A 70,965-nucleotide genomic window follows, 5' to 3' on the forward strand; every position below is an offset into this window, starting at 1 on the left:
TAGTCACAGTTGGAGCCGGAAGCGAAAGTAAAAGTGAGTTTAAGTAATACTGAGATGTTAAAAATATAAAGGGTGAGGTGAAAGAGCTCAGTACTTTATTTTTATGTACTTTGTTGGCTTAATGTAGGCAAAGGAAATGATAAAAACATGTTTTAGCTGTCGTTTTAAATAATGTACTCATTAAATAACCTTTTACTGACATTTGTCATTCCATAAAATAAAATAGACCTTACAACACCCTGGGTTATCCAATGTGTTTATGCATACGCTACTACAATAAAGCGGAAATATGAAATATATAAAATACTGCGAATGATTGTACTACGAGTTCAAACATGTTGTTAAACATAGCGTCCCTGGTGGTCTAGTGGTTAGGATTCGGCGCTCTCACCGCCGCGGCCCGGGTTCGATTCCCGGTCAGGGAACACCGTTTTTAAAGGGCCATGGATTATGAGATGTTTTCCGAAAGGTATCTACGGGCTAAGTAATGTAACTAAATATCTATATAGATGTTTTATTTTGAGGTAGTGGTCTTCTTGGAGTACTGTACTCAATGCAAAATCTGAAATTTAATACGCTCCTAGCTGTCCTCCCACATTTTTGAAGACTGACATGTATATGACAAGTAAACTGTCTTTTGATGGCCCAATGATAATTGTATTGTACATATTTTATTTATGAGTTTGCATAATCGTTTAAATTTGCACAGTTATATGGGCCATTTTACAATCAGCCTAGCCCCCACGGTCAGAGAGCCTGAAATGAGAGCATTAACGAATTACCCCCAGTTCTGTATCATGCCCATTTAAAAAAAGTTGGCACAGGACATGTCCCACAATGTTCACTTCTTAATTTAACAATACTTTGTAAGCATTTGGGAAGAGAGGAGAACACCTGCAGTAATTTTGAAAGTGAAATGTATCCCCGTTCTTGCTTGATTTCAGCGGCTCAACAGTTCAGGGTCTCCTTTGTCATATTTTTCATTTAATAATGCACCAAATATTTTCAGTGGGGGACAGGTCCAGTTTAGCACCCATACTCCTTTACTAAGGAGCAATGTAAGTCGTGCAGAATGTGGTTTGGCATTGTCTTGCTGAAATAAGCAGGCCCTTCCCTGAAAAAAGACTGTCTGGATGGCAGCATATGTTGCTCCAAAATCTGTATATATTGTTCAACATTAATGGTGCCTTCACAGATGGGCAAGTCACTAGGTGCCATGTGCACTAATGCACCCCCATACCATCACGAATGCTGGCTTTTGAACTGTGCGCTAATGGTCGGTATCCTCATTAGTCTGGAGATCACGGCATCTATGATTTCCAAAAATTATTTCAAGTTACTGAGTAGGCACCAATCACAGGCAGCATTTTTAGGTTGTCATTATTTAGACTTCTCACAAAGTATTTTACAGTATTTTGATACAAAATATGAAGCCATTTTCATGAACCCTATGAAATACAAAATACAATTTTGTATTTGAAATATGTATTTGAAATACATGTATCATAAATACTGCCCATCCCTGGGTACAAAGGGCAATTCTAAATGTGTAATTGAGGCAAATTGAAGGAGTAAGGGAGCGTGTGCAACTGGGATGCAGAGATAGCAGCAATGAGGTCCCAGAGTTAGACATGTATATGTAACAACTGAAAAATGCAAGTACGATGGCAATTCTAAATGTGCAAAGAGGCAAAGTGAATGGGCAAGGTGCATGTGCAACTGAAATGCAGGGATAGCAGCAGTGAGGTTTTAGGTAAACACATACCTGTAACATCTGAAAACGACCATTATTAGTCTTTGCAATGCAGTGTCAAGAGTCCAGTAGTACAAAGGGAGTAGTGCCAACAAGCTCTCTGAGAGGCAGGGGTGTATGGTTAGTGATGGGTCACAGAGACCAGCAGGGTTACAGTAGATAGAAAGAAACTGTTCCTGAGCCAGCTGTTGCGAGAACAGAGAGACCTGTACCGCCTGTCTGATGGTAGGAGTGCAAACAGTTTGTGACATCAATGTGAAGGGTCCCTGATGGTGCAGCATGTCCTGTGCTGATACTGCTTGCACTGGAGATCTATGATGGCTGGGAGCTGGGCACCAGTGATGTGCTGGGCGGTTTTCATCACCTGTTGCAGGGACTTCTGGTCGGCTACGGAAAAACCGCTAAACCCCTCTATGACGCACAATGACGTTAGTCAGAAATGTCTTGATTGTGCAGCAATAAGAGTTCACAAGGATTTTTGTGGACAAACGGGCCTTCTTCACCCTCCTCAAAAAGTACAGGCACTGCTGCGCATTTTTGACCAGGGCTAAGGTGTTGTGCGTCTAGGAGAGATCCTCAGAGATGTTGACACCTAGGAATTTGGAGCTGGACACACTCTATCTCAATGCCATAGGTGAGAACTGGGGTGTGACTGCAGCCTTTAGACTTCCTGATATCCAAAATGAGCTCCTTGGTTTTCTTTGCATTGAGAGACAGATTGTTGTCAGCACACCATGCCGCCAGGCCAAGGGCGGTGCTAGGGGGTGGCCTGCGGTTGCTCAAGCAACCCCAAAAATTGGCAAAGCAACCCCATATCAACCCCAGAAAATTATAAGCATTCTTTTTGTTTTTCCTCATTTTTCCTCTTTGCCATATTTCGCAGATAAATAGCAGTACAATCTTGCGAAAGCAAGGGCTCAGAATAAGCGAATAACTAGGCTCACAGAGGTGGAGGTGAAGTTGTCTAACCTGACAGACTGGGGTGAATAAATCATATGAATCAATCTTTTAATGATATTATGTACTGTAGATGATGAGATCCCCAAACTGGTAGCAATTATATGTTGAGAAACATTATTCTTAAAATATTTACGCTATTTGCCCGTGCAGTGTTGAACCCCTCCCCATCCTCACTCCTGACAGACCCATCCTCTCTTTTAATACCCAATCTTGTTACTGACCTGTTTCCAATTGACCAAATTAGTTGTGTGATATTCCACCAGGTTTTGTTTTTTTAGCATTAACAACTTTTCTAGTCTCTTGTTGCCTCCATCCCAACATATATTTAAATGTGTTGCTGGCATCAAATTCAAAGTGGGCATATATTTTTCAAGAATCAATAAAATGCCTCAGTTTCAACATCTGATATGTTGTCTTTAAACTACTTTCTATTGAATATACGGTTTAAATGATTTGCACATCATTGCATTCTGTTTTTATTTTATGCAGTGTCCACATTTTTTGGGAAACAGGGTTGTACATAGATTTCAGTTGGTACTGACTGTTACATGAGTGCCATAAAACATGTAAACTGTTAAGCAAAAGGGGCTACATACATACTAAAGTATAAATCTTATTAATAGGGAAAGTAAGACTGTAAACACGCCTTATGTTAGAACAGTTAGAAGGCGACGCCTACTTCAAGGAGGGGAAGAAACTACAGTATGTTTTAATAGACATGTAAAACCAGGCGCTGAGTGACTAGTTTCCTGTCTGTCATTTTACCAGTAACTGAGTAACGTCACATTTCCCTCTAAGTTGTAGTGTACCAACAGTGTTGAAGTTGACCCCAGACACACATCCAGAACTCACAGAAGACGGCGCTCAACAAAACCCACGGTATGATACTTCTTTCATTATATAATGACACGACGTTTCTACCCTGTATTCCAGGCATAATTATTAGTCTTTATTTGTAATTAACAATGACAAATGGGTTTTGTGCGGTTAAAAGACAAACGTTTTGTTCTGTTTAGAAGTCTAAAACATTAAGGGTAAATGTATTATTTGTGTTTTTCAACTGTCTTATGTATGTAAGTTGTCTCATAACCCTGAATAAGGGTCAGTGTGGTCGGGTCTCCCACTGGACGGGGTAAGGGTTTGATGTAGACCAGCTGATCCAAGATCTATACTTCAGAGTAAACTGTAACATGAGCTATGAAGGCCAATGTTATAAACACCTCAAAAGCTACATGAGAATGTTTAAAATCTGATTGAAAGTATGTAGAAATAGAAAAGTCCAGATGTGATGTCTTTTGAGCTTTGGCGGCCGATGCCTTGTGTAGAACGACGGTTTTTCCACATGAGCATACCAGGAACTCTTGTCAGCGTAGAACTGCTTAACTCTTGATGCTTTTCTCCATCACAGGTTAGCCATGGTACCATGCCTGTTATTTACATTGCTCCAGGTCGGGGAGGTGGCGCTGCATGCGTTTGGACCCACAGAGATAGGTGTGTTTTAGGCGTCATCCTTCTGTGTTTACCCCATAATCTGTATTGTGGTCCTTGATAAAATCATGGTGCTTGCAATGCAATAGTTGTTGGTTAAATTACCATGGTGGGCCAGTGTGTGAAGCATCAAATGTAGGCACTCACTGCTGAATGACTACACTGTAATATCTGACAGTAATGCTGACTGAACCAAGTGTTTTCTGGGTATATTTACTGCAGGGCTGGATGAAACACATTATCAGGACTACCAGGACTGTGAGGGTGATGAGGTAAGATCATTCTTATAATCTGTGGTCAATGATCTTGCATCTAAAACCAGCTCAGATTTACAGCCCCTGTTGCCTTTCCTCTCTAACAGGATAACTTGACTGACAAGGAAAGGCTCTGCAGCTCAGAAAGTAAGACCCACACAGCCATGCAATCTATTATTATTGGCCGATACACACTTCACACAAACAGAGCAACCGAGCATCATGTACAGTTTGAACTAGATGCGATTTTGCACCAAACGAGATATAACATTGAACTACCAAAATGATTTGAAGTCAGAGTCTGATCACAGTTGGACACAAAATAATTTTATTTCAATATTTTCAGTTCTCCTCTTCCTCTCTATCAGTGGCAGCTTGATAAGCGATGGTTTCGTCATCCAAAAAGAAGACTTCTGTCTAATTTTGCTCTAAGATATTTGAGGAAAGAATGAGAGGAAGAGGAATACTCTCACTAAAAACTTGGTAGCTTTTTCAAGTGTAATATCAATCTTTATTCACTTCTCTCTTTGTAGGTTTTACAGACTCTCCTGAGTCCTTCTAATTTTACGCATTTTGACCATCTCACATTACTGACATTTCACCAAAAAAATTAGCAAAATGTCCTCTTCCGTCACTGAGATTAGATCTGTTCTTATCTATTTCATGAATGTAGTTAGTTTTAAAATATTTTTTCAGTCTTTCACATCGCTGTGGAGGAATCTTGGCCCAGTCTTCTTGGCAGAATTACAGTAATTCAGCAACATTGGAGGGATTTCAATAATGAACTGCTCGTTCAAGGTCCTGCTACACCATCTCGATGGAGTTCAAGTTAAGACTTTGACTAGGCTAATCCAAACCTTAATTTTGTTTCTTGTGAGACATTCTGAGGGGGACCTACTCTTTTGTTTAGGATCATTATTCTCCAGCATAACCCAGTTACACTGCAGCTTCAGAACACAGTCTGATGACCGGACATTCTCCTTTAGAATTTTCTGGTAGAGAGCAGAATTCATAGTTCCTTCAATGATGGCAAGCCTTCAAGGCCTTGAGGCAGCAAAGCATCCCCACAGCATCACACAAACACCACAACGTTTGACTGTTGGGATGATGTTCTTATTTTTAAATGCTGAGTTTGCTTTACACCAGACATAATGGGACCCATGTCTTGTAAAAAGTTCCACTGCTGACTTGTCTGTCCACAGAACATTATACCAAATAGCTTGGAGGTCATCAATGTGCTCTTTTGCAAATGTGAGACGAGAACTAATCTTTTTCTTAGTTAGCGGTGGTGTGCCCAGTCTCTTTCTTATTGTCGTATCATGAACGCTGATCTTGAGTTGTTGCTGTATCCTTGGGGTAATTTTGGTAGGCCGGCCATTTGGGCCTCCTAACTGTATGGACCTGGTGCTCCCTTGCAGTACAGCTGGATCTTTGCAGCCTGCGGGTCCCACAGGGTCTGGTCCATATGGGCCCAGATCTACCCATTAAGGGGGTTATTCCATCGTTAAAAGGCCATTTGTATGATTTTTACTGTACTACTGAACTGTGATACTATCTGTACATTCAACTATTTTTTTATGCAAAATTGTGCCTGAGATATTTCTTATTGAAACTTTCTTTCAAGTCAGTTTGCATTGACTTGTAGTTTCCACATATTATGTTTAGACATGTACTCTTATTTTCCATGTAGACTAGTTAATACTATTCCGGTCTCATTCGTTAAGGGAAGACATTGTTTAACATTCAGTCTTGTACACGTTGGAGGAAGGATTCTACACAGTGCACTCTGGATAAGCTACTTCTAAATGTAGAAAAATTTAAATGTAGGTAGTAATACATGAAAACGATGCTACGTCGCTGTGATTGCAAAGTATGTGTGAAGAGTTTGTGTAGTGGCCATAGAGTAGGATAGAGGACCCACCGCTGTATGTTTCATTGTGTGTGTGAGTGCACAGGTGTGTGAGTACACAGGCAGCACCGCTGAGGGCTACTGCCATTTAAATGAGTTAACTGAGTGCCTACACTCTTTCTAGCTTTACAATCTCAAGTTGAGGAGTGACATTTTTTTAACCAGTCAATAATAGCTTGAAAATAGTTCTAGAAATGCTTACCTGGGGTTCCTGTTATTAATACTTAATTACTGGGTGCCAGGTTTTACAACTTAATTTACAACATACCTGACTCCAACTAGGTCATCAGTCATGTGATCATAACTCTAACTAGGTCGTCAGTCATGTGATCATAACTCCAACTAGATCATCAGTCATGAAATCATAACTCCAACTAGATCATCAGTAATGTGATCATAACTCTAACTAGGTAATCAGGAGGAATCAGCAAATGAAGCAGTGAAAGTCACACCCAATTGATTACAATAAAACCTCAAGGGTGATGTCCATGTTAACACAGCATAACTACAGCCCAGCAACCTAGCAAACACATACACACACTTGCATGCACTCATTCACTGAATGTTGTCTGTAATTCTAGCTTTGAAGACCAGCTGTCTTATCTACCCAAACAATCAGATCGCATGCTCTTGGGAGTCGAATGATACTCCTAATGACACCAAAAGCAATGCTTCCATCTGGTAAGCATCTCTCACAACTTCCAATAAAAATTAACAGCTTACAAATAACATAATGACACTTGTATTACAATAGTAATACAATTGTGTCAATTCATAAATGATTACTGTAATAACATTTAAAAAAAACGCCTATAAAAAAATGCAACAGTACTCTCATTTTACTAGGTGGCCATCTTAATCAAGGTGTGTGTGTTTGAATCTCAGCGTGTCTGAGATGAGGGAGTGTGTCTTGACGGTCATGGAATGCCAACGAGGGGCTGATATGGTTGACGCTGGGGTTGGAAATGTGTCTGTGGATGGTTTCCAAGTGGATGATTTCCACAGTGTGATCCTGACTGTCAATGTGTCACACGATGACACCTGGTGCAACCACACCAGTTATCACGAAGCGCTAGACATTAAGCAACTGAGTCCACCCTCCAACGTCACTGCCTGGGTAACAGGGACAGACCTGTTTGTGCATTGGGATCACCCGCACAACATTATTTCCAAAGCCTTTCGTTGCCTTAACTACCAGCTTGACATCAATAACCAGGTAAGCATCATTATACAAGAGAGAGATATTTCTATATTGTGATTGGTGTTTGCTTGGTGTTATGGTAAGAGGCTGTGTGTATGTCTCTTATAAGGAGAAAGACTTAACAGGGGCTCAAAATATGACTCACAGTGAGAGCGTGGACCCCACACAATCACACAATGTGAAGGTGAGGGTAAAGTACAGCGATGATTGCAGAGGATCTACAAACTGGAGCAACTGGAGCAATACCATCAGTAAGTCTGCAGTTATTCATATTAATATATTTTCCTGCCACACTTAAAGAAAAAATCTAAATAATGACAGTAACATATTAAAATCATAGAAATTAGATATGAAGTAAAAAAGAACTCAACTTTTTCTGTCAGTTTGTTCTGACAACACCACTGTGTGTCCATTTATGTGTGTTTTCAGCAGTGGCACCACTCAATCAATCTCTGGAAGTCGCAGGTATCACTCTGAGAATCGCAGGAATCACTCTGGGGATACCCATGATCCTCCTGGCACTAATGCTGCTTATCCGACTACAGAGGTATTCTGCTGGAATCTTGTAGAGGAAGGGAGAGATCCAAAAGAAACAGAGTTATTTATTCATATGAGAGACGGAGGGGACAGAGAATGAAGACATTTACATTTACAAACGAACGCAGAAAAAGACAAAGAAAAAAGACAAGATAATGTATTAATAATATGTAATAACTGTTAAGTGCTGATGCAATTTGAGCTTCTCACCACAGACCAGACAACTGTTTACTGTGAAACAGAACTTCCTTCAAACGATAGAGAGGTGGAAAACACCCATTATTCTTAGAAAATGACAGAAAGGGGAAAAGCAAAATGCACAAGGGACTTCAGAGAAACTGGTGGCAACAGTATTGTTCACAGTGTGTGTGTTCTCCATGAATGTAATGATATCGAGCTGAGGCTGCGACTGTCTGGCCACTGACTGGCTGTGGTGTGCCTGTTTGTTTTCAGGGATCGTCTTTTCCCCCCCATCCCTGGTCCCCCACTGAAGATTAAACAACTATTGGAGAGAGACCACCGATTTCAGGTGGGAAAACACACGCACTCACAAGCATGCGCACATATTGCAGAAACGTGTTATGCTTGGTGATTGAAAAGAAACTTTTGAATCATATCCGATCTCTTGTGAAGTTAACAAAGCTTCTCTCTCCCTCTCTCTTCCTCTCTCTCCCTCCCCCTCCCCCTCCCTCCCTGTTTGCACAGTTTGCCCCTCAAGTGCAGTTGTCCAAATGTGTTGAGGAGATCACAGTGGTGGAAGAAGCTGAGGAAATACCTGACATATTAACAAAATTACCCATTTAAAGACCTAACTAAAGTCCAATCATCCTAAACCCCTTGTTTAAGGATCTATAAGAAGGATCTCCAGGGCGGAAGATGCAGCCATAATAGTTTGTTAGGACCTACGCAATTGTTTCAAATCTTAAGAAAAAGGTGGATTATCAGACTGTAGAAATCCATACACCTTTCATGACAGATTTATAAAGTCTGCTGTGCTTCATAAATTACCCATAACAATTATTTCCTTCACTTTTAGATCTCCATTAAGCTGTATGGGGGAAAACACAGAATTACTTAACTAGCCCAAGTTGGAGACATTATACATTTTTTCTTGCTTCCTTTTGAAACAGCATATGCCCATATCAGTGTGTGCTGTGGGCTGTTTCTAAGCTGTGTAGCTGTTAACAGTGATTCTAGTGATACTGGTGGAGATGGAACAGCTTTACCAGAAACCTTAATTGAATCCCAAACTGGGAGTGGGATGTCATGATCAGAATTAATCCAGTGGTCATTAGCTTGTTTCCAGGGATGGTATAGGTCCCAGAGTGCTGTGATCCAGTAACCTTACCAGGTTAAATACTGTACAATTTACAGTGTCGTTAAAAGTTCAAATATTGGCTAAGATGAGACCAGAGTTTTTCAAATCTATTAAAAACATGATTAATGAAGAAAACTAGAAAAAATACCTCTTACCTTAGGGAGGATACAAATTATTTATAATTGTGGCAGCCTTATGTTAATTATATATCACAGATGGGGGGTTTCAAATAGGCTACACATCCATTATTGGGACGTAAATCTCAAAAGCATTTATGCAGGTTTGCATTATCAAATAATTTCAGCATTATTTAATCAGGTATGTCAGTTGAGAACAAATCAATGAAAAAAGGAAACATCTTAAACCTGAAGAGAGAAAAAAAGATGTGTGGACTTACTTTTGTGGGAATTTCCTTGCTGTGTTTGTAGCGTAGACTGGGAACAACTAAAGAAGAGATGTTGAGTTTCATTGTTGGGGTAGTAGGGCAGAATGGAGCAAAAGTAAGAATTCTTTGTTTTCAAGGTTGCACCTTTTAGCTGGAAAGATATTTTAAATGGATTTGACAGAATTTGACAGAAGTGCATGCTTCACAGGTGAAGTGATATTCTTTGGATCATCTGAAGTTCTTAATTTCTCCTCCACATACAGCTCCGGAAAATATTAAGAGACCACTGCACCTTTTTCCTTCCTTTCCAAAACAGTTGACAAGGAAGGTTTTGAGTGAGGAACAGAATAGTTAAAATTAAGAGACCACTGCAAATTGAACGCTTCTGTTCCTCACTCAAAACCTTCCTTTTCAACTTTTTTGGAAAGAACAGAAAAAGGTGCCGTGGTCTCTAAGTTTTCTCCGGAGCTGTATTTGCCTTCCCATCAGTTTGATAAATACCTTAATCTTGTTTGTCCATAACTGTACTGCCTGATCTCTACACTATTTAGCAAATTCTAAACTGGCCTTTCTGTTTTTGCATCTGATCAGAGGTTTGTATCTTGCAGTATAGCTTTTGTTATGCTGCTGAAGTCTTCTGTGAACAGTTGATTGTGACACTTTCACCCCAGCGTTCTGGAGGTTTTTGGTTTCACTGACTCCTTAGGGTTGTTGTTCACAGCTCTGGTCATTATCTGTTATCAACTGCTGTTGCTTTTGTTGTTATTTGAAAGTGCTGTTATTCTTTCTTGGTAAAACATAAGTGTGGAAACAGACAGAAATAAAAGATGACTGTCTGTACTCTGCCTCATATTCATCTTTAAATCATTAAGAATCCTTCAGAGTATTTCAAATATAGAATATATTTGAAAAACATTAGGTGTATATGCACTACCGTTCAAATGTCTGGGGTCACTTAGACATTTCCTTGATTAAAATTAACATTAAAATAACATCAAATTTATCAGGGGTTGTATTCACAAAGCATCTTAAAGCTAAAAGTAGCTCCTAACTTGCTGATTTAGGAGTAACTCTTAAAAGGACTCAGAGTAGCCTATTTCACAAAATTATGTGCTGTTCTGTGAAGGGAGTACTACACATCGCTGTTCGAGATCTTCAGTGTCTTGGGAATTTCTTGCATGGAATAGCCTTCATTTCTCAGAACAAGAATAGACTGGAGAGTTTCAGAAGAACGTTTTTGGTTTCTAGCCATTTTGAGCCTGTAATCGAACTCAAAAGCTGATGCAGAAGATCCTTAACTAGTATAAGGAAAGACAGTTTTATTGCTTCTTTAAACAGCACAACCGTTTTCAGCTGTGCTAACATAATTGCAAAAGGGTTTTCTAATGATCCATTTGCCTATTAAAATTAATCCATAAACTTCAATCAATAAACTTGGATTAGCAAACACAATGTCAAAATGGAACACAGAAGTGATGGCTGCTGATTTTGGGCCTCTGTACGCCTTTGTAGACATTCCATTAATGTTTCCAGCTACAATAGTCATTTGCAAAATTAACAATGTCTACACTGTATTTCTGATGTTGGTTTGGAGTGTTTATGAAGGTTTTATAACATTATGTAGTGAACTCCAAAAGTATTGGGACAGGGCCACATTCTTTTCTTTCTATAGTACAGGACTTTAAGTGAAAAATTATAAAACTTCTCTAAGGTAAAGACTAGACTGTCTTTCAGGGTGTTTTGTATTTACAGCTCCGGAATAAATTAAGAGACCACTGCACCTCTTTCTTTCCTTTCCAAAAGAGTTTGCATTTAGAGTCTTTTGTTGGTGTCTGACAATTTGAATGCAAATACCCTCAAATTAAAACTGACCATCTGCATTTTAACCCCAACTTCATTGTATCATTTCAAATTGAAAGTGCAAAAAAACGTATGATGTGTCAGTATCTAAATGCTTTGGAATTTAAATGAATGAAAGTAAACAAAACAATTGATCTGATTATGGTGGCAATCTGACAAAATAAAATTACACTGTTCTGGTCTCAACTCATATTCCATCCTTTTTAAGGATTATTCTTCCCCTCTTGCTTAAAGCGTTCAATAACACAAAATGGGTGAAAAACCTCTTGGACTTGATGCCGCAAAAAGTTGATGGATGCTACTGCCTAATATAAGTTAAGCACATGAGCTACTAAGCCTAGTGGGCAGACCACATTGTTGAAAACCCCCCCCAAATATGTATATATTTAATGCATTGATTTTTTTTAGCTTTTCTAAGCTACTCTTCAATGCATTATGTTCTAATAGAGTAGACTTTCACAAGAGGTCCTGCTGCTCCCTGATAGATAGTGGGCATGAAAAGTAATTGAATTAAGCTTGACACAATGTATGAGAGTACTAATTATCTCTGTACGAAGGACACTAGGTAGGAAATGTGATGCCCCATTACTGATGGGTCCTATATAGGGCTTCACGATATATCGTTTCAGGATCGACATTGCGATGCATCCGCGATAGTCACATGGCAGACCGTGTGATTTAGTAAGGTAAACATATATCAGTCTACAATATATATATTTTTTCAAATGGAAAATCAGCATTATATCTGTCTGTTACAAGGTAACTCTGATTTATGGGTTATTGGATACACAGTTTATTATTATTATTTTAAACATGGTTCGTTGCTGCATGTGGTTGACATGCAGGCTCTGCTTGCGCGTGACGAAATGATGAGCAAGGAACAGGCAAAAAAGAAATGCATCATCAATTACATGGAAATATTTCGGCTACAGACAGGATGATGTTGACCAAAAACAGGAACTTTGTCGAGAGTGCCTTGCTATTGTTGCCACAACACGACCAATTTGTTTGATCATTTATGGCGGCACCACAAATCTTCGTATGACGAGTGCAAAGCATTTCAGTGCCATCCAAAGCTAAAATATATTTTGGATGTGTGAGGTCTTCCCGTCACTCCCGGTCCGATTCCTCCCTGCCACACTCCGCACCTGCCACCAGTCCACTTCCCAGCATGCATGAACGCACCCAACACTCCAGATCCCAATCACCTGAATATTGAACACCTGTGCCCTGTTTACCCCTCTATATTACCTGTGCTCTTCCTCCCCTCCAGCGTGAGGTATTGTTCCCTGTGGACCTGCCAAGCAATCGATCGCACGCTCTCATTACGTTGTTGATTCCCAGCCTGTTGTGTTCTCTACCCTCTTGTCCCGTCCTCTCTCCTCGTTTACAGTATCCTGCGTCTTGACCTGTTCGTCTGCCCCGTCGTGTCTCTCCCTGCCTACCCTCCCTGTGTAGTTACTTGTACGGACTGCCTTCCCGGATCACCGACCTCTGCCTGCCCCTGGATATCCTTACCGTCTCTCCCAGCTGTACTGTAGTCTCCGCTGAATGATCACCCGGCTTCCAGACCTGCTGGCCTGCCTTTTGGTTTCACGTCTCTGCTCATCCCTGCCTGTGCCTTCGCCCTTTAGGACTGACCTTCTGGTTCCCGACTCTCTGCCTGGCTTTAGCATTTGTGTGTTAGCCTACTCCCTTGTGCGACGAAAAATAAATCTACCATTGCACTCCTGCAATTGGACCCACACAACTCTGGTCCTGGTGTTTGTTACAGAATACCTCACCCCACCGATGGATCCAGCAGAGCTGCATGCGCAACTGTCGCAGCAAGAGGAGAGGATCGAGGAGATGATGCGGCTGCTTCGACATCCAGTACCCACGCCTCCTCCGTCCGGTATGGTTGCCGTCTCCGCCTCCGCTCCTAACATATCCCTGCCAAGCAAATACGACGGGTCTCCGGGAAAGTGCAAGGGGTTATCACCCGAGCCAGTTCAGCCGTGACCAGAACAAGGTGGACTTCGTCATCTCCTTGCTAACTGACAAAGCCCTAGACTGGGCCACAGCCTTGTGGTCCGCAAATAGCCCCGAACTAGGCTCGGAGGCACAGTTCCTTGCCCTATTCAGGGAAGTATTCGACCACCCCGTCACGGGACGCAACGTAGGGGATCAGCTGGTCGAGATCAGGCAGGGGACACGCACCGCGGCAGCATACGCCCTGGATTTCCGCACCTTGGCTGCTGGGAGTAAGTGGAGCGAGGCTGCCCTGCTCACGGTCTACCGGAGGGGACTGAATCGGGAGCTGCAGACAGAGCTGGCCTGCAGGGGTGACCTAGCCTCCCTCAGTGAGTACATCAATGTGTCCATTGCCATAGACAACTTACTGTTGGACCGAAGGAGGACTACCACCCTACGACCCAGACCGGCCCCTTCGACATCCACGGTGTCGACACCCCCAGCGACACCACCAGAGCACGAACCCATGCAGCTAGGTCGTTCCCGTCTGTCCGCCGCGGAGCACCATCGTCGCCGTTCCGAGGGTCTCTGCCTATACTGTGGCGAAAGAGGACACTTCGCCTCCCGGTGCTCTATCAGGCCGCCTCGTCCCGGAGAGAGAGAGACCTCCGCGCACCATCAGGTAGGAAGCTCCCACCTCCTCAACGTCACCCATAAGCAGTTGCATCTACCTGTGTGTCTCACTGTCAGGGGGCATCCGTTCTGCCTGGAGGGCTTGGTCGACTCAGGAGCCGCTGGGAGTTTCATAGACATGGAAACGGCAGAACAACTGGGGATCAAATTGTACCCAATAGAACCGCCGTTGCGCGTGAAATCCCTGGATGGGGGACCGCTTGGATCCGGCTATGTTCGCCATCAAACGGAACCACTAGACATGCAGGTGGGGGCATTGCACACAGAACGCATCCAGTTGTTAGTGGTTTCCTCCCCCCATGAGCCGGTGGTGCTGGGGCACCCCTGGCTCTGCCTACACGACCCAGACATATCCTGGAGCAAAGGAGAGTTGACGGCCTGGAATATGACCTGCCTTTCTCGCTGTTTGAGTGTTCCCTGCAGAGCCACCTCAGTGGAAAGCGCCATGACTTCAACCACTCCGGAACCCCCGCCCGTGTACTCCCAGTTCAGACAGGTCTTCAGCGAGGAAAAAGCCTCGGAGTTACCACCACACCGCCCGTGGGACTGCGCCATAGAGCTGGTCGAGGGAGCCCCGCTTCCACGGGGACGCGTGTATCCTCTGTCCGTCCCGGAAACAGAGGCCATGAACACCTACATCGACGAGTCTCTGCGTCAAGGAGCTATCCGCCCGTCGACGTCCCCTGCTGCTTCTAGCTTCTTCTTCATTGGAAAGAAGGACGGCGGCTTACGCCCCTGCATAGACTACAGAGGACTGAACGCTGTGACCGTCAAGAACCGCTATCCTTTGCCTCTCATCTCGGCGGCGTTGGAACAAATCGGACAGGCCTCAATCTTCACCAAGTTGGATTTGCGGAGCGCGTATCATCTCGTGCGCATACGAAAAGGTGATGAATGGAAAACCGCCTTCATCACCCAACGCGGCCACTACGAATACCGAGTCATGCCCTTCGGCCTTACCAATGCACCCGCCGTCTTCCAGGCATTCATGAATGACATATTCCGGGACATGATTGACCGGTTTGTCATAATATACCTTGATGACATCCTAATCTATTCCGGAAACCTAACCGAGCACATTGGGCACGTCCGACAAGTACTACAACGGTTGCGGCAACACCGACTGTATGTAAAACTAGAAAAGAGTGTGTTCCACGTTTCCCAAGTGGCCTTCCTTGGATCGGTGCTGTCGCCAGGCTGTGTCCAGATGGACGAGAGCAAGGTATCTGCCGTGCGTCAGTGGCCACCCCCCAAAACCGTCAAGGAGATGCAACGATTCCTGGGGTTTGCGAACTATTACCGACGGTTCATCAGGAACTTCAGCACAATCGCTGCCCCATTGACCGCTCTGACCAGTCAGAAAACCAGGACGTTGTGTTGGACTGACGCTGCCAAAGCAGCCTTTGATAAACTGAAGGACCTATTCACCAGTGCTCCCATACTCCACCAGCCTGATTCCAAACTCCCGTTCGTAGTGGAAGTGGACGCCTCGGAAACGGGAGTAGGGGCGATCCTGTCACAGCGCGTTGGCACGCCTCCCAAGTTGCGCCCTTGCGCCTTCTACTCTAAGAAACTCACCCCCGCTCAACGGAATTACGATGTCGGGAATCGAGAGCTCCTCGCGATTAAACTGGCACTGGAAGAATGGAGACACTGGTTGGAGGGAGCCCTTCACCCCTTCCTGGTACTCACGGACCACCGCAACCTGGAATATTTGCAGTCGGCTAAACGTTTAAATCCCCGGCAAGCTCGATGGTCTCTTTTCTTCAACCGCTTTCGTTTTTCAGTCTCCTATGTACCGGGGAAAAAGAACACCAAGGCTGACTCCCTCTCCCGCTTGTTCGAGCAACCGACCTGCCCTCCGTCGCCCGAAACAATTCTGCCCTCCACCTGCCGTGTCGGACCAATACGCTGGGACATCCAGGACACCATCGAGGAGGCCCTGTTTACGGATCCGGCCCCTCCTACCTGCCCACCAGGGAAGATTTATGTCCCTGCGGCGGTTCGTCCCCAATTATTGCAATGGTGCCACACTTCGTTGGGGACTGGGCATCCGGGCATCACCCGTACCACTAAAATCCTGGGTAAGCGGTATTGGTGGGCGTCTCAATCCGACGATGTGCGCGACTATGTCCTGTCCTGCCCTGTCTGCGCGCAATCGAAAAGTCCCCGTCACTTACCCGAGGGGCTGCTACAGCCTCTACCTACTCCTCACCGCCCCTGGTCACATATCGCTATGGATTTTATAACAGACCTACCGGACTCCAACGGGTATACCACGATTCTAACCGTAGTTGACCGGTTTTCTAAGATGTGCCGTCTGATACCCCTAGCTAACCTGCCCAATGCCACAGAATTGGCGGACCTTATTTTCCAACAGGTGTTCCGGCAGTTCGGGATTCCCGAGGACATCGTGTCAGACCGGGGACCCCAATTCATCTCCCGTGTATGGAGGGCGTTCTGCGACCGACTCGGGGTATCAGTAAGCCTATCCTCCGGGTACCATCCTGAGACCAACGGTCAGACGGAAAGACTAAACCAGGATATAGGAAAGTATCTGCGACAACAGTGTCAGAAACAGCCACACGACTGGAGCCGGTTCCTCCCATGGGTAGAATACGCACAAAACTCCCTCATTCACTCCTCCCTCAGACTCACTCCGTTTCAATGTGTCTTCGGTTATCAACCCCCTCTTTTCCCCTGGGATACAGAACCCGGTCCGGTCCCCGCAGTGGACGAGTGGTTCAGACGCAGCGCGAGAGTCTGGGAGACGGCGCACCGGCATCTCCAACAGGCGTCAAGTGCGCAGAAGACATACGCAGATCGCCGCCGGCGCCCGTCTCCCCTCTACCACCCCGGTCAGCGGGTTTGGCTGTCAACTCGGGACATCCGCCTGCGTCTCCCATGCCGTAAGCTGTCCCCCAAGTACATCGGTCCTTTCAAGATTATACGACGCATAAACCCTGTTACCTACCGTCTGCAATTGCCCCGCCAGTACAGGATCTCCCCTACGTTTCATGTATCTCTCCTCAAGCCGGTTCATTGCAGTCCCCTACATCCACCGGTCGCCCTGCATCCTGCTCCGCCTCCTTTGGACGTGGATGGGGGACCGGCGTATGCTGTGCGGGACATCCTGGATTCCCGCCGCCGTGGTGGCCTCCTACAGTACTTGGTTGATTGGGAAGGTTATGGCCCGGAGGAGAGGGCCTGGGTGCCCGCTCGCGACGTCCTGGCCGCGGACCTCACTGCGCGGTTCCACGCTGCGCGCCCGGATCGTCCTGCTCCCCGTCCGCGGGGTCGTCCGCCGCGGCGGTCTCGGCCGTCGGGGGCCGGCCGTAGGGAGGGGGGTTCTGTGAGGTCTTCCCATCACTCCCGGTCCGATTCCTCCCTGCCACACTCCGCACCTGCCACCAGTCCACTTCCCAGCATGCATGAACGCACCCAACACTCCAGATCCCAATCACCTGAATATTGAACACCTGTGCCCTGTTTACCCCTATATATTACCTGTGCTCTTCCTCCCCTCCAGCGTGAGGTATTGTTCCCTGTGGACCTGCCAAGCAATCGATCGCACGCTCTCATTACGTTGTTGATTCCCAGCCTGTTGTGTTCTCTACCCTCTTGTCCCGTCCTCTCTCCTCGTTTACAGTATCCTGCGTCCTGACCTGTTCGTCTGCCCCGTCGTGTCTCTCCCTGCCTACCCTCCCTGTGTAGTTACTTGTACGGACTGCCTTCCCGGATCACCGACCTCTGCCTGCCCCTGGATATCCTTACCGTCTCTCCCAGCTGTACTGTAGTCTCCGCTGAATGATCACCCGGCTTCCAGACCTGCTGGCCTGCCTTTTGGTTTCACGTCTCTGCTCATCCCTGCCTGTGCCTTCGCCCTTTAGGACTGACCTTCTGGTTCCCGACTCTCTGCCTGGCTTTAGCGTTTGTGTGTTAGCCTACTCCCTTGTGCGACGAAAAATAAATCTACCATTGCACTCCTGCAATTGGACCCACACAACTCTGGTCCTGGTGTTTGTTACAGGATGCATTTGCCAGTATTACACCCCCAAATTCCAAACGGCAGAGAGAAATCACAGATTCAAAATGTCACGTCACCAAAGACATGGTACCAATGAACACGGTTACCAAAGAGGGTTTTAAAAACATGATCCGGTCGCTAGACAAGCGGTATGTAATGCCATCAAGCAACTATTTTTCTCAAGTTGCCATCCCAGAGTTGTACAGGAAAGGTACAAGTTGAAAAAGAGCTGTAACAAGTGGAATATTATACAGGAACAACAGACTACTGAGCCCTACATAAGTCTGACCGTACACTTTATTAATGAGGACTTCCACCTGAAAAGTCACTGTTTGCAAACTACATTTATCCCAGAGGATCATACAAGTGAGAACATCGCAACAGGGATGAGAGAAGCTTTAGCTGATTGGGGCCTAGATGAGAGTTGTCTAGTCTGTATTACAACAGATAATGCCGCTAACATGGTGAAGGCTGCACCTGAACAAGTGGACCAGATTGCAGGTCTTGGTAAGTTATGCCCAATTGCGCATTCTATTTTACTACAGTTGCTATCACTATACTATTACTGTTACATATTATTACCTAGCAACCTGTTCTGAAATATAACAATTTTCATGAGTTTCATGAATTTCAATTGTAGAGGATGGGTCTGGGGAAGAATGAAGGATACATACTGTCAGGTTTATAGCCAAAGCTCTTTCTGAAGACATCCTGTATTTTTTCATATCGCAATATATAGACCCTTGGGTCATACAGTGGATATAAAAAGGGAGGATGGCTAGGCTCAGAAAGAGGTAAGGTCATATAGATGTGTCACAGATCAAGGAATTATAGTAAAAACGCAGACTAACAGATTCCGTGTGGTCAAATGAATATATTTGAATCAGACCGGCTTCATCCCTGGCTTGTGTTGGTGAGTGATGTCTTGACAAATATATCTGTAATTACAATCATTGGCCAAAAGGGGGCACTGCAACCTATGTGGGGAGACATCATGCATCTTGGTCATGTGACTGGAGTGCACTTCAAGCTTAATATTACCCATTGGAGACCAAATAGTTAAGGAGCTGTTAGCTTCTGTCCACTTTTGATCCATGAACAGAGTCTTTAAACAAATAAGTCAGGGGAGAATATTTAATGAGCATGAGTCCAAAATGTTGATCTTCCATAGTTCTTATATGTTCTCCAATGATTACAAAGTTAACACTCTTTTATGCCAGTACACATAGGAGGTGTTCAGTGGTCAGCCATTACACAGACTATAATAAGAAAGATGTATCCTACAAAATATATTTTTTTGGAAAAGTATAGTTTTGAGTGAGGAACAGAAGCGTTCAATTTACAGTGGCCTCTTAATTTTAACCCTTCTATTCCTCACTCAAAACACCTCTTTTCGACTTTTTTGGAAAGGAAAGAAATAGGTGCAGTGGTCTCTTTATTTTTTCCGGAGCTGTATTTCTACATTCAGAAAGTGAGGATCCTCTTGATTTAGGGAAAGGGTCACTACTCTCCTCCAAACAGTTCTATGTTTAAAAAGATTAGACTCTGCTTTAAACGTATTAAAGGATTATTAAAACTGACAGAATCTATATATGATGTCCTTGGGAAATTAAATTACCTCCCTGGAAGCAGTCTTGAGACTGTGGATTTTACTGTAGCTCTCAATGTCACACAGTTGTCTAGCCCATACCTTGTTAGATTTCTTACATAATTCTAAGTATATGTGACCATTAAATGAATATTTAAAAACTGTAGCTGCATGGATCTGATACAGACCATCAGATACCGTGTCCACCATTACAGGCCCATTGTTAAAGACTAGCAAAAATAAGAAATATATTTTATCAGCTTGGTCTACATTAAAAATTAGTGAAATCTAAATATTAAATGAGGCATTGTTTTTCAAAGAAATAATATTCTTTGTAGATGTAATTATTTTTCTCAAACTTAGCGTAACCCCTAGGGAATTGTCATGAACCACATCAAACATAAGTATCTTCCTATTGATATTTTTCAAGTTGATCTGAGTTATTAGGAGTACTTATGCAGTCATCCATGATTTCCTGTTTCATTAAGGTAGAAATATTAATTGAAATATGTCACATCCTGGCACTGCAGGTTGCCGTGCCAGTCATATCCAACTCATTTGGATCACGAACACCTCATTTGCATCACAGACACCTCTTTTGTGATTTATTTCCCTCACCTGTCTCCCTAATCGTTGTCCCTAAAAGGTCCTCTTTTCCTAGTGTTGTTTGGGACATGCTTGTTTATTGGTCTTTCTGTTTTGTACTGAGGTTCAGTGTTTCTTGTTGTTTCTTTTGTTAAAGTTCATGTTCTTTTATGAAATGTCCTCCGTGCTGCCTGCATGTGTCCCGCCTCCTCATCTTTATAATATGAACTCCCTCAGTTGTCAATAAACATGGTCAAAGTCACACAAACGAGACAATGCTTGTTGACCTTCAATGGCTATAAAAACAATTGCGACACACTTGAAAATACCCATTTCCAGTATGGTGTAACTCAACTGAAGCTGTGATAAACATGCCTGAATGTGACCCAAGTGACCCAAATAAAAATAAAAAAAGGTGTTTAAGCCTTTGTTTTGGATTTTTTCAAAAGTATAATGATTTCCTTATGTCCAGATACATTTTAAGAAAATCTGTTTTTTATTGCAACGACAGTCAATTAATTGAGCATATTTTCCACAAATAAACTGTGTTTAACATATGAACACATAGTATGTAATGTAGAGTAGATACACAGAGTGAAAGACAATTGCCAATGTCAGTGTTCATGTCCTTAAGTGCACTTATAATATAGATGCAGACATACATCCCAGCAAATGCTTGCACACACACACTCACGCACACACACACTCACGCACACACACACTCACGCACACACACACACAAAAATACACTTCAAAGCATCCCTCTAAGTGCAACCGCATTTTTTGCAGTAGAACCGCAGACAGAAAAAAATTGGTGCACTTCGTTAAACAATGTCAGTTAAATTCATACATACACACACACACACACACACACACTATGTCAGTCAAAAGTCATAGAGAATTGATCCCAGTGTAAGGATATGTTGGTCACATTTCCATATAGGCCATCTCTGTTGAAAAAACAAAGCCATTAAAACTAGATGTATGTTACAAGCCGTGCGTGTGGTTTGCGGGTGTGTTTGTGTGCGTGACCTACCAGTTGGCAGTGCGCCGTCTCTCAACTGTGTTTTGTCTAGGGGGTGTGTGAGCGGTGGTATGCTTCCAGCAACTCCACTTCTACACCTCTCTATCAACCTCTCCAGAGTCCCAAAACACGGCAGCATCTCTCCAGGGGCAATCTATACGCACGCATGCACAGTCGTGCGCACACACACACATATACACACACAAATAAACACATACATCAACTAGGTTTGCGTTGCTGCATTGCATTATGTGCTGTACCTTCCATAAATATGCAGAGTGTATGAGTGAGAGTGTGTGTGTGCGTGGATGGTTTGTGGATGGTTCTCATGATAACACAGAGAAAATCACCTGGAGTTTCCATCCTTCAGAGGACTGCTGGATTCTGTAAGTATGGACGAACGGTGTATTTCTGATCCAGAGACAAGAACGATTTATACTCAGTGGCATTACTTTCACAACCTCACATCACAAAGGGTTTAAACAGGCCCTGGTTGCAAAACACAATCCATTCAATCTGAAAATGCTCCTAGTTATAATTCCCTATTTCTGCAAATCTCAGAAGTATACAATAAATATTTTTTTATATAAATCCAATATTATTATAACTTTAGTTAAAACCATTTTAATTAAGAGTTTTTTCCATCCTAAAGAAAATTACCCTAAACAAAAAGTCTAGTTTCAATTAAATACTAGTAATCCTTTGTAACTCCTGTAACAGTCTGACTACTGAAGAAAAGATCGATGTTATGATAAAATGTGTGGTTTGCCTGTTCTAATAACTGCCAGTGGATGTTAACTCCAATGTCTAATTTGTTTTCATAAGACCTAAAAACCTGAATGCATATTTCCAAAGTGAAAGAATACTATAGAATTGTTTCTAAATGAATTACATACTTCTTATAAATATAAATATATATATATATAGGGGTTATGTATTCAGAGCCCAAAGTTAATACTTGGTGAAAGCAACTTTAGCAGCTATTAAGTACAGTGAATTATTCTCAATAATATTACATAAATGCTTTGTAAGAACTCTAAATGCAACATACTGTATGTGAATTGTATTTGTTGAAATTGCTCAAGCTTAATGCAGCAAAACAAAAGTCTGGACCACACAGGAACAATCAACACCTACTTCTCTGTTCTGACATAATCTGCCAAACCATATCAGACTCAAAGTTTAAATATTGCAACTCATTAACAAACAAATTTACTGAGCTTGTGAAAATTTAAATGTTTTTTTTAAATATAAAGTCTGTTGCCCTAAGAGCAAAGTAAGTCAAACATTATTCTAAATGATCTACAATTGTCTGTCAAACTTGATGTGACAAAAAAAAAAATCTGGGGTGTACCGAGATGGAACAAATAATTGGAACGTTAAATGGGTTGCATAGATCAGCTGGAAACAAATCACTTTAAAGCTTACATTCCAGCAGAATGAGTAGATTTGTTTCCAAGCGATCGTAAAAAACAACCTCAGAGCATAGGCCTAAGCTGAAATAACGACGACATACAGCTAGGAATATTACATTTAATTATTTCTTTAAAAAAGCACATTGGCTGAGACAGGTAAGGTCTGTAAAGGTGTATCAAAAACGCACTAAAAAGCAACTCACCTAACGCAGAGGCAGTAAACTCCCTGCAAACTCTCGCTGTCCCGGAGGAGAAAGCTCCCCTCAGTGCCATGCCGCTCAAGCAGCCTCTCCGTCTCCCGCTTACTGATTTTCCCATAGTAGATTGAACTGACTAGCCGGCTCTCACTCTCCGTCTGGTTCAGGCGAGGACCAACAGCACTGTTGCGTTCCATGGAATCTTGATAAGGGTAGAAAGGATGCACACAGTCTGAAGTAACTGCGTAGGAAAGGATACGAAACAGGATCACCTCGGTGGGTGGTTTATTTTATCTTGACAACTGCAAGAAATGTCACACCTTGTTTTTTTTCTCACCTTCAAGTCATAAACAAGGCCTTCTGTGGGATTCAGACAAAAAACAGCATTCAGACACTGACAGTGACAGACGGAAGTGTTTGCACGAACTGTCTAGTTCTCAATTTCGATGTTTTGTCCATTGTTTTAAAGGGAGATGATGCGAGAATGTAGTCTAAATTGAAAATTAAAAAGAACTTCAAAAGGTAATTTTGGTGTGACCTGCTGTAATGCAATCAAGCAAAACGATTTATCTTTATGAAATAAATACAGGTCCACTAGTCCACTAATGGTTTACATAAAATATATTTTAAGTTTAAGGCATCAGACTGGAACATTATTCGTCGGAGATGGAAATGCGTGTCTCTTTGAAAATATTTGCAATATCTGGGCTTCTTCAAATTCTTTTATATGTTATTTTTGTGTCATTTGTTCTCCTTAAAAACAACAGAAGCACTGTTTTATAACAGTAAAGGATATTCTTTTGGAAATATAATGTCCATTTTCGTATTAGACTTGATTCTCTCCGAACTTTAATGTATGAAAACATTATTACGCTACTTCAAGTATGTTTAACCTTGCCTCCCTCCCCATTTACCACCAGACAGCCTTTGTCTAGGCTATGTATATTCACTTAAACCCCTGTCCTAACCAACATAACACAAACACACTCATACCTAACCTCCTTCTCAACCCACCCCCACCCGCCTCCTTTGTCTGTGGTGTGACAGCACCGTAGCTGCCTGCATCTCATGGGAAACTTCAACCTAAACAGGATGTCAAACACACAGGTTAGAGTGCACTGCTTTCACAGTGCACCAGTTCACTGGCCTAACTATCGGGGTGCAGGAGGTGTGGTTCGGTTGCGCCAGGGCCCGCATTGGGTGGGGGCCCCTGCTTGGCATCTATCGTAAAATTATTGTGTATTTTTATTTTATGTCATTTGTTTCTAGGCTGTTATCACAATTAGATGGGAGATAGGTAAATTAATCTACAGCGGGATCGGGTTTACATGCATCATGTTATGGGTTGGCTACTCTCCCCTGCCCTGAGTGGGCTGTCTCTTCTTTTATGTCGTGTCTGTGTTGTCTGTTCGGAGCACTGGAGGCATTCCCAGAGGATAGTACATCAAGGGGCGTGGCCGCATCAGCCCTGCTCAGCCGTTTCTTCACAGCTGCAGCCACTCTCCATGATTCATCACTGCAGTACTTAAACCCGGGCTGATCACCTCTTCAGCGCCAGTTCGTTAACTACAAACCCATGTGATTCCATCCTGACCCGCTGCCTCCTCCGCTTACCTGGATGCTCCGGCTCTACCGTCAGCTCCCACCTCCTTGCTGGGAATCCTCCCGAGTACAGCCTTGTACTCACCACCGCCTGTCCCCCTCGGATCCCTCAGTCGCCTCGCCTTCATCTCGGACATGCCTCAACCTCCATTACACCTCTGAGTACTTCATCTCGGTTCATTAAACTCTCTTACTAACCGCTAACGTTGTCGGTGTGTCATCTCCGCGTTCTGGGTCAGAACAGCCCCATAACACGTCACTGTGTTATGCCAGCTCAGCAGCTCCTGCATGGCTTTAGTTGGTATGTTTAGGAACATGTCCATAGTCAATCACTATACAATCACAATGCAATAACTTCCTGAGTTTTCACGTCACACCCTGAGCTGCTTGTGTGTTCACAAGAACAAAACAAACCCTCCCTTGATAGACTTTTAAACTGAGCTCAACCTCACACAGTTAATCACAGTGGCTACCAGGCCTAATCTTAAGGTACCTTCAAACCGTACTATAAATTGACTGATTACATTTTAACAAATGTCATCATCATCATCTTCTTCTGCTTATCTGGGGCCGGGTCACGGGGGCAGCAGTCTAAGCAGAGATGCCCAGAATTCCCTCTCCCTAGACACTTCCTCCAGCTCTTCCGGAGGGACACCGAGGCGTTCCCAGGCCAGCCGGGAGACATAGTCCCTCCAGCGTGTCCTAGGTCTTCCCCGGGGTCTCCTCAGGAAGGCGTTCCGGAGGCATCCGAAACAGATGCCCAAGCCACCTCAGCTGACCCCTCATGTGGAGGAGCAGCGGCTCTACTCTGAGCTCCTCCCGGGTGACCGAGCTTTTCACCGTATCTCCCAAAGCTCATGACCATAGGTGAGAGTAGGAACGTAGATTGACCGGTAAATAGAGAGCTTCGCCTTGCGGCTCAGCTCTTTCTTCACCACAACAGACCGATATATTGACCGCATTACTGCAGAAGCTGCACCGATCCGTCTGTCAATCTCCCGTTCCATCCTTCCCTCACTTGTGAACAAGACCCCTAGATACTTAAACTCCTCCACTTGAGGCAGGCACTCTCCACCAACCTGAAGTGGGCAAGCCACCCTTTTCCGACTGAGGACCATGGCCTCGGATTTGGAGGTTCTGATTCTCATCCCCACCGCTTCACACTCGGCTGCAAAACGTCCCAGTGCATGCTGAAGTTCCTGGTTTGAAGGGGCCACCATGACAACGTCATCCGCAAAATGACGAAATCGTGTGGTCCCCAAACCTGACACCCTCCGGCCCCTGGCTGCGCCTAGAAATTCTGTCGTAATCAGATTAATATATGGTAGGTGGCATTTTTCTTCTCGCCTATAGCTTGTATCAGAGAGTGAAGTGCTAGATACCTTGTTAAATGTAAATGCTAGGAAAGGTACAGGACTTGATTAACTTGACCCATGCCTGCTAGTTAAGGCAGCTCTATTTATCTCTAGTGCAGTTACATGTATCTTTAATCTTGTAACTACTGGGATCATTCCTAACATTTGGAAAACTGCATGTGCTTCCGCAACATAAACTTGGGGATACTAGTATTCTACTTTTATATAGTATTCTATCTCTTGTCTTGCTAAAATATTAGAATAACTATTAAATATATAGTTGTGTTCTCTTTTTAACTGAAACAAGCATATTGAATAAATTTCAGCCTGGTTTTAGACCTGGGCATAGTACTATAACAACAACCATATTGATAGTATGTGACATCGCTAGGGCATTGGATGAGAAACTAAGTTTTGGCGGGAGGAGCCGCCGGCTCCTGCTCCTCCGCCGGCTCCTGCTCCTCCGCCGGCTCCTACTCCTCCGCCGGCTCTAGACCCTCCGCCGGTTTCCCCGGCTCCTGGCCCTCCGCTGGTTTCCCCGTCTCCTATTCCTCCGCCGGCTCCCCCGTCTCCTCTTCCTCTGCCAGCTCCTATTCCTCCGCCGGCTCCACCGGCTCCTACTCCTCCGCCGGCTCTTCCACCGGCTCCGGACCCTCCGCCGGCTCCCCCGGCTCCTGCTCCTCCACCGGCTCCTATTCCCCCGCCGGCTCCCCCGTCTCCTGCTCCTCCGCCGGCTCCTACTCCTCCGCCGGCTCTTCCCCCGTCTCCTACTCCTCCGCCGGTTGTCGACCCTCTGCCGGCTCCCCCGGCTCTTGCTCCTCCGCCGGCTGTCGACCCGCCGCCGGCTCTCCTGCCGGCTCCTGTCCCTCCGCCGGCTCTCCCGTCTCCTGGCCCTCTGCCTCCCCGGCCTGTCCCTGCGGCTCCGCCTCCCCGGCCTGTGCCGGCGGCTCCGGGCGCTGAGCCTCCGCTGGTCCGGGTGTGGTCGTCCCGGTCTTGCGGTCGGGAGCCCGCGCCGTTGGGGGGGGGTACTGTCACGTCCTGGCTGTGCCCCTAGCCATCTCTGCGCTGGGCTCGGGGCATAGCCAGGACAGGACAGGAGGTGGCCTTTAGCCACCTCTACTCCTTTTATTGGTTTCCCCAATTGGAGGCAGGTGTTAGTTATTGCCTCCAATTGGGGACCCTATTTAAGTTTAGTTTGTAGGCCCCAAGGTGTGGTTCATTTTGGTTTTGTTTATCCTGTGTAAGGAATACCCACGTCACTGGTTGCTGCCTTTTGTTTTGTTGGAGTCCTTCTTTATTTTGCATTAAACATGGATTATCTTCACCAACTCTACTCTGCGCCTGTGTCCTTCTCACCCCACGACCGTGATAACATGTTTGGGTTTTGCTAGGGTGTCATGGTGGGGCCTGGGGACCACTGACTCAGACCCCAATCTTTAATCCTGATCCTAAATCATGAAAACATGATAGTGTTACCTAGCCTTGACCACTTTTGCTGTCCAGCCTTATCTCTGACCTTCACCAAACTGGAGCTTTATGTTGAGCAGCACTTGCCTTCCTGTACATTTGTGAATGTTCGCACAAGTCAGTTCTTCCTAAAACGCACAAAATCCATAGCATAAACTTTCATGTTTTTTGTGTAAATTGAGTGTGACACTGCATTGTGATGGAAGGTGTCACTGGGGGGTATAATGATCCACTACACCCTCACATCATTTTTACTCCCTCTGCGATTGGTATACTTGTGCAAATGCTGGTGGCATATGTGAAGGCGCAAATGGTGGAGTAGATTTGAAAGATTGAAGTTGAATCCTACAACGCAGCACATTATTGGTAGTCGTGCCAAATTCTATGACACATGTATTTGTTCTTGTGTGATTTCCAGAGTAGACACATACAAAACAATTCCTCCTAAATTCAGTTGTTAATTTGCTTTTTATGTCTGAAACTAAATAAGAGATTTCTAATTAATAATAATTAATAATTGAATGCTTATTTTATTCATTTAATTGGAAAATTGCATCAATCAAGTTATGAGTGTCGGCAACATCAGACCATGGAGGGCTCTCTGAGCAAGGGCTGTATTGGGATTCAGAGAACATTTGGAGAACATTTACGGAATACTGTAACTTTCAATGGAACAAAATTAGCTAAAGTAAATCAGGAGCCTTGCAATGCAAATGTCCTGTTTCTTGTCAGAGTTCATTTTGATTTTTTTTGGGGGGAGATCCATTTGTAGAGAGGAGGATGATGACACACTGGGAGAAGCAAAATCAGTAAAAGTGACCAGGAGTGTGTTGATGATTTCTTGTGTGTAAAAAAACCCAAAAGGATAAAAAACTATGGCTATACAAACTGTTGAATGTACGAAGTGGAAATTAACAGATGTTACAGAAGTGGATGTCCACCAGTCTGTGGATTTTGGTCAGAAGAGACCTTGAAATATTCATTTGTTAAGAAAATGCTACACGAAATACTGAATGAGGAGCCTCCTCTCTCACATGCTTGTAGAGATACAACAAAATGAGCGCAGACTGTTTTGTTTTATATAATTTTTCCAAGTCTCTACTAACCCACAGCCAATTGTTTTGCACCTTACTCCAAGCCAACACAATGTACACCAGTGACAACTGCTGATAAAAACTATTTGGAGCAGCAAAACCATGTACCATCTGCCGTAACACAGAAACAATTCTGATAGGTAGTAGCCATCTCGATGATACTAGCACACTGTACTACCAATAACTGCTGCAAACTAATAAGGATTCTTGTGACATCAATGTGTAATATACTCGTAACCATCAGTTATAATTATCATTAGGCTAGGGTTTTTGCTGTAAAATATTTAAACAATATTGAAGCTTTTGACGGGTAGAGTCTCCAATCCCACAACCTTCATCTTGGGCAGCAGGACGTGCAACCCACCATCCTAATTAGGGTTTGGGTATTGAGTTTAGAAAGACTAGTATTGGCCTTACAATGGTAGCTACGATGTATATGAATAATTATTCAACAAATTAAGTGTGTGGGAGTGACTATGTTGGCTAAATATGCAGGAAAACACAAAGATTAAAATAACTGGTCCGAAAAACAATAACTTATCAACTCCCAATATCTTCTACAATTGCATTCTCTCACCCCTCAAATCAGTATATATAATGATATAGTAATATTATAATATGTACAAGTGGGATTTTGCCCCAGCTTTCGACACTTTTAAAACTACATGACCCCTTTACATGCTGATATTGACTTTGCTATTGCATAAATATTTTGTAGCCACTGAGATATAAATGTCCCTGTTCAGTCCCTGTTAAAAACAAGAAACCAGGCAAAACGAGTTCAGCCGGCCCACAATAGAACGTTTTGCCACCCCGGGATTCACCACTGCACCACGGAGCTGTACACTGGCCAGGTGTCAGTATAGCTTCTGGTCTCTATCCTGAACCAATCCTCTTAATTAGTTAATTGGTCATTTGTGAATGACATTGATACAGTTAAACTGACTAACGTTTCTTACTAAGTTTACCTCCACCACAAACAGCCTCTATGTATGGTGTTTGCCACTGGCTGTTTTAACAGTGTATTAATAATAAGCTTTACCGGTATCTACTAACTTACTGGTATAGCCATAAGAATTGAGCAATTGCTAGCGAGTCTGCCAAAGCTTTTTAACAGCTTATTAGCCAGTAATAGGCTTTCTAGTATCTACTAACTTCCTAGGAATAATCATAAGAATTGAGCAATTTCTAGCGAGACTTAACATTAACTTTTCCATGCCAGAAACAGTCGCAATATAACCGTATAGTTTCAGTTAAGGCTTACTATAATGTAAGTACTGTATGTTGTAGTCAGCAAATGTGTTTGTCTATCCTGACCCAAAATTCATGCACGGATGCGTAAACTGTTATATTAAATATATATTAAAGGCTTACTATAATGTAGATACTAACGCTTTTAGCCAGCGAAGTTTTCATCGATACAGAATAATTAATAATGTTTACTTTGCTGCGCCTGCGAGGAGATACAAACTCAGGACTTAAAGTTCACTAGTCCGCTTCTCTAACCACTACGCTATTTAACAAGGGGTAGTCACTCAGTCAGTCAGTCACTCACTGACTGACTGACTGACTCAGTAAGAGACATTTGCTCTTCTTGGTCGGCTCCGCTTACGCTGTCCGGCAAAAAAGGTGTCTGTCTTGTGGTACACTTGAATCTCAAATGACTTCTTCAACAAATTCCATGCTGCTGGAAAACTTAGAACTATGAAATGACAAACAATTTCGCATTATATATTGTTTTCTCATATTTACATTTTACAACAATATGTATCATACTCCAAGAAAGTGTGTATTACAGTGAAAGTTTTATTTTAATTCCTTGACATTGTTTTTTATATCGTTGATTGACCAACTAGAACATGAAAATTCAGAGCCTGACCTAGGAAATCCATATTGATTGTTCTCTAGAAATCCTTTAGCATGCTGGTGTATAATGTAACAACCAACCCACTCCCATTCCAGGATACCATAGTTTTCTCCCAATCTAATTTTCACTCTTAGCCAACCACATAAAATCCTTAGAGCAGTGATCCTAGACATTTTCCACTGACAATATGATTGCACTAGTGACAGTATGACTACACCGGTAAAGTTATTGCTATGCCACTAACGGTTAAATGGCAATACTTGTGTTCCCTATTCTCTCCTGGTAAGACCAATAGTTTTAGAGAACAATTACACAAACCAACAGATCAAAGTAGCTATATTGTCAGTATCAGACAAAAGTATTTTTTTCATTTAGAGACACAATACTTCAATAATTGTTTAAAAACAAATTTAAAACAAATACACCTAAGGTTCAAACATGTACATATGTTATTATTATATACACTCACCTAAAGGATTATTAGGAACACCATACTAATACTGTGTTTGACCCCCTTTCGCCTTCAGAACTGCCTTAATTCTACGTGGCATTGATTCAACAAGGTGCTGAAAGCATTCTTTAGAAATGTTGGCCCATATTGATAGGATAGCATCTTGCAGTTGATGGAGATTTGTGGGATGCACATCCAGGGCACGAAGCTCCCGTTCCACCACATCCCAAAGATGCTCTATTGGGTTGAGATCGGGTGACTGTGGGGGCCATTTTAGTACAGTGAAACCATTTTGAAATGATTCAAGTTTTGTGAAATGGTGCATTATCCTGCTGAAAGTAGCCATCAGAGGATGGGTACATGGTGGTCATAAAGGGATGGACATGGTCAGAAACAATGCTCAGGTAGGCCATGGCATTTAAACGATGCCCATTGGCACTAAGGGGCCTAAAGTGTGCCAAGAAAACATCCCCCACACCATTACACCACCACCACCAGCCTGCACAGTGGTAACAAGGCATGATGGATCCATGTTCTCATTCTATTTATGCCAAATTCTGACTCTACCATCTGAATGTCTCAACAGAAATCGAGACTCATCAGACCAGGCAACATTCTTCCAGTCTTCAACTGTCCAATTTTGGTGAGCTCGTGCAAATTGTATCCTCTTTTCCCTATTTGTAGTGGAGATGAGTGGTACCCGGTGGGGTCAAGGTTGTGTGTGTTGTGGCTTCACAAATGCTTTGCTGCATACCTCGGTTGTAACGAGTGGTTATTTCAGTCAAAGTTGCTCTTCTATCAGCTTGAATCAGTCGGCCCATTCTCCTCTGACCTCTAGCATAAACAAGGCATTTTTGCCCACAGGACTGCCGCATACTGGATGTTTTTCCCTTTTCACACCATTCTTTGTAAACCCTAGAAATGGTTGTGCGTGAAAATCCCAGTAACTGAGCACATTGTGAAATACTCAGACCGACCCGTCTGGCACCAACAACCATGCCACGCTCAAAATTGCTTACATCACCTTTCTTTCCCATTCTGACATTCAGTTTGGAGTTCAGGAGAACACCCCTAAATGCATTGAAGCAACTGCCATGTGATTGGTTGATTAGATAATTGCATTAATGAGAAATTGAACAGGTGTTCCTAATAATCCTTTAGGTGGGTGTATGTTATTACATATAAGCTGTGCAAAAAACTAAATTCAGCACCCATAAGTTGCTGGAATTAGGATAATTCTTATTAGATTAAAACGTGCAGCAATACCGACAGGTAAATTCATAAATAATTACACTGCCACCAACACCACAGACATGACCGACCACAGAAAATCAGAGCAGAACATTTTTGAATGGATTCAGGCAGGGAGCCAATGGAAAGTGCATCAGTGGTGTTTCAATCAAACAGGAATTTGACCAACATCCGCAATTCATCGACCAATCTCTTCTCAGCTTTCTCCTGGCTGTCCTGCCAATCTTCAGAGAGAATAGACAATCATGCAAGTGTTCATGGATAAGTGAGAGAGTGTGTGTTTCAGAGGCTTACCTGTGTACGAGCAGAGTAGAGGAGTGGAAAATGTGACTTTGCTCCCAGATGGGTTGTCCTCAAACACAGGTTTCTCCAGATCTCTCTTCAAAAACCATTCATCCAGGACATTTCTCACTGAGGTACCTTTGTGACGGAATGAACAGTACTACTGTGAATGTGTGTTTTTGTGTTTGTTGCAGTGTAGTCTGTGTTTGCTACTGACCCTTCTGGTCCTCCCCCAGTAGGCCCAGTAAACGCTGGCTGAGTTGGGCTCTGTTGGCTTTCTTACTACCCAGATGCTGGCACTCCATACTATACCTGTCAATCACAACAGCTTTAAGGAACATCTCTTTCAGATAAAAGGGAAGGCAATTGTTTTTCTTTGTCATTAGCACTTTGAAAAAATATTATATTTAAAACACAACAAAAAAGAACACTAAAAGAACACTTGGATAATCCCTTTAGACATAATTTCCATACATAAAGAAATTATTTTAGTAATTGTTATCAGTAATTGTTATCAGGGGTATCACGCTTCTCAGCCTCCCTGGGAAAGTATCCTCAAAGGTACTGGAAAGGAGGGTTCGGTAGATAGTTGAACCTCAGATTGAAGAGGAACAATTCGGGTGGAGAGATTATATTTCGACACTGGCCTGGGAACGCCTCGGGATCCCCCAGTCAGAGCTACCAAATGTGGCTTGGGAAAGGGAAGTTTGGGGTCCCCTGCTGGTGCTGCTGTCCCCGCGACCTGAAACCGGGTAAGCGGATGAAGATAAGATGAAACGAGAGATTGTTATCAGTGATTACCCAAAGAAGCTCAGCTTGGCAGAGCTTCTGTACTGAGTTCCTTTCAAGGCAGAGTTAGCTGAAGGATGGCCTGCTCCATTCAACACATTCTTGAGCCTTTGCTCCGCCTCCTCAGCACTGCTGGATGAGGCCACAGGAACATTGTAGCCAATTAATGGAACCAGTTGTGACAATGCCCTCTCATAGGCCGACTTTCGCGCTGCAACCTCACTGGAACCTGACAATCAGAACAATGCGACACAGTTTATTAATTCAGCACAATGATTCAATTAAATGTCCTACGTGTGAAGCCATCAACGAGGAGAGTCAAATTGTGGCCATTTGAGTCAGACTTCTTACAGCACCAGGTTCAACACACAGACTGGAGTTTGTTTGCCACTCAAGCCACCCTTGAATCACATAAAGACATTGAAAAATATGCTTCCTCCATTCTGGATTACATCAACATCTGCACCAACTATGTCACCACCCAAACTAATAAAGACCTTCCTCAACCAGAAGCCGTGGATGAACAGAGAGGGCCAACAACTGCTAAAGGCACGCAACGCTGTGCATTTCAACAACAACTCCGAACCCTGACGCATGTGGCAGAGCATCTAAGCCCTCACTAACTACCGGCCAAAGAACCCCACCCCCACAGCCAACGACGTCTCCTTACCCGACGAGTTAAACAGGCTCCAGCCATTATAGCTGAACTCCCCCCAGACATCCCCCCCTCAGACTATCTACCGCAGAAGTGTTATCTCCACTGAGCAGGCTGAATGCACGCAAGGCTGCTTGTCCTGTCCCCAAGTGTGTGCTCAGAGCATGTGCTGGGCAGCTGGCCGAGGTCTTCACTGACATTTTTAACCTGTCACTGGTTAAAAATGTCAGGCGGTTGTCCCAACGTGATTCAAGACAACAACTACTGTGCCAGTGCCGAAGCAGTCCACTGCGTTGAGCCAGAATGACCTCCGACCTGTCGGACTCACCCCCACAATCATGAAGTGCTTTGAAAGACTAGTTCTGGCCCACCTTAAGTCCTGGCTCCCCAAAACACTGCATCCCTACCAGTTTGTCTACCGGCTGAACAGGTCTACAGCTCTACACTCTGCCCTGACCCACCTGGACACAACCAACACCAAGGAAAACCAAGGAACTCATTGTGGATTACAGGAAGTCTAAAGGCTGTAGTCACGCCCCAGTTCTCATCGATGGCATTGAGGTGGAGTGTGTCCAGCTCCAAATTCCTGGGTGTCCACATCTCTGACGACCACACCTGGACCCTCAACACCTCACCCCTGGTTAAATAAATGTGCAGCAGCGCCATTTATTTGAGGAGGCTGAAGAAGGCCCATCTGTCCTCCAAGATCCTTGTCAACTTTGGCCACATCACCGCCCAGCACATCACTGGTGCCCAGCTTCCTGCCACCGAAGACCTCCAGTGCAAGCAGTGTCTGCGCAGGGTGCACAGGGTCATCACACCCATGCCACAAACTGTTTTCCCTCCTTCCATCAGGCAGGTGGTACAGGTCTCTTCGATCCCGCACCAGCAGGCACAGGAACAGTTTCTTCCCATCCACTGTAACTCTGTGACCCATCACTAGCCACATCCCCCTGCCTCTTAGTTCCTTGTTGCACCACTCCCTTGTACTACTCTGACACTGCCTTGCAAAGCCTGATTATGGAGGTTTTCAGTTGTTACAGGTACGTGCATTTGCACGTGCGCCTTGTACATTCAATTTGCCTCTTTGCACATTTTAAATTGCCATTGTGCTTTTTTTTACAGTCGTTACATACAGATGTCTACCTCAGGGACCTCATTGCTGCCATCTCTGCATCCCAGTTGCACATGCTACTAGAATGCCATTTACAATTTGCCATTTGTACCCACAAATGGCACAATGAGGTCAACACAACTATTAACATGCACTATATTTAATACTTGTACATTTTCTGCCCTCCTCTATTGGCCTTAATTGCACATTTAGTATTGCGATTTGTACTGCATTTGCCTTCATTGCACATCTATACATTCCACTTGTAATATACATATGCTTGATACTTCTGGCCTCTTTTATATGCACATCTGGTTAGATGCTAACTGCATTTCGTTGTACTGTACTTGAACTGTTCAATGACAATAAAGTTGAATCTAATCTATGCTACTCTTATATGATCAACAAATCCATTCCAACTAACCTTGTCCACTATAGGTGAAGACACAGGTGATGTCTTTGAGGGAGCAGTAGAACTGGCCTTTCTCTGGTTCTTGTACATCCTCCTCAGGCAACTGGAACTTCTGCTGCAGAAAAAATTGCTTCACCTTTCCTGTGGACTGACTCGGATCTATACAGAGGAGAAAAAACATTGAGAGGAAGAGAATGCAGCATGTTATCAGAAAATATTGACAGACAATTTGCATTCTTCTGCATGAAAGCTGCACATTTGACGCTCTTTGACTTTCCAGCACGACAATGACCCTAAGCACAAAGGTGAAGGTTCTGGAGTGGCCATCACAGTCTCCTGACCTTAATATCATTGAGCCATTCTAGGGTGATTTCAAATGTGCGGTTCATGCAAGACAACCAAAGACTTTGTATGACCTGGAGGCATTTTGCCAAGACGAATGGGCAGCTATACCACCTGCAAGAATTCAGGGCCTCATAAACAACTATTACAAAAGACTGCACATTGTCATTGATGCTAAAGGGGGCAATACACAGTATTAAGAACTAAGGGTATGCAGATTTTTTAACAGGGGTCATTTAAAATGTTTTCTTTGTTGCCATGTTTTGTTTTATGGCTGCGCCATTCTGTTATGAGCTACAGTTGAATGTGAATCCCATAAGAAATAAAATACATGACTTTTGCCTGCTTACTTGTTTTCTTTACAAATGGTACATATATTACCAATTCTCCAAGGGTTTGCACTCTTTTGAGCACAACTGTAGTGTAGAGTAAAAAGTTATTAATTAGTCATTTTTAAACTGGACCACATGCGGTTGAGCATGTTTGAGAATGTTTCTACTTTGATACAGTTCATTTGATTGGCAGATCCATTCATTGAAGAAATGAAAAACTGACCAGTGCCAGGCTGGCAGATCTCGCCCGCTGTGCCCAGACTGTGGTAGGACCCGCGGATAGCATCTTTCTTAGTGCTGTAACAGGTCTGGTTTCGGAAGATGTAATGCTCTAGTTGGACCTCCACCTTCCAGTCAAACAACTGCTCCAAACACACTTCCTCACACACCACACAAGGTGGTTGTAGACCCAACAACCCCAGACAGCTCCTGATAGCTGAAGTACAGAGAAATACACAGAGACGTGTGGAAAACCACACATAAACACAAATGAAAGCTTGTTAAAGGTACTAATTAAAGAGAGTCTTCAATGACACTTTCTGAACGAGTAGAATCCCACCTTCCGCCCCCCCCCCTGCAGATCTCTTCGGAGGAGGTGGGCCAGGATCTTCAGCCGTTGTCTCCTTGTCAACAGCAACACTGACTGACAACTCGTCAGCCTGTTGAGTGGAGCCAGGCGTTTCCCCTGTCACCGGACCTGCAGCTGTGGGGACAGAAAGCAGGAGAACGAGTGAGAGAGAGAGAGAGAGAATGCATTGTGCAGTATTCTGAATGCTTTATTGTCATATGAATAGGTTAAGGAACAAGACTACATCTGTGTTTAGATTCTCTCAGGAGGTCACGTTCACACACTCAGGAGGTCAGGTTCACACTCTCAGGAGGTCAGGTTCACACTCTCAGGAGGTCAGGTTCACACTCTCAGGAGGTCAGGTTCACACTCTCAGGAGGTCAGGTTCACACTCTCAGGAGGTCAGGTTCACACTCTCTGGAGGTCAGGTTCACACTCTCTGGAGGTCAGGTTCACACTCTCTGGAGGTCAGGTTCACACTCTCTGGAGGTCAGGTTCACACTCTCTGGAGGTCACGTTCACACTCTCTGGAGGTCACGTTCACACTCTCAGGAGGTCACGTTCACACTCTCAGGAGGTCACGTCCACACACCCAGGAGGTCACGTTCACACTCACAGGAGGTCACGTTCACACTCTCAGGAGGTCACGTTCACACTCTCAGGAGGTCACGTTCACACTCTCAGGAGGTCCCGTTCACACTCTCAGGTAACGTTCTGTCTAAGCTTGTGACATGATTAGCCATTGGGCTTGAGCTTGATATTGGCCTCTGTGTTTTAGAATGAATGCATTGTTTTAGGAAGACATCTATCTTTTATATATCAGTGAGAACAACAATTTATTGATGTGATGATAAATGGGACATTCATGAAGACAACTATGCTGGAAACTATACCGAATTTATTTATAATATCAAATAATTGTCCCCTATAATAAAACTGGTGAGGGAACTGTGGTTCAGTCCTTCTGTACGCAACACGTCAGACATCAATGGTAAGATTTTGATGACATTTTGTTCTTGCCATAGAGATCCATGATTACTCCAAAAATAACTCAAAAACATTTGCAAGATCACAGCCCTAATGTGGCACAATTGTAGACAGATGTTGGAATCAGAGTGATGAAACCAGGCTTACATGCTCACAGATATGGGTCTTGCCAACATAGGTGCCAGAAACCACGGGTATGGTTGACTAAACTAGGGAGAATGGTGATCGTTTCATGACCGTTTCATAGAGATCCAGCATTTACAAATCCAAACTGATTGGCCTAACTTATCAGGTTAAAATGTCCCAGGGGCCAGACTAACCTGCTCCCCTGCTGATCTTTTTATTTTCTGTTTTGTACTCTGGCTTGCTGCCTCCTCCATGCTTGACAAGCAGTTCCTGGAGTCTCCCCTTGTAGTTCTGGCTCGCTCCACTGGTGTCCTGACCCACAACCCCACTCAGGACCCCGTCCAGATGCTTCAGGGCCTCCCTGGCTGCCCATTGCTCTGCCTGCTGCTTTTTGGAGGCTGGTTCTGAACATGAGATTGACACAGAGTGAGAGAGGTGAGTGTGAGACATGACTACTTTTGCCATTGCAATGAGTTTGGCATAAACAGTAACCTTGGCTGTGGAAAGTGAGATTTCCTACGATTCCCAGAGTACATCTGTGCTTTCCATCCATTGTTGTCACACAATCCTCTATCGGGGGGACAGACTGTACCCATCTGAAAAACTCCAACACACTCTGCTTCTCACCACCTGGAGGACAGTCACAGCAACATACAGAAACCAATAAAATAGGACGATGTCGCAGTCAACTAAGATCAGACTGAATGAAGCCGCCCCCCACATCCAAGTTGTGTGTCGCATACCTGCTTTATGTGGAGGATCCAGGGCCAGGGCCTGGAGCAGACTGCAGTAGGCTGCCTGGAGGGCCCCCTCCGGAGTGGAGGCCTCCTGCGGGACCAGGTCCTTCTGGACACGTACCGCCACAGAGGAAAAGAACCCCCCGCCGTCTGATGAGGACAGATAGAAGAACCTTGGATTCTGTCACGCCGTTCCGTTTTCATTAACTTCACCTGCCTGATTCTAAGCCAGGTGACTCGGAATGGGATGGTGTTCACCTGAGGAAACGACGCGCTCCTCTAGGATGGTGGGCGCGGCTCGGCGGTGGTCGGACTCGGAGGCACCTTCCTCCTGGGTCTCCATGGCAACCGTGATGTTTTTTGGTACCACTGCGCCCTCAACAGCCACGGCGTTCATGCTGACAGTGGTATCCATCAGGTCCGTAGTAACCAAGGTGTCCATGGGTGACACTGGTACCACCTCACTCTCAGGGGGATTCAAGCTGACCTCTGACCACAATCCTTTCCCTGTAACCTCCCCCATCCCTCCTCCTTTTCTGTCAGTAATGTCATAAACAGGCATGTCCAGGCGTGGGGTCTGGGCCTCTAGCAGCTCCTTCAGGGCACTTACGTAGTTCTCTCCCACCACTTCCTTGTCCCCGAGGACACCGGATAGCCGCTGGAGGGCCACTTTAGCAGCCTGCTTCTGTGCCTGTTTCTTTTTGCTGGAACCCTCTGGAATAGACCAGACACAGCCGTATTTCAAACATGATCAAATACTGTACATATCTGAAAGGCCAGTTAATCAGGGCGTAGAGGTCACAGTGATATGCCAGGTAACCAGAATGGACTGATGGAGCTCAAATCGTTTTGAGACTTTCCCAGAGCTGAGTTACAAGATGAGCCCTAAAATCAAACCCTGTGGACCACCCATATACTGTACACAGCCAGAGCAATGGACAAGAGACCCTCATATTTGATGCACTGTTATCCTGAGAGTCCTCTATGAAGCTAATGTTGTGTCAAAGGCTTTAATCAAATCAATAAAAACAGCAATCCAAGCAGAGCAAGATTGAGATAGGCCAATGATAGGCAGGGTCAAGCTTGATGTCCTCAATGAAAAGAGGAGCTTGCTGAAGGAGTGTTCCACAACTTCCACCAGCAGCAAACTGACATTTTAAAATCCTGCCATAAAAATAACTATATGTAACTATATTATATGTTGATATAAATGTGCAATGCATCCTGAAACATTTAAATGTGGCGTAGCCATGAGGCTTTCTACTGCATGTGGCCTTACCTGACACATAGAAGGTGACTGGTCCAGTGAATTGGAGGGTGCAGAGGTAGCCCCCCCCCTCTGAATCAAAAGTAACAGTCTCCTCTGGGGGCTGGACATCCCGTGTGTCACAGTGCTTCAGGACTGCCGCCTTAGAGAAGGAATCTGAGGTACAAGAAACGTGTTTTGAAGACAACAACCATTTCGTTGGTTGTGTGGAAAAGAACAGTTAAGATACTTGGAGTACTGTACTCAGTACTCCAAGTATCAGTAATCAGTACTAAACCTGATTTTGGTAGATCCAAAAGAAGAGCTAGTTTCTTGTACGCAGACTCCACAGCCTCTGTCTCCCCAGAATGCCCCTCTCCAGAGGTGATGTCAGTTTTGAGTACCACAGTGACACTACCAAAGAAGGTAGGGCCTAAAGACAAAGTTACATAAGATAAACGAATCAGACACTAAAACTGACAAAATTATTTGTTGTGTGAAAAACAAAGCATGCTATCATGATATACAATATTTTAACAGATACTATCAAATATAAGACCTGTGCATGAGACGCTTTGTGGTTGGTCCGTCTGGCTACTGGATGCCTCTCCCTCCTCTGTGTCATTGGCTAGCTCACTCCGGTTGGCACTATCCTTGGGGAGCTGGCTCAGGGCCAGTTTGGCCACTTCCTGGTGAGCAGTCTTTCGACTTGGGTGTACTTGAGTACCTTCAAACGTAAGACCTCTCACCTTCACACAACCCCTATAACCTGGATGGGGCCATTTTAAGCAAACATTATAGGGTCAGCCTTCAGAGAGACACAACTGCATGCATTTGCAAAAGGTTCACATGATAACAATGACAATAATAAATAATGCATTTAAAATGAGCCCAGATTGGCTAACTGTTTAAGAGTGTACTTTGAACTGGATCCATTCAGAACAGGATCTGAACATTATACTTTTTTTCTCACATGTTTGCAATGTAAATTATTTTATTGAAAGGGATAGAAATAATTTTAATTGCCTTTTAGTTAATCCTCCTATGCCTTTATCTGTATGTATATTTTTCTTTACCCACGTCTGTAAGTCCATTCAGATGGGGCTAACCTAGTCAACGTGGTATCCTTGACACCAAAGGATTGCCAGTGGTGAGTGCCCGAATTTTGACCCTCATTGAACTCACACACATTCACACGTTCTGACACATCTATTGAACAAAACAATGCTGTACAGAACAAACAGTTTACAAAAGTTGGGTTCTGAGCTGGGGAACGCTGTCACTTGCCATACCTGGTCACACAGACCAAATGGGATTAACCAGAACAGAAAGTAGATTAAAATGTGTTTAAGAATGTTTAGTGTAAACATGTTGTTCAGTTTAAATAGTTCTGGAACAAAGCGAACATTAGAGCAAACTAAACGCACCTCCAATTGTGATCCCACCCTCTGTCCTGATACAGGAGCCTTCAACTCTGATCTCTCCAGCAAAGCACTTCATCTCTCCAGCAAAGCACTTCATCTCTCCAGCAAAGCACTTCATCTCTCCAGCAAAGCACTTCATCTCTGCAGCAAAGCTCTTCATCTCTCCAGCAAAGCACTCACCCCACGATAATGAAGTGCTTTGAAAGACTGGTCCAACCTACCCCCAACACTGGATCCCTACCAGTTTGCCTATGGATCGAACAGTTCTACAGAGGAAGCCATCACCACAGGTTTACACCCTGCCCTGACCCACCTGGACAAAACCAACATCTATGCAAAAATGCTTTTCATAGACTTTAGCTCAGCATTCAACACGGTCATCCCCCCTAGGCAGGTCAACAAACTCCACGACCTAGGGATTAGCACCTCTCTGCAACTGGACTTTGTACTTAACCAACATACCCCATTCTGTCAGGTTACACAACTTCACCTCCTCCACCATGATCCTGAACACTGGTTTTCCACAAGGCTGTGTGCTGAGCCCCCTCCTGTACTCCCTCTTCACCCACGACTGTGTTCCTGTACACAGTTCCAAAACCATCTTCAATTTCGCAGACGACACCATGGCGGTAGGCCTGATCAGTGACAATGAAGAGTCAGCCTACAGGGAGGAGGTAAACCACCTGGAGGCATTGTGCGCTGACAACAACCTGGCTCTCAATGCAAAGAAAACCAAGGAGCTCATTTTGGATATCAGGAAGTCTAAAGGCTGCAGTCACACCCCAGTTCTCACTGGGGCATTGAGATAGAGTGGCATTGAGATAGAGTGTGTCCAGCTTCAAATTCCTGGGTGTCCACATCTCTGAGGATCTCTCCTAGACGCACAACACCTTAGCCCTGGTCAAAAAGGCACAGCAGTGCCTGTACTTTTTGAGGAGACTGAAGAAGAAGGCCCGTCTGTCTTCCAAGATCCTTGTGAACTTTTATCGCTGCAAAATCAAGAGTATTCTGACAAACTGTGCCACAGTGTGATCTGGTGGACGCTCCGTAGCCGACCGGAAGGCAACGGGTGGTGAAAAGCGCCCAAAACATCACTAGTGCCCAGCTCTGAATCCTGCTGAACTCTGTACCCAACACTTAACATACCCACCCGCCCACCGCTTAGTACTGCCTCTCAGGGACCTTGTTGCACTACTCTCCTTGTACTACTGGACTCTGACAATGCTTTGCAAAGTCTGATAAGGTTGTTTTCAGTTGCTACATGTACATGGCTACCTTGAGAAACTCACTGCCTTCAAATATTAATTCAATTAATGAATTAATATTTTGTTTGTCATAATTTGGCCTTGGTTCCGTATTATGTTTGTTTTTTTCTTGTTAGAAATGTGACCATTATCATTACTGAATACGTCTGGTAAATAGATGTAAGGGAATTTGACTATAACAGTGGCATAGCCTGAATTTTAATGTTGATGGGCATCTTAAAATGAGCGGGCATGTATATTATTACACGTAGGCTATAATGTCTGTATTAAATGTGCGCATTTTCAAGTGTTTGTGGACTGCGCATGGAAACTAAAAAGCATTGTGCTTCCACCATAACAGTTAACTTTACTGCATGAAAGGCTAACATGGAGGCGCCGATGTGATTACTAGCACCTAAACATTTTGAAGAGTTTTATTTTTTTACTCATACAGACAAGAATAATTACAGCGTAATTACATATTAGGCAGTTTTTCAGTCACAATAATTAGTTTATAAGGTTGTTATTATTAGCCCTTATTACATGGATTGGCTGAATTCCAGTGCAGAATGCGTGTTATTTCTTGATAACAGACCCTTGCCATGAAAAACAGCGTGTTGCTATGGACGCAGCAGGAATTTGATTTTGAAATCGAGCTTCGCACCGAGCGCACGTCAGAAACAGAGGACAGTGTGTGTGTGTTCATCTCTTTAGTACTGTGACTTGACTTGACTTGAAACTTACAAGGACTCGACTTGACTTGCTTAGGGTGAACCCTTGACTTGACTTGACTTGCTTGATTTATCTGAACTGTGACTTGAGACTTGATGGTTAAGACTTGATACTTGCTTGGACTTGACCATGTGTGACTTGTCCCCATCTCTGCTTAATACTAGTAAATACTTGAAAATGTCTGCCCTCTTCTATTTGAACTTCTGCTTACATGCTAACTGCATTTCGTTGTACTGTACTTGTACTGTTCAATGACAATAAAGTTGAATCTAATCTAATCTATTTCCTTACAGAATCAGAGTTTATAGGAAATGTGCTGGAGATCCTACTGATACATTTAAATACATTAGTCAAAGTTAGAGAATGATGCCTACTTTTAATTTTCACAAATCTATACTAAAATATAATATTACCAATGAGACATTGGAACAGCCTGAAGGTAAATATCTGTGACATAATAAATGTGACATAAGCATCTCAGAGTAGGAGCAGATCTAGAATCAGTTTTTTATTTTAATATAGATTCTAATTTGGAATCTTAGATCTAAATTCCTAAGATTATATGGACATCCTAGATCACTCTATTTTTGATATTGTGAGATGTTGTGGGCTCCGGTTCAGACCCACCAGAAGCTTCCATTTTCTCTGTGAAGACAGGCTCAGGCCACCCCCGTCTCCGGGCCTCTTCATACAGGTGGTTCTTATATTTAAGGATATCAGTTTTGAACTCAGGATCTGGAAAACACAAAACAGCTATCAGGAGGTCTTGATCTCTCACTAACTCAACTCTTTAGCAGGGCTGAAATCATCATAACTCAACTATTCTCTTTAGCAGGACTGAAGCCACTGTAACTCAACTCTTTATTCTCTTTAGCAGGACTGAACCCACTGTAACTCAACTCTTTATTCTCTTTAGCAGGACTGAACCAACTGTAATTCAACTCTTTATTCTCTTTAGCAGGGCTGAAATCATTGTAACTCAACTCTTCTCTTTAGCAGGACTGAACCCACTGTAACTCAACTCTTTATTCTCTTTAGCAGGGCTGAAATCATTGTAACTCAACTCTTCTCTTTAGCAGGACTGAACCCACTGTAACTCAACTCTTTATTCTCTTTAGCAGGACTGAACCCACTGTCTTTAGCAGGGCTGAAATCACCATAACTCAACTCTTTATTCTCTTTAGCAGGACTGAATCCACTGTAATTCAACTCTTTATTCTCTTTAGCAGGACTGAATCCACTGTAATTCAACTCTTTATTCTCTTTAGCAGGACTGAATCCACTGTAATTCAACTCTTTATTCTCTTTAGCAGGACTGAATCCACCGTAACTCAACTCTCAATTTTATTTTAGCAGGGCTGAACGCACAATAACTCAACTATTCTTAAAATAGGCCCGGAAACCTCAGTAACTAAACATCCTCCTCTGTATGCCCGTCTCTCTGTATTTTGCTCTCAGTCTGACTGTTTTCTCTCGATCTATGCTCTGAGCTTCGATGGTTCTCTCCCTTTCTCCCTCTCCCTCTCTCTCACCATGGGGGTGTGTAATTCTCTCCAGTGTGTCCACTCTGTTGGTTAATATCTTCACACTTTCCTGCACCTCCTTCAGTTTCTCCCACTGTGGCTGCAGGCTTTCCTGCAGGTCCTTGTTTCCCTCCAGAAACACCCTTACACACTGCAACTCCTCCACCTGGGGGTACACACACAAACACATGAGGTGTTATACAGTCTGGGTGTGTGCACATATTATACAGAAAAGGATATGTGCATGCTTGCCGTTTTAAATCTCTTACAGTGAGGGCTGTCCCTCTGTCCTCTTCATAGCGTTGGGACAGGCACTCCAACTTTTCCTTTAGTATCTGTTGTTCCAGACTTAGAAACCTCTCCATATTCCGAACGTCTTCAGGTGAACGTGTACTGTCCTGGCCACCCTCATTCATGTTGAAACTAAGGTTTATATTTTGAAGCTGGAACAAAGAAACTGGTCAGGTGTATAAACTTAAAAGGACATTCACCAGATATACTGGATGTTCACACACACACATACGGTGGGGAGAACAAGTATTTGATACAATTCTGATTTTGCAGGTTTTCCTACTTACAAAGCATGTAGAAGTCTGTCATTTTTATCATAGGTACACTTCAACTGCGAAGTGTGCAATAAAATGCAAATTAATTACATAAAAATCATACAGTGATTTTCTGGATTTTTGTTTTAGATTCCGTCATTCACAGTTGAACAGTACCTATGATAAAAATTACAGACTTCTACATGCTTTGTAAGCGGGAAAACTTGCAAAATCGGCATTGTATCAATTACACAAAACTCACCTGTTCAATCTCCTCTGCCAGCTTGCTAAAAAGGGGTGCCTGTTTTTCTAAAGCAAGGCCCAGGTTTTTGATTCGCGCCATGTAATCATCTAAGTCCTTCCTTTCCACCTGAAAGTCAGCTGAGTGCATCACTTTGTTCCTCACATTAGTCACCTGCAGACACATTTAGCATAAAGGTAAACATGTGTGAGTGTGTGTGCATGTGTGTGCATGTGTTAAAGACGGTTTACCTCTGTGAGAACACCAGGTTTCACAAACTTTTTAAAATAGGCGCAATGGGCCATGAGGTTGAGGAATGCAGAGATGTCAAAGTCCTCCACTTTGGTGTTCTTCCCATTTCCATTGTTCATGTGGGCCTACTCATACAACACAGAAACACAATACAATAACACAGATGTGCACTACAATGAGATATTTAAGTTTTTAACAATAAATACACTGACACAAATTCCTACAAATCATACAATCCCTACAAGTCTTTTTTCCCCACTCCTTTATTTGGGGTACTGTGTGTAGATTGATGGCAAACATAATTTTAATTAATCCATCACACAACAAAACGTCAAGAAAGTGAAGGGGTGTAAAGACTATCCGAAGGCCCTGCATGCTAAATACGGGCGGAATGTTACTCCAGTTGAAGACACTTTTACCTTTGCCACCTCCCATTTCTCAGTAGGCCACAGGTACGGCTTGGAGTTATTCCAGTACACCGGTCCGCCTTTATGGTAGGACAAGATGGCATCTCTCCATGGCTCACACACTTCTTTACACAGCACAAGAACCTAAATCAACAGGTTTCGCATTTAGGCCTGTAATCATTCTATTATTGAGTAAAATTAGAGCGACAGCTAAATATACTAAAATTTAAAAATGTTAATGTTTAGAAATGTTTCTTTTTGTGAACTGAGCTGTGAACTGTCAAGTCAAAGTGAGGTAGATTTTGCACCTATATGTTGTCAAACACTAGCTGCACTATTGTACCAAGTGAAGTTCTGGGTAAGTGTAAATGTGATTGGTTAATAAAGTAGATTCTGATGGAAGTTATTGGTTCTGTTGTCCCACTGTGCTTTTGAAGTAAGGCTCTGACCTCGGGAGAAATGCCACGTTCTTAGGTAGTGCAGGGCAGATGACCACTGGGTGAGCGAAGGGGTGGCCATTTAGTTACAACCTATATTCAGCCCAACCAAGCAAATGGGCAGAAGGTTAAATTGCACATTTGGTCAAAAAATTTGGCTGGATACAATAATTATATGATTTGTTATGTAGACATTTACCCTATCACCACTGTGTTGTGTTATGGAGAGATCGGCTTAATGTCGGTAGTAACAGTAAAAAGATACAAGGTGACCATGCAAAAGGCAGCTGACGTTTCCTTAGTGTCTTGTACCTGGGATCTCCTGCTCTGGCAGCAGAGCTAACCTTGTTATTATGGAAATGACGACAACATACAAATAACTCAATAACGACATAATTTGGTAAAGAGAAAACTTAAAGGGGCACTGCGGAGAATCCTGCCTCAAAACAATAACATCTTATTTCCTCTTACCGAATGAGACCAGAACAGTATTTAGTCCAGGGGGGTTTAGGGTGGGAAGGATATTACTGTATGTGCCTAAAGCGAGTATGTGGAAATTACAAGTCACTGCAATGCAAACGAATAGACCGACTGGCGAGAAAGTGTAAATTGGGAATATCGCAGGCAATCGGGAATATTCTGTAGAAAAATATAATTTAAAATATTAACTTAAAACATGAACTACAGATGTCAACTGGTCATTTCTGTTTGCATTTAGGCTAGTTTTGCAGCAACAATCTTACATATTGTTTAAAGGAAACGTTTCCCAGTCTGTGTATCAACTATCAACGTAAAACTGTCATTTAGGGTAAGAGGACAGAGTAAAATATGTAGTCTTATGCCACGTTATGTCAAAGATTTCGTGCGTTTTCGGGTCGCCCGATTTGTGAGAAAATTCACGAATAGGCAGTATTTCGTGTTGCGCTTCATGAATTGATGCCCAGCCGCCCGCTTGGTAGTCCACCATTAGAGCTTTCCATGAAAATATATTAATATCGTGAGGTGTTTGGTGTAACTGTTAAATTTTTCTTCACCTTAAATTTTGAGTTCCCCTTCTGCCTCAATCCGCAATTCTTTATACACTCACGTCCTTTTGTAGTTTTTACTTGGTTTCGTAATTCGTTGTGATATGTTTGGGTTTCGTTTTCCAGGAAATCTCCAAGTCGCGTTTTAAGGCAGTTCAACCCCATTGTCGTTTTAATCCAGTTTTTATAACCATCATCCTGAAACCTTTTGAAGGATTCCATCGTGAAAAAATTTCGCGTTGTTGTGCTAGATGTGATATTGCAAGTTTCTTTTTTCTGAAACTACTATTCCAGCTACCCTGCTCCAGTGCCGAGATAGACAGCTGAACCTGAACTTCCTGGGAGGCTGGTCAGGCGCAGTCCTAACACAGATCACATGATGTGTAGGCTATGTAGAATTCATCATCAAAAATGAATTTCTTACATAGAAATGTAAACAATGTCTATATCAGAAAGAGCAGAATTTATAAAGAATGTGCGGATGCCTCGTTGACATGCTACTGAAAAGATTCTGAAGATATTAAAGTGAATGACAACTCAATATTTAAGATGTATACAAATACATACATATATCATTTACTTATTTATGGCATCGGGTGGTTGGGGTATATTTCAAATATACCAAGGCTAAGCGCAAGTGCATTGATCACTGGCACTAACCAACTTGAGTCACAATCCAATTCACATACCTACAGACTTGAGGGCCTGTGAGGACAAGACTTCCATCCAACTTCTCATCCCAAAAAAACGTTCAGCACCAGTCAGTTTTTATTGTGTCAGAGTTTGTATTAATTAGGCAGTTATTTTTAACCATTACAGTAAATGACAGTGTCCACTGTTCTAACATGCAACGTCTCAGAAATAAGGAACCAGTGTCTGAGACAACCATCGTTGCTACTTCGCCATCACAAATGTCTTACACTCTTCTCACTGCCTGCTAATAGGAGACATGCTGGACAGCCCTTATTCTGGCATCCTCCTATTCTCAATCAGGGGACCTTCAGGCACTGAGATGCATGTACACCACCAATTATAGAATTTAGAATTAGCTGGAGTTCCATACTCCTCCTCCATCTACACATACAGTACATAACAAGTGGGACTCAAAGAACAATAAAATGGTGAGGGCTTCATCACTCTATCCACTATGCATGCCAGTCTCTTGCATCAACCATGACATCTACCGCTTCAACCACATCCTGCATGTTGATGTTCAGTGCAACACCAGGGACGACCCCCTTGATCTGTATCTTGTTTCAGAGATCCACAAACAACACATCCTACTCTTCATCCATGATTTTTATTCAGACTGAACCACTCTGGTCAGCCAATTATACCGGCACGGTGAGCGGAAAAGGCCATTTTCAGTAGCAAAAACATTGCACAAATACAGATGCGATTCCTAATTCTACATATCACAGGCATGTTCCTCCTTGATGACATATTTATATCTGAATGTTGTAGAAACTTGAAGACATTCAAAACGCAGATCCGGTCTGCTTAATGCCCCACCTGACCAGACTTATTTTTGCTGGTGTGATATTTTGCTCTGTGGAATGTCTGAGGGACATCTGAGGAACATCCCTGAGGCAGGGGAAATAATAAAACCAGAGTTGCCCAGACCTGGACCAAAAATGAATGGGGTGTTTTTTAGTACTTGGTCTCACATCTTGTTTTATCTGCGGTAAGGAAAGAGCCAAAACATGGACAAAGCAACATTTTGAAAATGTCTTTAACACTGTGATTGGTTAATCCGGTCTCTCCTCTTCATTTCCTCCTTTCACTCCTACTACACCTTCCTTCTCTCTCCCCTCAGGGTCTCTTCTATTCTTCCTCTGTGTCTCCAGTATTTCAATGGTCTGGAGTTCAGAGGAGAACTGCTCACTCAAGTCTCTGTTGGCCAGGAGGAAATCCCTCAGCCTCAGCAACTCCTTAGTGTCCTACAGAAAACAACAGACAATTCAATTACATTTTAGTAGATAGATATAGACAGAAATACATCTAATGACAAGAAATACCTGTCTGGCTGGGTCACTACACAGCTCGTGCAGCCTCTCTTTCAGCAATTCAGTTTCCCATTGGCTGATAGACTCCGGTGCCACCCCCTCCCACCAGGACCCGTCCACTCTGTCCACCCCAGGGACTAACACAGACAAATCGACAGCCAGCATCTGAAAACAAAATACAACAAGGTTGGTCTTCCATCCGAATAGTATCAGATGTTCATGCGAGTATTCCAAAATCTGTATGAAGAATTTTCTTTTCACAACACAGATCGCGCACCTACCTCTAGTATTTGCTGTCCGGCTGCTACAACCTCTGGTAGGTGTGTGAACTGCCGAAGGAGCTGCTTTATGCTTGTCTGGTAGCGCATCATCCATTGATCACACACTCGCATCTCACACGAGTGCATCAACTCATTCCGATACCTAATAACCTAAAAGGAGTGCACATTAATAACATTCAAAACACATACGTTTTATACTGCGCGTACGTGTGTGTGTGTGTGTGTGTGCGCGTGTATTTGGGGGTCAGGGGTTTTACTCAAATGTCTTGGAGGCAGACATGACTGTGATTGGTTGACTCAAAGGTGCTGTCACAGCTTACCTCACAAACGCTGAAATTGTTCAAATCAAGTTTACATTCAAAACAGGGCAAAGGTGAAAGGGTAAATCCACCCAAAATCACACATTTAGATTATTTACATTGTACATAGAAATATATAAAAACAGTTCAGCCCTGTAGTGTTGACAAGGGGAATAGCAGAAACAATGTATTTACGATTCTATATAGTTGTTTTTTCTAGTTAGCAGCAAAGACTAACTAGCTTCGCAAACTAGCTAACCTTACACTATATTTGGGTTAAGGTAGATGTTACCATTATTGTTTAGGTAGTTAGGGACAAGCACTAACCCAGGTCAAATGTCCTCTCAGAGCATTTGCACATGTCCATTGTGTCAACCTAACATATGCCAGCCTTAGGGGGCAGATCAGCATCCAAGACAAGCTTCAGTAAGTAAAACTTGACTGCATATGTTACCTCTCTTACACAGCACTGGTCTATGTAGCTGAAGTGTGAGCAGTAGTTAATGAGGTTAAGCAATGCAGATGCATCACATAGCTCCGCCCCCTTAACACCAGCTTGACCCCTCGGCATGTAAGCCTGAGGAAGAGACACACAGAAAGAAAGGAGATGCAGTCATTGATCTAATATTAGAGATGAAAGTACATTGAGTACAATTTCAATTACAGACCCAATCGATCAGTACTGTTTGTTAGGGTCTGCGCACACACCCACACACAACCTTGGCCAGTTCCCAGTGGTCTTGCTTCCAGAGTGGTGGTCTGCAGTTCCCCCAGTTCACCGTTCCGCTGGGGTGCGTGTGATGCCTCAGGATCTCGGCCCTCCACTCTGCACACACCACACACACAGAGTACAGCTGTGGAACACACACAGGAAAACAAAATGTGTTTGCTGATCCATATTATGTATTTTTATCTCAACAATGGAAGCCCTTCATGGCAACGCAGGTAAAACAAAGAGTTATAGTCTACCAGATGTGTACCACAATGCATCTGGTTGGCCTTTATAGCAATGTAGATTAATGGCACTGCTTAGGTGGAGTTAAGGCCCAGGAAGATTTATATCATGTGTCTGTGGCCGAGCGGTTAGTCCATCCAGTTGGTGGCAGCAATGCACCTTTTTATTGTACTCCGCCAATACATTCCAAATAAGAATCTTTTGAAGCACCCACATGGCTTTGACCATCTTCCTCCCCCGCATTACTAATCTCTTGCCGCAAATAACAATGTGATGTTGATCTTGGTTGGGTCTCAGTCAAAACTTTTAATTATCTCCAGGCTTCTATCTTATGGGGTAAATCCCACTCCCTCTTGGTGTCTCTTCAAATAATATCTTTCTAAAATATGGGTCGTTATTTCGAGAGGGTTAAATGTCAGTAGTTAAGTCATGACTTAAAGTACCTGATTTCCTTTGGGTCGGCACCCGCTTTTGCAGGGCCTCAGTAGACCTGGGTTCCTAGTAACTAGATTGCTGTGGAATGATCTCATCTCAGTGTTGGTGAAAGAATGCAACCCGTCCCGCAGTCTCAGGAGGCAGTACCCCGCTTTGAGCCAGTTCTTATACCCATCATTGTTCAGACGAGCGCTCAACTCTTCGTGAACCATTTACAAATGTAAACAAACACCGCGCTAGATCTTAAAACTGTAAACAGTTTCTGGTACAACGTCAAAAAAGTAAACAAAGAACCACGTAGGCCTTATGTCCGCGATTTCCGTGTTTGCAACCAATTGTGCACCGCCAGAGTTGCCAGATTCTATTGACTGTATACGGACCAATCACCCGCGGATTTTACAAAAATCTGCACAAGCGCTATTTTTACTATACAACCTAATCAATAAGTCTACCCGCCGAAGCAATTTTTTTTGGCCCGCTCTATCATTAAAAATAGCACAACTGTTTAAGAAACCTCCCTATCTGGCAACACTGCTGTCAGAGACCGTTCAACTAGGTTTAACCGAGTAAAGTATCTAATCCACTAAATCGTACCTACAACCAGACTGAAAGAGCTACAAGCTCTCTAGGAGCATTTACCTACACGCGTCACGCATCAGACTCGTATTGAACTGATAACCGTCAGTCAATGACAGATAATGACGTTGCGCGTAACCATTGGTTGACAGTGGCGAGGCAGTGAAAACAATCTCTGTAAATATTAGAAATTATTATTACATTTAAATATATAGTTACAGTTTTCCTTGGCCATACAATATTCTTAGCCCGTCAAAGTTATTAAATCAATAAATAGTTAATTTATAACTAAATTAACTTTCATCCACCCACGAATTAGTGTAAATTTATTTGGTAGCTCATTTCCACGCAGTTGTCAGGATGGCCGAGCGGTCTAAGGCGCCAGACTCAAGGTGAAAACCCTTCCTGTATCAAGGAGTATTCTGGTCTCTGAATAGAGGCGCGGGTTCGAATCCCGCTTCTGACAAAGCTTTTCCCTGATGGAGTTGGAGTAGGACAATCTACGCAGGGGAATCCCACAAAAACTAAGAAGGGAAAATTGATTATGCACTCACCTAGGCCGTTTCCACGTGGCTGAAAAAGAGCAACCCCGTTTCAATGAAGCTACTGTTTTGGTGGTTTCCTCCATTGGGTGGCGCCATCATCGTAGCAAATGGTAGTCACCATTTCAAGGACAAGTTTTACTGGTAGCCATTGCTCCTGAAGATAAACAGGAGACCCACCAACTCGTGTGTCTTTGTCTGTGTGAGAGATGGTTAAGAAAATGTCTCTGTGCATCATAAACATGTGGCCTAACCATGTAAGAATATAAATAATAAGTCTTGATTGTGATTAACAGCAACATCTGTACCATAAAAAAACATTCTGAAACAGTGAACCGCTGAAACAAAGGATCCAAAACAGATTCATACAACAAACAGCAATTATGAACATGAATACATTTTGTGCTGTATCAATTAATTTCATCTTTACACAAAAATATAATTAGTCTTTTAGGATGCACACAGAAAAACAAATACCCCTTTATCTTTGTAATTGGATCTCTACGGATTTGATAATAGCTAAAGTAGATTAGACACCCTGAGAGTTTATGTGTGTGTGTATGTGTCTATGTATGTGTGTGTGTGTGAGCAAATGCTTATGTCCAAGCTTTCCTGTGAGTGTGTGTGCACATATGTGGCCTGCTTAGTAAATTGAGAGGGATGCAACAGTGATGGGAGTTTGTGATCCCAGTAGGGTGTTTTTTTAAGCAGAGGGAGATCAAAGAGACATTAGATTCTGAAATAAATCACACACCCAGTCCTCACTGTGACTATATCTGAACACGCTACACACATACACGGCTGAACACGACACACAAAACAACACACACACAGAGCATGCCGCACATACAAAAATATACTGTACATAGGCGCAAACACAACTGCACACACACAAGGATGCTGACACACACACACACACACACACTAGTTTGTATGCGTTTGCACACACATTTACGCACAAATACACACATATTCTCTCTCTCCACATGGTTCAACCCGCTGTCTCTTTCTTCAAAAGACTGCCTCCCCCCACCCCACCCATGTTCCCCCCCATGGGGCTTCATAACTATCTGCTTACTGTCTCGGATTCCTTTGTTACACTCTTTCTCACGTTTGCACAAAATCCCATTTCCACCAGCTTTCTGCAAATAAGCAGAAAAACGCTTCGTAAGACAAAATGGTTGTTCATTTGTTAGAGAGAAAGTCAGAAATGCCAACTAGAAGGTTTGACATGTTTATCCTCAGGGAGCTCTCTCCTGCTGTCTCTCCCACTGTCTCCCTCGCTGTCTCCCTCGCTGTCTCTCTCTCTCACTGTCTTTATCTCTGCGTCTCTCTCAGTCCCTCCCTCTGTCTGTCATTATCGCTCTCCTTCCCTCTATGTCTTTCTTTATGTCTTCCTCTGTCTCTTTCTTTATGTCTCTGTCTCTTTCGCTATGTCTCTCTGTGTTTCTTCTGGATAGAGTGGCTGAAATTCCCTTTGTGGTTATAATGAGTATTATAGTTTTGCGTTTTCTAAACATTTCCCAGAGTTTGTTGTGGTTAGCTTTATTGGATAGTTTTGTAATTTGCTCTCTGGAATTATTCCATAAACACTGTCACTTGGAGACGGAGGAGCACAGGGCGATAAAGAGAGGGGAGATCAACAACAATGGGGAAATTGCCTGGAATAATTGTCTTCTTATTTTATTTGTAGAATTTGAGTTAAAACATCCTGTTTCTATGACTTGAGCATATGTGGGAGTAAAACAACTGAGGGTCAATAACTGACACTTGGGAACCAGAGAGCTGAGTTACTGAACCGACACAGAGATGTTTACCTAGCTATATAAATGGAGACACCAAAAATGATTGCCCATAAATAAATCCTACTTTTACTAATCCTAACCCTACACTTCAATGTAACCCTAAGCCTAACCTTAACTTTTACAACCTAATATGTATGCTAAACCTTAACACAGCCCTATCCCCTAATCCTAATAAGTAATGCCTAACTCTAATTCTAACCCCATGTATTTAGGTGAGACAACCAGATAAATGAAAGTTAGCGTTCTGCTTCTGACATTTTGTGTACATGTGCATTTCTTCTGTGTTTTGGTTATGCGTGTTTATGTGTATGTGTATGTGTGTGTGTGTGTGTGTGTGGGCCAGCATGTGTCCCCGCGTATGTGTGTCCTTTTGATAGCCACCCACATGAATATGCAGATTTGTTTCAGGGAGCGTATGTGCTCGGCATTAAAGCCCACTCTCCACTGCTGACCCAATTTCACATCACATATTGTACGTGTGTGTATGTCTGCCTGTTATTGCATTTCACCACCCTAAAGCACGGAGTGATGGAGACAAAACCAGACAGGCATTCATATGTGTGTATGTGTGTGTGTTCAAATATAACAGGTTGTTAGTGGCTAATGTGGTTTTGTCCTCATCCCGAGTGTCACAGTGGCAAACATGTTACATTACTCATATGTGATGCCTGGAGGTTTAATACTGACCTGTGATTCAATCATCACACACACACACACACAAACAGGTTATTCAGTGACCCATGAGGTGAGAACACGGAAGGTGAGACATTTGGCAAGAGGAGCCTTTTAGTGGTCGACCGAAGATTCTGACATTTGGCAATGTGTGTGTGTGTCTGTGTGTCTGTTTGTGTGTGAGTAAGAGAGAAATGTTGTTGGCTTACACCTTCCATTGTACAGTTGCATATCATTTTGATAAATTAGATTTTAATATGATGAATATATAATAATGCATTTTCAGTGTGTGATAAATGCTCATGACTGATAATACAGGTGACATACTAGAGAGGATGTAGCTGACTGAATAAACGCTAGATGGCAGTGCAGAGGTGCAACCAGACGGCAGGGCGGGGAACTGATTGCTTCATTGTTTTAACCACTGGATTAAACATATGGGCCATCCTCTAATGTGTGTCCATATATTTAATGTGGATTCACCAGCTCTGTCCTTCTCTAACCTCCCTCCGACTCTGTAGCTCTGCCAGAATCGTGTCGCAGCCCCAGGTTACCCTGTAGGTGACTGGCACACACACTCAGGTACAAACACACACAGAGGATCCTGTGGAGTTTCCAGGTCCTGGTTTGAAGTATCAGAGAGGCAGAAACAAAGCCAGTCTGCCTGCCAGTATGATCCAGCATCCTCAGTGAGCGTGTCTGTCTTTCTCTCTGTTCTCCTTTGATCTCAGTGATGAGTGTTTTTCTGCTCCTGCGCTGCGTCTGACCTGCATCCATCTCAGCCAGTCTGTGCTCGGGGACCTTAGCCCACCTGTCACATTAGATACACCAGAACACCTCTGTCCGGGACCCTTTTGCCTCTCTCAAGGGCACCCCCCTCCCCCCTCCCTCCTTCCCTCCCTCCCCCTCTCCCTCACCCTCTCCCTGTCTTTCCCTCTGTCTTTCTTTCTATCTCTCTACCTCTGTTTTCCTTTCTCTCTGTAAGTACGTAGTGGTGGAGATGGATGCTGACACAGAGTACAGTTAAAGGTCTTGAGTGCAGAATGTGTCTGTATCTGTGTGTGTGTGTGTGTGTGTGTGTGTGGGTGTATGTGTCTGAGTATGTCTGTGTCAGGTATGTGTCTCTATCTGCGTGTTTGTCTGTGCTTGTTTTTGAGTTTCCTAATGTCAGAATATTTTGAAAATCTAATACTATTCTAACTCCTAACTCCTTTCCAAAAAGGTTGGGACACTGCGTAAAATGCAAGTAAAAACAGAATGCAATGATGTGCAAATCATTTATCCTTATATCTATTTGAAAATAACAACACATCAAATTATAAAAATAAGTAATCTTATTGTTTTTGGAAAATTACATGCCCATTTTGAATTTGATGCCAGCAACACATTTAAAAAAAGTTGTGACAGGGGCACATTTACCACTGTGTTGCATCACCTTTTCTTTTAACAATACTCTGTAAGCATTTGGGAACCTGTAAGCATTTGGGAACTGAGGAGACCAATTGCTGTAGTTTTGAAAATGAAATGTATTCCCATTCTTGCTTGATATAGGATTTCAGCTGCTCAACTTTTCGGGGTCTCTTTTGTTGTATTTTTCATTTCATAATGTGTCTAATGTTTTCAAGGGGTCTGGACTGCAGGCAGGCCAGTTTAGCACCCAGAGTCTTTTACTAGGGAGTTATGCTGTTGTAACATGTGCAAAATGTGGTTTGGCATTGTCTTGCTAAAATAAGCTGGATGGCAGCATATGTTGCTCCAAAACCTGTATACATTGTTCAGCATTAATGGTGCCTTACAGATGTGCAAGTCACCCATGCCATGTGCAATAATGCACCCCCATACCATCACGGATGCTGGCTTTTGAACTATGCGCTGATAAGAAGCCGGATGGTCCCTCTCCTTTTTAGTCTGGAGGACGGGGCATTCATGATTCCCAAAAATAATTTAAGATTTTGATTTGTCAGACCACAGGAAAGTTGTCCACTTTGCCTCAGTCAATCTTAAATGCGCTCGGGCACATAGAAGGTGGTAGTGTTTCTGGATGTTTACACATGGTTTCTTCTTTGCATGGTAGAGTTTAACTTGCATTTGTGAATGCAGCGACATACTGTGTTCACAGACAATGGTTTTCGGAAGTGTTTTTGAGTCCGTGCATTGATGGACCACAGCCATACGATATTGGTTTTCGGCCTTGTTCCTTGCGTGCAGAGTTTTCTCTGGATTCTCTGAATCTATTAATTATTTTATGAATCATAAGTGATGAGATCCCCAAACTCTTTGCAATTTTACACTAAGAAAATATCGCAATGTCAGTTATTTCCAATATTGGGCAACCCTAGTCCCAAAACTCCTGTCCATATCAGCTGCTAGGAACTGTGACTGTCATAGGACTCTCTGAACAGACCCTTGGGTCATACAGTGGATATAAAAAGTCTACACACCCCTGTTTAATGCCAAGAACCTCTTCCACCTTTAATGTGATCTATAACGTGAACAATTCAATTGAAAAACTGAAATCTTTGAGTGAAAAAAAAAAGTGTGCACACCCTTAAACGTACACTATTTTGAAGTACCTTTAGATTTTTTTTAGGTAGGAGTCTATTAGAATGGCACATCTTGACGTGGCAATATTTGCCCATTCTTCTTTGCGAAAGCACTCCAAATCTGTCAGATTGCGAGGACATCTCCTGTGCACAGCCCTCTTCAGATCACCCCACAGGTGTTCAATTGGATTCAGGTCGGCTTTGGCTGGGCCATTCCAAAATGTTAATATTTTTCTGGTGAAGCCATGCTTTTGTGGATTTGAATGTGTGCTTTGGGTCGTTATTGTGCTGAAAGGTGAACTTCCTCTTCATCTTCAGCTTTCTATCGGACACCTGAAGGTTTTGTGCCAAAAGTGCCTGGTATTTGGAACTGGTCATAATTCCCTACACCTTGACTAAGGCCCCGGTTCCAGCTGAAGAAAAACAGCCCCAAAGCATGATGCTGCCACCCCCATGCTTCACTATGGGAATGGTGATCTTTGTGTGATGTGCAGTGTTGTTTTTGCACCAAACGTACAAACAATTATGGCTAAAAAGTTCAACCTTGGTTTCATCAGACTATAACACATTTTCCATGTGCTTTTGGGGGACTTGATGATTGTTTGTTTTTCAGCCAGGCTTGGATGTTTTTCTTTGTAGGAAAAGGCTTCTGTCTTGCCACCCTACCCCATAGCTCATTCATATGAAGAATACAGGAGATTGTTGTCACATGTAGCACACTGCCAGTACTTGCCAGAAATTTCTGCAGTTCATTTAATGTTGCTGTAGGCCTATTGGAAGCCTCCCTGACCAGTTTTCTTCTTGTCTTTTCATACATTTTGCAGGGATGTCCAGTTCTCGGTAATGTCTCTGTTGTGCCATATTTTCTCCACTTGATGATGACTGACTTCACTGTATTCTATGGTATATCTCATGCTTTGGAAATTCTTTTGTACCCTTCTCCTGACTGATATCTTTCAACAATGAAATCCCTCTGATGCTTTGGATGCTCTCTGCGAACTATGGCTTTTTCTCTGAGATGTCTAAGAAAATTTCAGAGATTAATCAGTGTCACTTTAAATGATGGCAGGTGTGTAATGACTTGTATTTAACATGAGTTTGAATGTGATTGGTTAATTCTGAAAAAAACCACATCCCCAGTTATAAGAAGGTGTACACAATTATGCAACCAGGTTATTGTAAGATTTTTATTTTTAATTTTTCCCCCTCGAAGATTTCAGTTTGTTTTTCAATTGAAATGTTCACATTATAGGTCACATTAAAAGCAAAAAATGTTCTGACATGATTTATCTTTGTCTCATTCATTTACATCACAAAAACCTGGGATTTTAACAGGGGTGTGTAGACTTTTTATAACCTCTGTATTTGCCTGCGCAGTCTTTTAGTTGTGATATTTCTCTGCCGGTTTATTTTTAGTATTAGACTGCACAGTCTTTTGTTGCCCCGTCCCAACTTTTTTTAAACGTTTAGCTGGCATCAAATTCAAAGTGGGCATACATTTTTGTAGAAACAATAAAATGTCTCAGTTTCAACATTTGATATGTTGTCTTTGTACCATTTTCTACTGAACATATGTTATAAATGATTTGCACATTATTTCATTCTGTGTTTCTTTCCATTTTACACAGCATCCCAACTTTTTGGGAAACGGGTTATAATTATATGTATATAATTAATCAATGCTAAATGGCTATTTAGATTTAATAAGATAAACCGCTTTAGTGGCCACTTATCTATTCAGATTAAAACTGGATTATTAAAAACCTCTGGACAATAACATAACTGAATGGACAGGGATTAGGAACAGTGATTACAGAGAGAAAGTCCGGTGTTTGTGTGTGAAAATGTTTTTGTGTGTGTGTGAGGGGCTACAGGGTAAAACTGACCCTCTCTAACACCTCTCCCTTTTCTGCTCTTCCTGGAACTAGTGTTCCTATATCCATGTATTCCTCATTGGACTGTTCTGTCGGTTCTCTGTTCTCCCTCTTATGACAGAGCTCTTCTGATAAACCCCTCTCTTCAATTCACTTCAAGGGCCTCTGCTTTACAAAAGCTCCCTCTCTCTTTTCTCTTCCCTCCCCCCGCCCTCCCCCCCTCTCCCTCTGTCTGTTCTTCAGGCCAGGGTGGGTGGCTGAGTTTAATGAATTCTCTTTTCTCTCTCCAGTCAAGCACTGAAAGCTGATTTCTGATTAGAAGAACTAGGGGCTTGTTTCTGGGTTGAGGTTTTGATGTTGAATGGTGTCGTTACGAATGCGTCACTGTGATGAGCTCACTGGAGTACGATGAAGTTGGCCTTGATATTGACCCAAGGATATCTCGTAAAATTAAGGCTGGGCTTTAGGAAGTCTATACTTGATCATAGATCTGCAGGAAACCTGAATTACAAAAAACAATAACATCCATCAGTCCCCAGCTGTTAGTCACACTCTTCTGAGGTCATAGAGAGTACAGAGACAGGTGTTGGTTCTGCTCTGAGCTGCTGGAAAAACCTGTTTCCCTGTCGCTTTGATCGGATGTATGGATTAACTTAGTTCTGATGAGGTGACGGATTATCTTAGTTCTGATTGGATAGATGGATTAGCTGCTAAATGAGAGCAAATTGATTAATCTAACAGAGTGGCACGCAGACCTTCACTTTTTGGCACTACGTGTTCAGAAGCTTTTGTGCATGTGCGGATCACGTTGTGCATTTCCTTGTCACTTCTTCTTTAAACCAGGGAGTAGGCAGTTAGTGTTGTTTTTCACCAATCCAGGCTGGGATGGGGCATCACAAACATCACAATTACATCGCAAATGTCACTACACTATAGGGAAGTCACAGTCAGAATTGGAGGAAGTCACAGTCAGAATGGGAGGAAGTCACAGTCAGAATGGGAGGAAGTCACAGTCAGAATGGGAGGAAGTCACAGTCAGAATGGGAGGAAGTCACAGTCAGAATGACAGGAAGTCACAGCCAGAATGGGAGGAAGTCACCGTCAGAATGGGAGGAAGTCACCGTCAGAATGACAGGAAGTCACAGCCAGAATGGGAGGAAGTCACAGTCAGAATGACAGGAAGTCACAGCCAGAATGGCAGGAAGTCACAGTCAGAATGTCTGGAAGTCACAGTCAGAATGGCTGGAAGTCACCGTCAGAATGGCAGGAAGTCACAGACAGAATGGCTGGAAGTCACAGTAAGAATGGCTGAAAGTCACAGTCAGAATGGTTGGAAGTCACAGTCAGAATGGCTGGAATTGCAAGACGCTGGTCAGACTCCTATAATGGAGTGAACTGTGCTGCCTGCCACAGGAGGACCTGCTCATTGGCCTCATCAACCATGCATCCTCACTCTGCTCAGGCCATGTGGTTCTCTTTTAACCACAACAAATATTGTTGTATCTGCGGCTGGCGTTAATAACCAAAAACCTTTATCTCTGGGAGAAAAGGGTAGTCCAGATCTACTCTTTTGGAAAAGTTATTATTTTGTTTTGTTTTTTCGAGCTCTTTGAGACTCATTCTGTAATAAAAGCTATAAATGTAAAATAAATGAGGATTATAAAAACATGTGCATAATATATGAAGACTTTTGAAACACACAGCTCTGGCAAGAATCTATAGGCCTATTACCACAATCAGTGAGTCATGAGTCAACTGTAAAAAAAATACTACACATACCCTACATGGGAGGTCAGGAAGGTAGAAGCTAGGGGAACTGGTAAGGTTTGGTGAAGGCAGGGGACTGGTGAGGTTTGGTGAAGGCAGATTCAGAAGAAATGAGGAGTGTGGGGAACACCTAGCTATGTAAAGAGCACATAGACAATAAACACATGAGCAGAAGCTTCCGGATCCACAGAACCAGAGACACCGTGGAGGAAAAGGACTGAGAACTGTTGGATCTGTAGCCTCTGCCTTAATCAAATAATAGTCTAAGTAGCAATAAAAAACACATTCCATAATGCGTTATCTCCTGTCAAGGCATGATTGCCTGCTTCCTGATTAGAGTGGGCACCATTCTGGGACACCTGGTAAATAATTAAACAGATGCTGTGGTGACGAGGGGGACAATGTTCTGAGGGGTGTAAGCTGAAGAGACACACACACACACAACAAACCTACACACATAAAACACACACTATGCCCCCTGTGTTTTGCCCCTCTGCGATATGCTAATGAGCTGCTAATCTATGCAGTTTCCCTTAGGAGGGGTGTGTTCATGTGTATGCGTGTAAGTGCGTGTGCACAAGTGAGTGTGTGTGTGTGACGGACAAGCAGTGCAGAAAAGCCTTAGGAGTTCTCTCAGGTCCTCACCCTTCTGCTCTCATAAGGACGCAGGCTGTCAACACACTGTACAGCAGTGTGTGAGTGTGTTTTTACATGGAGCCGATTGGCATTAAGTGAATATATGTTTGTGTATGTGACTATGTTTCTCTGTCCTTGTGGTTGCCTCATTTATTATGCAACAGTCACCTGCACTAATTTGGCCTTAGGAGAAGCCAAAGGCCATTTGCAAAATCCTCCTGATTAAAAAACAAGTACAAATCCACCCCTCTATCTGACTCACACAAACCTTCATACACGTACACATACATACAGACAATCGTAACTTGTTGGGCAGGTGAGGAAAAACATCTGACAGAGCACATAGGAAGAACTTTCATATCTGTGTTATCGGAGATGTGTGTGTGTATGTGATGTACAATGGGTATAGAACGTACCCCTTTCAAAATGTTCACCATTTGTTGCCTTACAGCCTGAAATAATAACACATAACAAATTTACAAACAGTAACTCACAATATCCAAGTGATTGTTTTTAATTAAAAAAATCTCTCAAAATGAATTACATTTTCAAACTTCCTAAGGTGTAACCAATAACCTTTCAGATCACAAATCAAGCTAAATAGCTTCCCTCTGTGATCAATTGTTGTAACTTTGATTAGTTCCGAATAAAAGCATTTGGTCATAGAGGACTCCACGTCTTAAAGCACAATTCAAAGCAAAGAACCCACTATTGGCAGAAAGGGACATTTGAAAGATGTTCAAGATAAAGTTGTGGAAAGACACAAGGGTATGGATATAAAAATACTTCAAAGGCTTTATCCATCCCTTGGTGAACAGTTAAGATAATTCTTAATTGGAAGACATATGGCACCACTCACACCTTGCATAGATCAGGCCATCCCTCCAAACTGGATGACCGGGCAAGGAGGAGACTGATCCGAGGGTCTACCAGGAAGCCAATGGTAAGGAGCTTCAGGCCTTTATGGCAGAGACTCTGTGCATGTGACCACATGTGTGCATGTGACCACAATATCACAAGCACTCCCTCAAATCTGCCCTCTATGGGAGGATGGAAAGAAAAAAAACACTCCTCAAAAAAGACAACATCAAGTCTTGTTTGAACATTGCAAGCCCAAGTGACAAAATGTGCTGTGGTCAGATGAGATAAAAATGTAACGTTGGCCTGAACGCAAAATTATATGTGTGGCAAAAACCCAATACATCTTTCCATCCAAAGAACACAATGCCTACAGTAAAGCACAGTGGTGGCAGCATCCTGGTGTGGGAGTGTTTCTCTTCATCAGGAACTGGAGCACTTGTGAGGATGGAAGGAAAAATGGACAGGAAAATGCATCTTAACTTTCTATTCCCACTGTGCATGAGTGGTGCCTATGTGCGGTGTTTATTGTACATGTGATATGTGCGGTGTATATTGTACATGTGATATGTGTGGATCTGTAATGTAATCCTGTGTCAGAACACTGTGTCATCCATGGAAGCTGCACATCTAACCAGCGGATCGGTATTTTAATATTTCAACTTGCCCTCTAAAGTTAGGATACCCCAGGCTACCTCCTGTCACAGAGGACGCATACACGTACAGAAGGCCTTGAGGACCTGCGACCTGTCAGAAATCACACTCTGGATGTCAAGTGCAGAGTCTGTTAGCGAGTGTGACAGACAGAGAGACAAAGGGGAAAGGGGTAGATATAGATGGAAAGCAAGAGAGAGAGGATAAAGGGACGTGGGAGGATAGCTTCTGCTTTTAATGGGCACATCAGATGTTGTTCCTAGTGATGTATTTGGACAGTATCCCAAACCCTGATCCCAGATGACACTACTATGGGTCCGTCCCAACTAACCTATTCTGTCTCCGCCACATTTCTACAGTTTCATTCTCATGTGACCTAGTGTGTCTGGGTGTGTGTGTGTGTGTGTTTGCGTGTGTATATGTGTGTGTGTGTGTGTTTGTGAGCGTGCGGATGTAGCACAGAGACAGCTTGCCAAAGCACCTTGCAGATTTATGCCGTACTTCTGGAGAGTCTTTTGTTTCCCTTAGCGTCCGTATGGAGACAGTCTGGGAGAGGCCAGAGTAGCTGAAGAGAAGAGGAGCAGCCTGCATAGGAGGAGTAGATTGAGGGGCCATATGGCCAGGGTTGAGTTCAGACACATAAAATGTTGCCTAGCACTCACAATGGTTAACAACAAAATGAATTTTCAACTCACACATACAATGGTTAACAACACACAAATGAATCTTTAACTCACACACACACACACACACACACAAACGCACACAATGGTTAACATGTGAATGAAACTCCATCCATCCAAACCAAGCGAGTAATAAATGTTAGGGGGCTGTTAGGGGATGTCTTGTCCTGACCATGCTTGCCTGCCTGCCTGTGTTTGTGTGTGTGTGTGAGGGGTTGAGGAGTGTGTGGCTGTCATTGCTGTTCACTCCCCACTTCCCTTCCACCTGACTAGCTTGTCTTTGTGCTTGTGTGTGTATTTGTGAGGGTGTGTGTGTGTTTGTGCTAATGTGTGCCTTTGTGAGTGTTTGAGAGTCCTTGAGTTTGTGTGTCTCTTTGTAAGTGTGTGTGTGTGTGTGCGCCTGTCTCTATGTGTTTGAAATAAAGGGTTTCTTCCTCAATACATTTTGCTACCCAAACAGATTTCTAATCATTTTACATTTTTTAGGTGTGTGTCTTTATATAGTTTATCTGTTTGCAGTGTGTGTCTGTGAGTGTGAGGGAGGGATTTTGTGTTTCTCGATAGGGACTTCTTGTGCCCCAGGACCCCATCTCTGTCTTTATAAATATTCCCATGGTCATTTAGGCTTTATTCAGAAAGGTTGAATCAGAGGGGGTACAGAAATAAGGGAGGCACAGCTTTGAAAGGTAAAATTAAGAATTGAGCAGTGGGGAAAGTTCAGGTCATTCTATGCCTTTAGAAAATATGTAAGGTTTGATGCACATATATTTTTTTATTTATATTATCATTTTGAATTATTATGTCCTTTTTTATTGACTTTGTGTTTAAAAAGAAGTGTTATTCCCAAAGAGAAAATAATATCCAATCAGAACCTTTCTTTCGTGGTCTCTAAGCAGCTCAGCCAAGGCTAGGCCTTCAGACTCTTGACAGAAGGCTTATGCCATTTAACTGTATAAGAGCAGCATTTTTGATTGACTATAAAATCAACCAACCACAATTTGACTTGCAATGGGTTGAACTCTCTCGGAAGGGGCCAATGACATGTTAGGACTTTTACAAGACCCTGATACACATCACAAACTGAATGCAAAAAGCAGGCAGTTTCCTTGTTTGAGACCAAGGGGCAAACTCTGAGTCTGAAAAATGAAACATTTCCCCAAGGTGCGAAAAACTGCAATTCATTGAATGGCCACTTGAGACTTGTTGCAAAAGAGAGCAATCTCCATAGATCTCTGTGGCAAAATGCCCAGCTTTACAGCAGAAATAAAGCCTGGTTAAAAAAAGCCTGGTGTATATTGCTTATTCCCCCCTTTGTATAATCTGTTTAAATTATATTAAGTCTTCTAATTAGGAAGCGTGGGCTGTTGAGTGACAGGTGTGGTGCTGGCACTGTTACTTGTGTCACTCCTAGCGGTTTGTCCTTTCTGGTATCACCTCAGCTAACTCAATTCACTGGCAAGTAACGTTATAATCAAGTGACATTCAAATAAACCACTCATAACCATACAGTGCACGTAACTAAAGTTGTGTGAAAATCTAAAATATAATCTATTACCATCTATCGTCTCGACAAAATCTGGAGTTGCAAAATTATCACATTTATATCTTAAATTTTTTTTAACCATTTTAAGCATTTACGTTTTGGAGTATAGTTTCAAGTTAACTTGACTCAAAGGTAAGCTGGTAATGTTACGGTGACTGGCTACCAACCGCCGGCTAGCAATCACTAGCAACTCAGAGTAGCATACTGGTACCTATTTGTCTAACTTCTTAGCCTTTGCTAACTTAGCAATGTCACACAAGGTGGGTGTTGTTTCAGCAACCAGGCACCTCAGCTGAACCCACGCCCCACTTCTTGGCTAATTTTTGTTTATCTAGGAGTTAGGCCGAGTGACGCGCTGCCAAGATGTCAATGACCATCTCTTCCAGAAATGAGCTTCAAAACAGGTCTTCAGACACCTATGGGTGATGTCACGGTTACTACGTCCATATTTTTTTACAGTCTATGTTTAAGACGCTTTTTGAGGGCACATGATTGGGACTTATTACATCCAGGGAATGGAAACTCTTTTTTATTTAGCTGTTTATTTACACATTTTCTACTGACTTGGTGGATCTATTTTATTGTGTTTGACCTATGTGGAGTGGGTAGGTTCACTGTCACTTTGGGACTCTAGCTGTCAGATAATTTGTGTCCATGACTGTTTTATATGTTAGTGCAGGGATACCATCCATACCCTGGTCGGGAGACGGTGTGGGTGTTGCAATTGTCACATTATTCTGATCATATAGGATAATGTTTTCTTGGTGCCCAAAACCACAGGCCAGAGTAGACTATGTGAGCAAGGTTAAACGCTCTATATTCCCACTCACGGAGCACTCCTCTCTGGGAGGAGAGTGTTGACTCTCTTGCATTAGAGCTAGATTATGTCAGGTGCACAAAACAAATAGATGATGTTGGGATTTGTTCTGGATTACTTAGTTAAATCCAATGTTTAAGAGGATGTCTTCCACCACGGAAGGCATAGGTCCATCATGCATGGTTAGCACCCCAGTCTCCGCTGGGGAAAGGCTCATGTGATAGAGACTCAGGCACATTAACAGTAGACCACGACCTCCTACTCTGTCTACTTCAGGGCATACGTTTTAACACCTGGAGTTAGCTACACATTATCAGAACTTCAGATGAACCAGGTGGTTCCAGATGAGACTAGAGATCAGATGATAGTAGAGAGTAGAGACTTCTGGCAATATGTCTAAACAGCTTGTTGGCATGGAAGTGTTTTCTTATTGTATTGAATTTTACCTAAAAAGGTTTGATGAGTAGATTATTTTGAGTGTAAGTTGCTAAACAACATTGACATTGTTACAGCTATTTTTGCTCAACTTTACCAAAGGGTCCAAACATTTGGGAGGCACAGTATGAAATCCATAGCTCTGTATTTTGAAACGTGATGGAAACAATATGCTGAAAAACATATATCTATATCTATCTTTCAGAGGACTCTTCTATAGTATCCTTTAAGAGGACTCTTCTATAGTATCCCTTCAGAGGACTCTTCTAAAGTATCCCTTCAGAGGACTCTTCTATAGTATCCTTTCAGAGGACTCTTCTGTAGTATCCTTTTCAGAGGACTCCACTATAGTATCCCTTTCAGAGGACTCCACTATAGTATCCCTTTCAGAGGACTCCACTGTAGTATCCTTTCAGAGGACTCCACTATAGTATCCCTTTCAGAGGACTCCACTATAGTATCCCTTTCAGAGGCCTCCGATATAGTATCCCTTTCAGAGGACTCCACTATAGTACACTGTCCCTCACATTCGTCTGATAGGCTTGTGTCTGGCTCAGACTCACACTGCTGAATTAGTTTAATAAGACGGCCAAACAACCTCTCTGAACATTCCCTCAGCAGTTTTATACCCCACAACTGCTCCTGTTGTGCAGAACATGTGCAATGTGAAATACTACTTTGAATAATAACAAATTCCAAAACCTGAATGGTAGGTAGAGACCATAAAGATTATATACATGATTTGGTTGTCTAGAAATGAATTATTGCTGAACCCTCATGAGTTTCAATGTAACTAACTTCTCTGTCAGGCTATTTAACTTTTAGCTAGTTATTTTCTACTGTCGCTGCTTTAGCTGCAGTCGAAGGTACTTTTTGCGTTGTGTGTTGTGTAATGTTAGACTAGCTAGATTTAAAAAAAGTATTTCATTCGATCCAGCCAATACTGCAAGACAAGATCCAAGCGCAAATGACCAAATCTTACAGATAGAGCTGTTGAGATGTACTATCCATATTGACATTCACAGTAATGGATCTTAGGATCTGTGTTGGCCAGGTTTTTAAATGCAAACAGGAGGAAGACAAGCAACAACAGTTAGACTGGCCACAAATTAATGAAAATATTATTGCTTTAATACTTATTGTGGCAGACTAATTTGCCTTCTATGAACATTTGGGGGACGTGGCGTAACTGGATATTACTGTTTTGCTCCCATATTTTAATTAATACTGCTTGCTGGATATTACCACATTAATGACATATTTCTCCTCACACTGCCACCTATATTTTACTGCAATATTACATTATATTCAGTAAAAAAAACTAAACAAAAACAAAACTGTCATAAACACAGGGGGGGACCTCTTCTTCTGTGCTTATAAATAGAAGATGATGAGGGAGAACATGATTCGCTGCCTCTCAACAATAACCTTAATGTTTTATAAGCATATGTTTATGGAGGCATCAGGTGAGGGGGTGTGCATGTGACAAAGGGAAAGTTCATTGTTTCTGTGGGTGTATGTGTTTAATGTTTCATGACCACACATCAGTAGGAGGTGTTGGGTGGTTGTTTCTGTCCGATTGACTCTTATGGGCTTTCTGTCTTTTGGCACTTGAGGGAAACCCTGAAGTCGAATGTGTGAGTTCAATATGGGTGTGTGTGTGTGTGTGTGTATGTGTGTGTGTGTGTGTGAGTTAAAGATTCATTTGAAGGTTGTGCATGAGTAATTATTCTTACTAAGAGCTCATCCATAGTTAGTGTGTACTACTATATGAAACATCTGTAACCTGGTGAGTGTGTATTCTCTGGTGAGTGTGTATTCTCTGGTGAGTGTGTATTCCCTGGTGAGTGTGTATTCCCTGGTGAGTGTGTATTCTCTGGTGAGTGTGTATTTTCTGGTGAGTGTGTATTCCCTGGTGAGTTTGTATTCCCTGGTGAGTATGTATTCCCTGGTGAGTTTGTATTCTCTGGTGAGTGTGTATTCTCTGGTGAGTGTGTATTCTCTGGTGAGTGTGTATTCCCTGGTGAGTGTATATTCCCTGGTGAGTGTGTATTCCCTGGTGAGTATGTATTCCCTGGTGAGTATATATTCCCTGGTGAGTGTGTATTCCCTGGTGAGTGTGTATTCTCTGGTGAGTGTGTATTCTCTGATGAGTGTGTATTCCCTGGTGAGTATGTATTCCCTGGTGAGTGTGTATTCCCTGGTGAGTGTGTATTCTCTTGCATTTTGGAAGTACCTGAGTGTTTGGTTTCTGATCAGTGTACATACTTGTGTGCATACTTATTTGATTGTACCTTTATTACACATTAAGTGAATTTATTATTAAAATAAAATATCTTTCCACTAAAATGAGAGTTCAAGAAATTCATTCTAGAGTATACTGGGACTTCAGCTTTAACATTCAGGTTGGAATGCATTCTGCAGCAGATTGGGCCTTCAGTTATACCATTCTGAATAAAAAACATGTAAGAGTAGATCAAAGCGTCCAAACGTCGCTGAAAGGGTTAACAGGTAGCAGTTACCTGAGCTGCAGTCTAACCCACTGTCAGATCGCAGTGCTGAACATAATGCAGGATGCCGAACTCCCAACACACACAGACACACATACATACACACTGCTCCATAATGTAAACGCACTAACGCTCTCCTCATCATGATCAAAAACATGAAACTAGCAACAAAAGAAGAACAGTTAATTATTTAAGCTCACAGAGAGAAGACAGGGCTTTCTGACAGCATGCCTAAATGTGTGACGCTGACTTCACTAGTTCAAAGGCCTTTGTCAAAGAGCCAGAAAGAGAGAGAGAGAGAGAGAGTGTGTGTGTGTGTGTGTGTGTGTAGTTATGGTTGTAGTGGGGGTGGGGGAATAAACCCCTGAATGCTTCAAACCAAGGGCCCCTAATCAGCCCCCCATGGCCCTCCCACACAAATTCTTTCTCTTCCTCGTTCTCCCTCTGACACATACCAATGACTCTCACTTCCCATCACGTCTACCCCTACATCTACATCTATTCTCCTCTCCCTCCATTCTTTCTAACCATCTCCTCCCTCAGTTTGGTTGAATAACATTCATTCTGATCCTCATTTTCAGTTTGTTGCAAAAGTAATAAAAAGTAGTGTTAATACAAAATTAATCTATTTTGGTCACTGAAATTCCTGACATATAAAGGCAAAAAATGCAGTCCCTGAAAGAGTGTGACATCATTGTAGTGTGCATTGCAAGCTGTTTTTTTTACAAAAATGTAAATTTGGCAGAACAAAATCCATGCATTTTTTTTACAAAAACAGCAAGAGAAAACAAAAATTGGGTAGAGTTACCCTGCAGAACTACATTGAATTAAGGATTCAATTTAGATTTATTTCCTTTAAAGATCTACTGATAAAATCTTCATATACAGTGGATAAAAAAGGTCTGCACACCCCTTTTCAAATGCCAGGTTTTTGTGATGTAAAAGAATGAGACAAAGATAAATCATGTCAGAACTTTTTCCACTTTTACTGTGACCTATAATGTGAACAATTCAATTGAAAAACAAACTGAAATCTACGAGGGGGAAAAATGAAAAACATAAACCTTACAATAGCCTGGTTGCATAAGTGTGCACACCATTTTATAGCCTCTGTTGTGCCATATTTTCTTCACTTGATGATGACTGTCTTCACTGATGACAGAATGTGCTCCTAATCTCAGCTTGTTACCTGTATAAAAGACACCTGGGAGCCAGAAATCCTTCTGATTGAGAGGGGATCAAATAATTATTTCACTCATTAAAATGCAAATCATTTTATAAAATGTTTTACATGCGTTTTTCTGGATTTTTTTGTTGTTATTATATCCCTCTTTGTTCAAATAAACTTACCATTAAGATTATAGACTGATTTGTCAGAGGGCAAATGTACAAAATCAGCTAGGGATCAAATAATCTTTTC

General features: G+C 43.0%; 4 protein-coding genes and 1 non-coding gene across 7 annotated transcripts; 2 read left to right on the forward strand and 3 right to left on the reverse strand.

The window, feature by feature from the left end:
• The first annotated feature begins 353 nt into the window (after positions 1-353).
• On the forward strand, positions 354-425 carry trnae-cuc. Its single transcript has one exon. It is a non-coding gene; the product is annotated as a tRNA-Glu (tRNA).
• Positions 426-3,476: 3,051 nt separating this feature from the next.
• On the forward strand, positions 3,477-10,117 carry LOC105021249 (granulocyte-macrophage colony-stimulating factor receptor subunit alpha). Its single transcript, XM_010888786.4, has 10 exons — positions 3,477-3,592; positions 4,122-4,204; positions 4,424-4,473; positions 4,563-4,602; positions 6,946-7,045; positions 7,250-7,580; positions 7,675-7,816; positions 7,995-8,112; positions 8,556-8,631; positions 8,808-10,117. The coding sequence occupies exons 2-10, from the start codon at positions 4,129-4,131 to the stop codon at positions 8,904-8,906; spliced, it is 1,032 nt and encodes a 343-aa protein (XP_010887088.2). The 5' UTR covers positions 3,477-3,592; positions 4,122-4,128; the 3' UTR covers positions 8,907-10,117.
• Positions 10,118-21,005: 10,888 nt separating this feature from the next.
• On the reverse strand, positions 21,006-24,085 carry LOC105022390 (SH2 domain-containing protein 1A). 2 transcript variants are annotated; one of them, XR_002195755.3, is made up of 5 exons: positions 23,485-24,085; positions 23,154-23,349; positions 21,886-21,946; positions 21,548-21,689; positions 21,006-21,461 (listed from the first exon to the last, which is right to left on the reverse strand). XR_002195755.3 is itself a non-coding variant. In XM_010890740.4 (4 exons), exons 1-4 carry the CDS (start codon positions 23,342-23,344, stop codon positions 21,439-21,441), a joined length of 417 nt encoding a protein of 138 aa, XP_010889042.3. In that variant the 5' UTR covers positions 23,345-23,454; the 3' UTR covers positions 21,006-21,438. The 2 variants fall into 2 exon arrangements, 1 of the variants encoding a protein (XP_010889042.3); XM_010890740.4 differs by lacking the exon at positions 23,485-24,085 and having other exon boundaries at positions 23,154-23,454.
• A 7,988-nt stretch (positions 24,086-32,073) lies between these two features.
• On the reverse strand, positions 32,074-47,998 carry si:ch211-91p5.3. Of its 2 annotated transcripts, XM_020040966.2 has the most exons (22): positions 47,664-47,998; positions 46,642-46,722; positions 46,205-46,336; positions 45,785-45,910; positions 45,555-45,707; positions 45,017-45,190; positions 44,757-44,913; positions 43,852-43,959; positions 40,384-40,593; positions 40,123-40,257; positions 39,858-40,001; positions 38,837-39,292; positions 38,585-38,728; positions 38,334-38,471; positions 38,036-38,245; positions 36,720-36,863; positions 36,384-36,596; positions 35,499-35,645; positions 33,318-33,534; positions 32,734-32,828; positions 32,529-32,654; positions 32,074-32,458 (listed from the first exon to the last, which is right to left on the reverse strand). In XM_020040966.2, exons 4-22 carry the CDS (start codon positions 45,902-45,904, stop codon positions 32,379-32,381), a joined length of 3,171 nt encoding a protein of 1,056 aa, XP_019896525.2. In that variant the 5' UTR covers positions 45,905-45,910; positions 46,205-46,336; positions 46,642-46,722; positions 47,664-47,998; the 3' UTR covers positions 32,074-32,378. The 2 variants fall into 2 exon arrangements, with proteins under 2 accessions (XP_019896525.2, XP_010889019.2); XM_010890717.3 differs by lacking the exon at positions 46,642-46,722.
• A 937-nt stretch (positions 47,999-48,935) lies between these two features.
• LOC105022378 (uncharacterized protein CXorf38 homolog) lies at positions 48,936-52,307 on the reverse strand. Its single transcript, XM_010890702.3, has 6 exons — positions 51,639-52,307; positions 50,960-51,094; positions 50,695-50,817; positions 49,942-50,091; positions 49,673-49,825; positions 48,936-49,594 (listed from the first exon to the last, which is right to left on the reverse strand). The coding sequence occupies exons 1-6, from the start codon at positions 51,840-51,842 to the stop codon at positions 49,403-49,405; spliced, it is 957 nt and encodes a 318-aa protein (XP_010889004.2). The 5' UTR covers positions 51,843-52,307; the 3' UTR covers positions 48,936-49,402.
• Between the last annotated feature and the right edge of the window lie 18,658 nt (positions 52,308-70,965).

Source organism: Esox lucius, chromosome 3, assembly GCF_011004845.1.
Source record: "Esox lucius isolate fEsoLuc1 chromosome 3, fEsoLuc1.pri, whole genome shotgun sequence".
In the NCBI taxonomy this organism is placed as follows: domain Eukaryota; kingdom Metazoa; phylum Chordata; class Actinopteri; order Esociformes; family Esocidae; genus Esox; species Esox lucius.

What these genes read in the sequence shown, in the direction of transcription:
- LOC105021249 (XM_010888786.4), top strand. Translation starts at nt 4,129, where the DNA reads ATGGTACCATGCCTGTTATTTACATTGCTCCAGGTCGGGGAGGTGGCG. An exon ending in GTTTGGACCCACAGAGATAG is followed by an intron (nt 4,205 to 4,423) that starts GTGTGTTTTAGG and finishes TATTTACTGCAG; the next exon opens with GGCTGGATGAAACACATTAT. An exon ending in AGGACTGTGAGGGTGATGAG is followed by an intron (nt 4,474 to 4,562) that starts GTAAGATCATTC and finishes CCTCTCTAACAG; the next exon opens with GATAACTTGACTGACAAGGA.
- LOC105022390 (XM_010890740.4), bottom strand. Translation starts at nt 23,344, where the DNA reads ATGGAACGCAACAGTGCTGTTGGTCCTCGCCTGAACCAGACGGAGAGT. An exon ending in CTGAAGGATGGAAACTCCAG is followed by an intron (nt 21,690 to 21,885) that starts GTGATTTTCTCT and finishes GCGTGCGTATAG; the next exon opens with ATTGCCCCTGGAGAGATGCT. An exon ending in AGACGGCGCACTGCCAACTG is followed by an intron (nt 21,462 to 21,547) that starts GTAGGTCACGCA and finishes TTTTTTCAACAG; the next exon opens with AGATGGCCTATATGGAAATG.
- si:ch211-91p5.3 (XM_010890717.3), bottom strand. Translation starts at nt 47,876, where the DNA reads ATGGAATCCTTCAAAAGGTTTCAGGATGATGGTTATAAAAACTGGATT. An exon ending in AGTCACCTTCTATGTGTCAG is followed by an intron (nt 39,293 to 39,857) that starts GTAAGGCCACAT and finishes GGTCTATTCCAG; the next exon opens with AGGGTTCCAGCAAAAAGAAA. An exon ending in AAAGATCAGCAGGGGAGCAG is followed by an intron (nt 36,864 to 38,035) that starts GTTAGTCTGGCC and finishes CTGTCCCCACAG; the next exon opens with CTGCAGGTCCGGTGACAGGG.
- LOC105022378 (XM_010890702.3), bottom strand. Translation starts at nt 51,842, where the DNA reads ATGGTTCACGAAGAGTTGAGCGCTCGTCTGAACAATGATGGGTATAAG. An exon ending in ACCAGTGCTGTGTAAGAGAG is followed by an intron (nt 50,092 to 50,694) that starts GTAACATATGCA and finishes CACTCCTTTTAG; the next exon opens with GTTATTAGGTATCGGAATGA. An exon ending in CCGGACAGCAAATACTAGAG is followed by an intron (nt 49,826 to 49,941) that starts GTAGGTGCGCGA and finishes TTTTGTTTTCAG; the next exon opens with ATGCTGGCTGTCGATTTGTC.